Raw genomic sequence first — 72,089 nt, 5'->3', positions numbered from 1 at the left:
TTCTAACTCTTGCCTTTGCATCTTCGAAAACATGAATAGCGTTGGATAAGCCTTTTGATTTGCTTTTAGCCTCAGATGGGGATTTTGGCGGGATGGAGGAACAAGGCCTGCCTTTGAAGTACGGTTTCAGGAAAGAGGAGCCTGCGGCCTTGTGTTCCTTTAGGAATGAAGACTCTGCATTGGAGGACTTTCCCACCAGCTTCCTGGGCCTCTGCACCATGAGAAGCTGTTTCAGCTTTCTTGGGGATGGCCTCCTGAGCTTTCATTCTTTGGCAGTGTTCGTCACAGATGGCTGGGCATCCTGTTTCCTCCTGACTCTCTCATCTCCCACTGCTTTGAGGTGCATTTTCTGTATGCCCCTTGAGGACCTTGTTCACTCTCAGCAGCTTTTCCTCTGTACTCTCAATCTTTGCTAGGCTGTCTTTCTGTGGTTGGGCAGTTTCTAATTTCTTTTGAAAGATGTAGCGTGTAAACATGGCACTTAAAAGGTTGGAATGCATACGCATGGCAGGTTTTTCTTCCTTTTTAACCTCATCAATTTTTTTTTTGAGTTTCTGCATCTAACAAATTTTCCACAAAATGGAGTTCCCTCAATTTGTTTTTATTAGTTGAATTGTTGGGTACAGGTTTAACAGAAGGGCTCCTTGTATTGTTTTTCAAAAGGCCCAGTGGCATATCTCCATCTTGTGTATTTGAAAAAAGAAGTTGAATGAATGGTAATAATGTTGATTCCACATCTCCTAGATTTCCCTCTGAGATATAAGGCAGTATGTAATTTAGTGTACTGATAATACCACTTTTATTATTAAAGTCCAGCTGCTCATTCATGAAGCCTGACAAGCTGACAGCACTGTTAGGTGAGGACATCCTCTCTGACTCAATAGTCAGCTCGATGCTGTTGTTCTTCTTCTGGGCTTGGAACAACTTCATCAACGATCCTCCTGCATTCTCTATAGATGTTTCTTCATCTGTCAAAAAAAGAAGGGACTGTTTTTCATCACTGAAGACTGATGGGACAGCCTTTTGTCAGTCCACAGCCAAAGAAATGAGGAATCAGTCAAAGTTTGAGTGCCACTTAGGAGAAAAAGAAACCCACACTTAAGCCTATGACTGGCAACAACAAAATGTGAAAAAGGCTCTCTTGAAAAAGGGGCTATCTACTCAGAAAATTCTGTAGCGTGAAATATAGGAACTATATTCAGGATTACTCCACTGGTTCCCAGGGGCCAGTACTCAAGAAAAGCCAAGGCTGGAAGACAAATATTCCCCTAATCAGCTGGACTCTCTGCAGATCTACTGTGACTCCTCACATTCATATACCCCATCCTGTCCTGCCTCAGAGGCACAGGAGTGTGAGGCTTCCTCTCTCCACCTCTTCAGTGTGCTTGTGTTCTTGCTGCTATCACAGATCTCCACGACAACCACCGCCGCTAACAGGTCGTCATCTGGACATGTCCTTCTCCAACTACCCACTGAGTCCTTTGTTTAGTCCCTGCTTCTATATATCCCAGTCCCCATAACAGAAGGCTCTATACAGAAAAAAACACTATGTCCGCCCTGGCTCTTTGCTAAAATTTGGGCAGGGATCTCGGGTATAAGTTAAGAGATTTGCCAGATTGTATGCCCATGTGGAATGTTCAACAAATCAATGGAATAATACTTGAGGCCCTAAAATGTAGACGGGAAAAAGCAACTTCTGTCGGATGGCTACTTTGCTTTCAATTCATTTTACTTCTAATGTTTCCAGCTCTACTTGGGGAACCATCCAAATCTTCTGACTGTGTGAAGGTAATGTGTACCATTGTGTAGCTGGGCTTGTCTCCCAAAAGGATTAAAAGTATTTTTGGTGAGGGTCAAAGGAGGAGGGAAGGGTCATGAGAAAGGAGGAGCAGAGGCTAGCAGAGAGCCCCAAACTGGGGACAGGAGATCGGGGCCCTAGGGTCATAGCACTTAACACCTCTGATCTTGTTTTTCCTCACCTGTAAAAGGAGAGTAAAAATGCCTTTTCTGCCCACTTCTGGGGGAGAAGGGAGTAATATAATTAGTAAAAAAAAATGTTTGGGGGAGTTCACAGGTGGTCTAGTGGTTAGGACCCGGCTCTTTCCCTGCTGTGGCCCGGGTTCAATCCCTGGTGGGGGAACTAAGATCCCACCAGCTTGGTGGCCAAAGAAAAAAAAAAAACTGTGTTGAAAAATCAGCAATATTGTCTTTATATAAGTGGCAAAGTGTTATTATTTATGATGTGCTCTAGATCACTGAAAGAGACCTGTATTCAAGCTACCTGGGCATGAAAGCACATTTTGGAAGTCATCAAGTTAGTGCCCATAAATCTAATATATAGAAAAATAGTTGAAAGCCCCTGAGTGTTTTGTGGATGGAAAAACTTGCGATTCAGAGCAAGTTCAGAGCTGGACAGTCAAAGAAATAACTAGCTCTCCCATGCATTAGAAGGGCTTGGTAGCAGCTTCTGCTTATGGAACCAGAAACTCTCAGGCTCCAGATAGGACCTAAAACAGCATCACTTGTACTCTTTATAAAATTGCAGAAACAAACCAAATAAACAAAAATATATTTACACCTGTCTTATAAGACAAAGGGTACTTGAGACCTAATGTATATAAAATCAGTTTACAAACTGTGATGTACTATGTGAATAAGTTCTCATTTGCACAGAGGGCAGCATAGGATATGTGGCCATTAATGTGAATTCCCTTCCCCCTTCCATTCCTTTCTCTGGTTCCTTTACATATGCAGATCAGTTACATTATGAAGCTAATAATGTAACTGGGCTATTCTTAGCTTAATAATGTAACCAAGAATCTGATTTTTAGCAAGGGGGTAATTCTTAGAAATTTAGGGAGCTGGAACTCTGAATGAATGTATTAAAATAATGTAATTACATCATTAGTTTTAAAATGTATCATCCTTGATTAAAAATAAAAAATTAAGTTAAAAATTAAAAATGTATTATCCCGCAATTGAGACTCACCACAACGTGTGACGTCCCTCAGGCGTTCACTGTCACAACGCAGCTTGACTGTCTCACAGACGACCTCAATAGTATTTTTAAATTGGCAGAGGCAGCAGGCCCTCCGGCTGGGTAAGATCCTATAAATGGAAACACAGGTCATTAAATTCGTGGTAAAAGAGTTACCTGAGTAGGTAGAAGAGGTAGGCCAAGGCCACCACAGACCAGTGCAAAAAGGAGTTCTTGGGGCATATGGACTATAGAACTGGATAGGGGCCGGTTGGCCAATTGCTGCCCTTGACTGTTGGAAATAAATATCGAGGAGGAGAGAGGTGCCCAACAGAAGGATTAGGATGGCAGTAGGTATGATATGCCTAGAAAAAAGGGAATAGGGATTAGAATTGGGTGACATTGAACTGCAGTTTAATTCAGAAGTATCTCCTTCCAACCCGAAAGCCTCACTTTGGGTTGAGAGTACACCCGAAGAAGGCAGACTTCTAAGAAGAGTATGAATAAGACCGCACATTCTGGAGTCACTTTCTCAGTTCCTATTTGTGAGGAGTAATATATTAGAAATTATTCTAGTAATAAAAAAGCATCATGTGGCTAAACAATAACAGAGATCGCATTGACCAAATCTGGACAAAAGGAACATTCCAAAGAATAACATTATCATTATAATAAGGTATAACACAGTTAATTGAAAAAAAAGCACATGAGTTCATAATGATACTCCAAATGAAAAGTGGGGGAGCTCTTCTTTATAGAATAATGTCAGCTAATAAATGCAAAAGGAAGGATAGAATTAGGAAAGTGTTATTTTGCAACTATCAATGTAATAACCGATTCAGACAAGGATTATCATTGATGCACAGTTGGGTGAAGAGTTGTTTGAAAGTAGGATCTTCACTGATCCCAAGGATCACCCCACATATTATTTATCAATTACCAAGGGGAAAAATAACTTTACAATGGAGAGATATGGAATAGACCACCTTAATCAAGTGATCAAACTTAGCACTGGGCCACCTCAAGGGATGAAGTATGAAGAATACATCACCTATATAGTATTCTTCCCCAAAATGTTTACTTTGAATCTAATGAGGAAACAGACAAATACAGATTGTGGGGCAATTTACAAGACAACTGGCTTAGACTCTTCAAAAAAGCCAATGTCATAAAAGACCAAAAAAAGATAGTAGGGAAAAATTCTAGGTTAACCGAAACACAGACATGACATGCAATGCCTCATCTTTAATTGGACCCTGTATCAAAACAAAACAGACTTAAAGAATGTTATTGGCTTCTGGCCAAGATGAAGTACAAGGGCCAACTTAACCTCCCAGCTGAAACAAGGAAAAAATCAGATGGAACCTATGAAACAACAGTCTTCAAGAAACTGAACCTCAGGCAATACATTTCAGTGATTCCCGAGGAGATGGGAAATACATGAAGTGATCCCTATAATTGCCCTTACTTCTCTGAGAGAGTATCCACGTCATGGTACAGGGAAGAGAAGTCCAGACAGAGACTAGTGGGCTCCCTGACAGACGAAATGGAGAGAAGAGTCTGGGAAAACCAAGGTAACTAGAGTTCACAAAGCAGAGTATCAGAGAGAAAAGAAGTGCACAGACAAAGAACTCTGGAGATATGCAGAGGGAGCTCTTGAGAATTCAACAAAGTATGGGTCAGTACATTTGTGTGAGGAATAACTTGATGCCAGGAAAAGAACCACATGAAAGGATTAATAAGAAGAACAACTGGATATCACACAGGGTTGTAGGAATAGTACCTGTTCCTACAAGTCAGACTGGAAAACCTCATGATACGCAGAAAGGACTTGTCTCAGTAGTTGCAAATGATGAGCTCCAGACTAAAGGCTACTTGGACTCCTACCCAACGAACCTTAAAAGCTAGACCTAAAAGAAGAAAAGTGTTTTGAGTAACCTAATTTCACCCAAAACAAAGCCCAGGCATTTTACAGGAATAAAAATATACATAACACACAATAAACTAAAACTCACAATATCTGGGATCATATGAAAAATTGCATGCAAGCATGCAAAGAAGTAGGAAAATATGACCCATACTGAGGAGAAAAGGCAATCAATCAACAATAACCCATAATCGATACAGATGTTAGAATGGGCAGGAAAGAACTTTTAAAAAGTTATTATACATGAAGAAAAGTTATTATAACTGTATTTCATATGTTAAAAAACCCAGACTAAACTCTGAAAATGTTAAGTACAGGCATGGAAAATGTAAAACAGACCTAAATTGAGCGTCTAGAGATTAAAAACAATGTCTAAATGAAAAAGATATTGCAGGAGGTTAAAGGCTAATTAGACACGGCAGAAGGTCAGTGAACATTAAGGCATAGCAACAGAAACTATCCAAAATGAAACAAAAGGAGTAACAAAACAACAACAAAATGAATAGAGCCTCAGTGACTTGTGCAACAACTTCAAGTGGCCTAATACATGTGTACTTAGAGTCCATGAAGGAGAGGAGAAATATAAAAATTTGAAGAAATAACAGCCAAATTTTTTCCAAATTGGTAAACACTATAAACCCACGAAGTCAAGAAGATCAATGAACTTTAAGCAGAAGAAACATGGACAAAACTACACCAAGGCACAAAAAATAATCGAATTGCTCAAAACCAGCAATAAAGAGAAGAATTTAAAAGGAGCCAGAGGAAAAAATTATACACTACATACAGAGGAACAAAGATAACAATGACAGCAGAATTCTTGCTTGAAAAATCGTAAACGAGAACTCAGTGGAATAACATCTTTAAAGTAGTGAATTGAGTTCTATCAAGCTAGAGTTTTATACCCAGATCTGTCAAAACAAAAGCAAAATAAAGACTATCTCAGACATACAGAAGCTGAAAGAATTCATTACTAGTAGACTTTCACAATAAGAAATGTTAAAAGAAGTATTTTTAAGCAGAAGGAAAATGACACCAGATTGGAATATGGATCTACATAAAAGATTAAGAATACTGGATACATACAACAAAGAAGACCCAATTCAACCAAAAATAAATAAACAAATTAAGAAAAGAAGGGAAAAATCATATAATCATTGCAATAGATGCAGGAAAAGAATGAAAACATCTAACATACATTCCTGATTAAAGAAAAAAAAAACAGCCCTCAGTAGACTAGGAATGGAAGGAGACTTCCTCAACTTGATAAATGACTTCTACAAAAAACCTAACATCATACTTAATGGTGAAGGACAAAGTACTTTCTCACCAGGATCAGGAACAAGGCAAGGATATCTGCTCTCATTGCTTCTATTTGACATTGCACTGAAGGTTCTAGCCAGTGCAATAGGGCAACAAAAAGAAAAGACATATTCAGAATGGAAAGGAAGAAGTAAAACTATCTTTACTTGCAGATAACATGATTATGTAGAAAACCTGATAGAAGCTACAAAAATGCTACTGGAACTAATAAATGAGTCTATCAAGTTTGCAGGGTACAAGATCAACATACAAAAAGATGAATTTGTCTCAACAAACAATCAGAGATCAAAGTTTTAAAATGCTACTTATAAAAGAATCCAACATATAAAATACTTAGAATAAATCTGACAAAAGACTTGCACACTGAAAACTGTAAAATATTGCCGGGGGAAACTAAGAAAGACCTAAATAAATGGAGAGATATAAAGTATTCATGGATCAGAAGATTCAATATTGTTGAGACATCAATTCTCCCCAAATCGATTTATACATCAAAACCCCAGTAGGCTTTTCTATAGACATTGACAAGCTAATTCTAAAATTCATATGGAAATAAAATTTAGAATCACTAAAACAACTTTGAGAAAGAACAAAGTTGAAGAACTAACAGTAACTGATTTCAAGGATTAAGAAGCTACACCTTCAAGACATTGTGATAGTAGTGTAAAGAGAGACAAAAAGACCAAAGGAACAGAATACAAAGTTCTGAAGTAGAGAGAGGGGGAGAACTGACTTTCAGGTTCAAAGGCATTTCAGTGGAGAAATGATAGTCTTTTCAACAAATGATGCTGGAACAACTGAATATCCAGGTGCAAAAAGGAAAAAAAAAGGAACTTCCATCTAAACCATATACAGAAATGAACTCAAATTGGTTCAAAGATCTAAATGTAAAACATAAAAGTATAAAACGTCTAGAACAAAACAGGTGAAAAATTTTATGACCTTGAGTTCGGCAAGATTTCTTAGATACAACACCAAAAGCATAATGCATAAAAGAAAAAAATAGATAAATTAGACACCATCGAAATCAAGAATTTCTGCCCTGCAAAAGACACTCCTGAGAGAACGAAAAGATGAGTCACAGAATGGGAGAAAATACCTAGCAACTTACCTATTGGATAAAGGACTAATTTCCAGAATATATAAAGAACTCTCAAAACTCCAGAAAAATATAGATAAAAGATTCAAAGATATACAGATGGAAAATAAGCATATGAAAAGATGTTTGACATGATTAATCATTAGGGATGCTACAGTGAGATACAACTACACACCTATTAAACTATCTAAAATTAAAAATACTGAGCATAGCAAATGTTGGCCACAACGTGAAGAAAATGCAGCTCGCATACACTGCTGGTAGAGATGTAAAATGATCAAACCACTATGGAAAATAGGTATTTTTTAAAAACTTAAACATACACTTACCAATGATGCAGCCATTCTACAGGCAGGCATTTACCCAGGAGAAATGGAAGTAAACATCCATACAAGACTTGTACACAAATATTCATAGCAACTTTATCTGTAATAGACAAAGACTGAAACAACTCAAATGTCCATCAATGGTCAATACATAAATGGTGGTACATCCATATAAAGGAATGCTATTCAGCAATAAACAGAAATGAATTACTGATATATACAACAATATGGATGAAGATTAAAATAATCATGCTGGGTTAGAAGCCAGTTAGAAAAAAGTATACACTGTAAGATTCCATTTACATAAAATTCTAGAAAATGCAAACACAAAGCAGATCAATGGTTGCATGGCGATTGGGAAGTGCAAGGAACGATGGGAAGGAAGAATTACAAAGAGACATTAAGAAACTTTCTGAGGTGATGGACATTTTGATTTTCGTGATGTCTTCATGGTGTGTATGTATGTGTGTGTGTGAACACAGATTATTGCATGTCAGTTATACCTCAAAAAGCTGTTAAAAGAAATGATATTATATAAGAGAGACAATGGGGGAAATTTGAATAGCAACACTTTATTAGGTAATATTATTGTGTAGGAATTTAATTTCTTCAATACTGTGTATTAACAGTATCGTCGTTACACAGGGAAATAATTTTTTAATATACAGAGAGGAGGGCATCTAGCTGACAAGAGGGATCACAATTGTGGCAGATGCCGTGGGACACTGAGGAAGATGAGGCTAGAGCACTGACCAATGCGTGACGGCACGGTGAAGACAGTCATTTGTCAGGTGACCTGACAAAGACGGTTGGAACAGACTGCTAAATGCAGGGCCGTTTCCGCATACTAATCTCACGCAATCCCCTCAACTAGCCTTGGCGTAACAGAAAGTTTCTATTAGCTTGCCATATGGGAGGGGGGATGGCACAATTTAAGGTGCAGTAGGTTGTGTAATAAACTGTCACAATAGGGTCCTACAGAAATAGTTTTTTAAACTGCTAAAAAATAAAACTTGACCCTTCCCTCACAACATATATGAAAATTAACTCAAAATGAATCATAGACCTAAATGTAGCTATACAACGTCTGGAAGAAAACGTAGGAGAAAATCTTTGTGATTTTGGGTTAGACAGTGGGGTCTCAGAGAAAGATTTCTTAGATTAAGACGCAAAAAAGCAGAAACCATCTAAGAAAAATTGCTAAGGGACTTCCCTGGTGGTTAAGACTCCGAGTTCCCAATGCTGGGGGCCCGGGTTCGATCCCTGGTCAGGGAACTAGGTCCCACATGCATGCCTCAACTATGAGTTCGCATGCCAGATCTAAGAAGCCCATGAGCCGCAACTAAGGGGCCCATCTGCCGCAACTAAGACCCAGCACAACCAAATAAATAAATTAAATATGAAAATTTATGAAAAATTGCTAAATTAGAGTTCATCAAAAATTTAACACTTCTAGTTTTCAGAGACACTTTAATATAATGAAGATAAGTCACAATCTGGGAGAAGATATTTACGAAACACATATCTGAGAGCAAGGACTTTTTCCATTGCTTTTTATATAAAACACTCTTAAATCTCAATGCAAATATCCAATTAAAAAACGGATTTGAACAGACACTTCATTTAAAAAGATATTTGCACATGAATAGACACTCAACATCATCACCTATTACAGAAATGCAAAATGTGGCAAAAACCACGAGATTCAACTACACACCTACTAGAAAGGCTAAAATGTTTTTAAAAAACAAATATAAGGATCAGGTGAAGATGTAGAGCATCTGCAACTCTCATAGACTGCTTGTGGGAAAGCAACATGGCACAGGCACTTTAGAAAACAGTTCAGCAGTTTCTAAAAGAGTTCAATGGGCACTTAGCATATGATGAAGCAATCCCACCCTGAGGTATTTTACCCCAAAGAAATGAAAACATATGCTCACACAAGACATATGTTCACACACACATGTGAGTGTTTTCAGAGGCTTTGTTCATAATAGCCAAAAAACTAGAAGAAACTCAAATGTTCATCAAACGATGAATGCGTAACCAAACTGTGTATCCACACAACTAGAATACAACTCAGTGCTCAAAAGGAATGAGCTACTGACAGGTGCAACAAAACAGATGAATCTCCAAAGAGACTGGCTAAGTGAAAGAAGCCAAAAACAAAAAGCTACATACCACATGATTTCATTTATCAAATATTCTGGAAAAGGCAACATTATACGGACAAAAATCAGATTGGTGGTTGCCAGGGGCTGGTAGTGACAGGAGGATGGATTGACTACAGAGGGACATGGGGGGTCTTTTGGGAGTGCAGAAGTTTTCTTTACCTCAAATGTGGTGGTGGCTACAGAACTATACGTTTGTCAAAACACATCACACTGTATATTTAAAAAGAGTGAAGTTTGTTAAATGAAAATTATACATAAATAAACCTGACTTAAGAAGATAATCAAACAAACCTAAAAATACAATTGAGTGAAAATCAATGTAAGAAAAATCAACTTACAGTGTTTCCAATTCAAGGGTCATCATGAGGATGCTTTCAATTGCTGTAAGTGACACTTGTGCTGTTCCCATGTCTCTGAAGGAGAAGCCCAAACATGCATGATATAAAACCCAAAGACAAAATTTCTAAACTGAAAAAGATACGTAACATGGGATTACTTCCACTTTGGCTTCTTACTTGCCATAGATGATAATTCCAAAGAGCTCTTTTGGAAGAAATTTAAATTTGCATCATCAAATTAATGACCTTGGTGCTGAACAGTACAATCATTTTCTATTAGCCTCACTTCTCATTTTCAATTGCATCTACCTCTTTTGATCACTCTTTTTTAAAAAAATAATGTACCCCTTATTCCTTTTTGCTTTCTTGGATAAATACTATTCCTATATGCATCTTCATGTTCCATACCTATATGTGTTCTTCAACACTGTTCTCATCCTCTGCTGGCTCTCTTACCCATATATATTCTTTCTTAATCCTTTTCTTTGCCAATAACTCTTATTTTCAATAACCCAGTTAAAATCTAAATTATGACTGTTTAGCCAAAGTACTCAATTTTTGACGAAAGTCAAAAGGAGCAGAAATTATCTCATGAGCCATGAAACTGTTACAATACTTACAAAGAGTTTAATGCTGGCACTTTAAAAAGACAAGAATCTTCCACTGTTGGCAAAGGATTACGATTGAGAATTCTGAAAAATGGAATGGAATTAAAATTATCTGCATTTTCAATTACTTCCATGAAAGTTTATAGTCATTTTTTTTGCGTATGGAACTTGAAGGTTAAAAAAAATCATTTTCTGTCTTTACCTATAAATCTCCCTTAGAATCTGTAAAACACTCTTTCACTGGGAACTACCCAGGTCTCTAGATGATAAAGTGGAGAAGAGAAACAAACAAACAAACAATAAAATAGAAAAAAAGTGGCTAGCAAAGAAAAAATATGCCAAAGTACTTTTCACGTTAAAAACCCTCGAAGTGACTATGCTGGTAGGAAGCCCTTGCTCTGTAAAAAAGTACTATTTCTAGTGTCCTCCATAATTCAAGGTGTTTTTCTTTCATCTCTACAAAGTTTGAAAAATTTCATGATTTAAACTACCCAGCTAAAGACAAAAATAAGGCTAATTCCTTGGTTCTGGAGCCAAAGAAGAGAGAAATCCAAGAGGAACTGGTGAAAGCCATACTCCCATCACATAGTCCTGTGTGTATTCTGGTGCCATAGCCTTTGTTACTGTGTATGTAATCAACTGTTTACTTGTCACTCTCCTAGACTGTCAGCAACTTGAGAGCAGGGACCACACTTTATTGTCATTATTATTCCTGTGCCTGACATAGTGCCTAATAGTTACTAGGCATTTAATAAATGTTTGCTGAATAAATAAATAACATTTTGTTTATATATCAATAAAATAAACAAATTAATTTTGGGGAACAAAATTTTATTCCAAAATGTTGGAATAGATTTTCTTCATAGTTCTTTCTTTCTTTCTTTTTTTCCCCCTTAGTTCTTTAAAACAAATAAGGGGGAAAAAAAAACAGAAAAGAAACAGGAAGAAAGAAGAGAATATCTGACTTTAGGTTAGCTCTACTCAAGAATTATTAGTGTACTTTTACAGAATATTATAAAGATAATTATCAAAACTAATATCTTTTGGGTTGCCATGCATATGTGATCAGCATTTAACATTTCATCCTCACAGTAACCTTATGTGATATATATATTACACAATTGTACAAATGAGGAAACTGAGGCACAGAGAAGTTACATAACTTGTCTTAAGTCATCAAGCTCGTAAGAAGCAGAGCTGGAATTTGAACTCAGTTCTGACTCTAAAGCCTGTGTTTAACCTGAATGAAAAAAAAGGGTTTTTTTTTTTTTGAAACATCTGTTACTTTAACCTTACTTTTGACAGCACTAAATATAGAAATACCTTTTCAAACTTCATCTACCCATCTGGGAAAGCCTCTATGAGAATAATATTTTCTCTTTTTATTTATTTATTTATTTATTTCTCTTTTTATTTATTTTTTCCTTAATCATCTCTCGTGATAAATATTTAATTAGCCTATGGCCATTGAGACTTTATAGATTTTTTTTAAAAAATTGCAGGAAAATCAGTAAAAATGATGGAGGAAGGACATCTGAAAATTCATCCCCGCATAGAAGCAACAAAAACAACAACAAAACTGGCAAAAATGGTCAGAATCAACGTCTTCTGAACTCTGGGAATTTAACCAACATGCTGGCAGTAAATGGGGGAGCAAGTTATTCAAGGAAAACAAATTAATTTCTGTAAGAACAACGAGATCTGTGTTGCTTTAACTTGCCCTCGACCTTTGGTCTCCATGCCAGTGGTAGCCTTGAAAAACAGCCCACATCCCTGGTACCAGAACGAGCAGCATGGACTGGGAGGTCCTTCAAAGCCTCATTCCCAAAGAACTGTCATTGTTGTACATGTCTGGTGGTCCCCTGGAAGACCTCACTTGAAAGGCTTGCCTTTGACCTGACTGAGGGCTGTCTAGTGAGAAAAGCCTCTGCTCAGGTGGCATTTCTGGAAAACATTTTCAAGCAAATATTTTAACATGGCGGTGGCATGAGGCAATGGATAACAGTTTGGGGCAAAAAACAACCCAACCGCAAAGCTTTAAAAGAAAAGCTGAGGAATGAGATGTCCACAGACACTTTGCAATATTCCAATGTATTCCTGGGAAACTGGAAGACCACAAGACATATTCCTGGGCATCTAGGAGAATAACTGTTAGCATTAATAAATGACTTCAGCAAGGTTGTAGGATATAAGATCAATATTATTTCTACACACCAGCAATGAGTAATCAAAAAATGGAATTTAGAAAACAATTCCATGTGGAACAGCATCAAAACAAATATAATACTTAGGGAAAAATTTTACCAAGTAAGTGCAAGATTCACACTGAAAAGTACAAAACTGTTGAAAGAAATTGAAGAAGATCTAAATAAATATAAAGACATGCTGGATTCATGGACTGGAAGATAATCTTATTAAAATTTCACTACTTCCCAAATCGACCTATGGTTCCATTGCAATTCCTATCAAAATCCCAGCTGACATCTTTCCAGAAATTGCCAAGCTGTTTCTAAAATTCCTATGGCAATTCAAGGAAACAGAATAACCAAAACAATGTTGGTAAAGAACAAAGTGGGAGGACTCACACATCCTGGTTTCAAAACTCAGTTCAAAGCTACTGCAATCACAGTGTGGTACTGGAATAAGAACAGACATGTAAATCAATGGAACAGAATTGACAATATAGAAATAAACCCTCATATTTATGGTCTATTGATTTTCAACAAGGGTGCCAAAACAATTCAATGTGGAAAGAACAGTCTTTTCAAATGATGCTGGGACAACTGTACATCCACACACAAAATAATGAAGCTGGACTCCTACACTTCACACCGTATATGAAAATTAACTCCAAATGGATCAAATATCCAAATGTCAGAGCTAAGGCTATAAAACTCTTAGAAGAAAACACAGGAGTAAATCTTTATGACCTTGCTTTAGACAACAGTTTCTTAGATATGATACCAGAAGCACAAACAACCAAAGGAAAAATAGATGAATTGGATTTTATAAAAACTAAAAAGTTTGTGCTTCAAAGGACACTATCAAGAAAGTGAATAAACCTATGGAATGGGAGAAAATACTACAGGTGGGAAGAATAAGATGCAGTGGGGAGAAGAAAAGTATAGTAGTTGCTAGGTGTGACAATCTCAAAATTTTGAACTATTACAAATAAAACAGCCACCCTGAACCACCCCAAAGGGCAGACCCAAGTTATTTTTGCTTTTAGTGTTTATGCCTTTCTAAATCTGAGAAGCTGCCAGGATTCTAGTACATAGCAAAAAGTGAGGACAACACCCTCAAGTGTGTAAGCTTTTGTGTGTACATAGCTATGTAAAGGAAACCAATGCTAGCTGACTGGGGGAGCATTAGGGCGGCTCTGTGACCGCAGCTCAATTTGCCTTCATAGTGTGGACACACCTCCCGCACTGATATTCTCAACAATGGGGTAAATAATTCAATAGGGATAAGGCTTTGATTTTCCTCTTATTCTCTCTTCGTGCTTATGTTCTTGGTACAATATTGATGTACCACGGACAAGCCAGCATGTGAATGTGCTCTGTCTGCTTAAGTTATATAGCCTTTCTACATTGTAGAGTCCTTCAGTTTCTAAAATCATGGAGCTTGTATTGTTAGATCCAATGAAGTGACTAAAAGAATTTTTAAAAATAAGCCATCCGTCTGGACCTGCATAGGTGAATGAAGGAGAAACACTTTACAGTCAGAGAAAAAAAGCATACTTAACATTTAGGATTATCAACCACTGCCGGTTTTCCATAGTATATTTCATTCCTGATTTTATCTGAAAGAGATATGATTACTACCACCATTCAAAAAGTGGTACTTTATTAATAAGCTCTTGGCTCATCTTTGAGGTAGATTTCGGATTTAAAATAGACTACCACACTGCTAACTACTTCACCTGATATTTCTCAGTAACATAGAGGCTTCATTCAAGAAACCTACTGACTTATAATTACCTGACACCCGGTGATGAATCAAGGATTTGTGCGGCCTGAACCTCATCTACTTTGGGAAATCCTATCTAATAAAAACATGCAAAGTTATAAATAGAAAAATCGCTAGGACCCCTCTCAAGACCTTGGAAGGGACCTATGCAAGTGAGGAGCCCTGAAGCCTAAGGTTCATTGAATTCATGATAAGTCCACCTCAGCTGGGGCCCTTTTCCAAACTTATTTAATGCAGGCAACTTATAAACACCCCAGTAATATGTCATTATAGGTAGTAAAATGATTTAACTCGAGGGTGGCATCTTCCCTTGGTGGCTTGCCTTTGGTAAGAGATGCAATAAAGTTTATATCTCACCATGGCAAATGTATCCTGAAGCAAATTAGCTTTGTCTATTAGAAAGACTTAGTCCAAAACAAAGACTTACTATACTGTGACAATCTTTTGAAAGTAACTGTGAATGAGTTTTCGGAGTACAGTACTAATTTATTTACAACACCAGATAGTTCTGATTCTTTCACTACCTTTTTCTGTCATTTAAGAGGAGCACAAATTCCAAAGGAACATGTTGGTGCCTCTTCCATTACAAATCTTTTCTAACCTACCACCCGTTTTCTACTTCATCACACCCCTCCCTCACCTTGTTACCCTGCTGCATAGATGCTAGAATGGCTCTCATATATGTTTTCCCATCGACATCCATATTTCTCCTTCCAGTATGAAAGCTTCTTGGGGACAAACTCCCTGCCCTATGCGTCTTTGTATCCCCAGCACTTAGTACAGTGTTCACAGACAGTGGGCATGGCACTCAGTGAATGTTTTGGAATGAATTCGTTAATTTTTAAACTGTGATTTATTTATTTATTTCCACAATGTATTGTCCTGTGTTGCCTACATAACTCTAGTGAAACTCTGATTCTTATAAGGAACTCTTGGTGTTCTAGGATGTTTAGGAAAAGTGGTGAGTTTCAGACGTTGTACTGACGCTACTAAAACCTCCTGGTGAAGGGACCTCACGAGCCTGCTCTCCGGTGTGCTAACAAAAGAAAAACCGACCCTTGGTGCTCTCTCCCCAAGGTAGGCGTCAGCAAACTAACAAGGGAAAGGAAGGAGGCCGCTAAAGATAGGCATCTGCAGGAATTGTTAATCCAGCTCCAGACACAGCCTCAACACCTTCATTAACCCAAAATGTGGGAACTGTGTGAAACTGGATTTCTGAACCACAAGACAGGTAGGAGAGTCTTTTCCAAAGACAGGTGTAGAAGAGCTCTTTACCTTGAGTCTAAAATCGCCTTCGGGCCATTGAACGTACCCACTATTATTTCCTTGTGTCATGAGAAATAAGAGAAATTTTGAGCTGAAGGGGTGTAAAACCCACACTTCTTATTGAAGAGTAGTCAGCAAAGAAAATATATTGAATTAGGCCACAGCAAAGTCTTTTCTTTATATTTTTCACACTACAGCTGAACACAAACAACGTCTTTTTCCATACCTCAAAGGTTCCTATTGGCCACAGATAATTCACTTCAGCAATATATGCTTTTTTGAAAAATAATGTTCTGGGTGGCTGGGGAGAGCCCCGTGGTGGCTGTTCAGGAATTCTTTCTGCTTTACCATTTAAAAGAGCTAATGATGGTTGGGGAAGCACCCACACCCACTGAACCACACCCTGCTAAACTTAGTTCTCTGCAGCTCTGTGTTGCATACATTTTGAGCAGTTAGGAACTTTGCACATGAAAAGGAATCAAAGTGAAATTCAAAAGTGGAAGTGCCTGGACCATTCACATATTGGAGAGGCATCCGTGGGATTCCATGACAATGCTAATCTGAGTGTTTTGGTTCGGGGCCTTTAATTGACCATGCCAAAGATCAGTACTATGGAAAGCAGAGCCTTTCATATATATGAGTTAAACAAGTCTCTTGGCCTCTTTGTACCTTAGTTTCCTCATTTGAAAAAAAAAATAAATGGCTCTCAAGACATACTTTCCAGAATTCATACTGGGCTTACTTACACCCAGCTAACCAATAACTGCATGATTGTTTTTACACACAGTTGTTTACATGTATTCATCTTCTATTTCACTTACAACTTGTGTAAAAACTGCATTCCATGCCAGGCCTGAAACGTTCCAAAGCTCAGTTCTGGGAGTAAATTGCAACCAAGATTTCTACAAAAAAAGACACAAGCAAAAGAATTAGAAAAGTAGATACTCTTTCAGAACATTTATCCTTTGGCAATAATTCTAATTTATATATGATGAAACATAACATCACTACTCCCTCCATACACTAAAGAAATCTCACTGTGGGAGATATTATGATTTATACTTTCATGATTATATATGTGGTGCAGTAGATACAAAATACTAAATGCTCATTAAATACTTGTGTTAAGTCATCTTTATTTCTCTAGCTAGGCAGCACTATTGACACTTCGGGCTGGATAATTCTTTGCTGTGGGAGGCTCTCCTGTACACTGTTGGATGTTTAGTAGCATCTCTGGTCTCTGTCCACTAGATGCCAGTAGCATATACAGTTCTGACAAGCAAAACTGTCTCCAGACACTACCAAATGTCACCTGTGTGCAAAATCACCCTGGTTGAGAACCACTGCTCTTGATACTGGGTGATGTTGGATGCTCAGCATGATCCTGCTCTGTGCTGGAACTGTCACCTCGGGATACAATGGAGACTGAGCTACAACTTCCTTACGGAGCTCTGGAGGCTGAGATGGGGTCTTCTGCTGGACTGGAGAAGGTTCAACCTCTTTAGTGACCTGTGGATTTATGGGAAGTGCCAGAGCCAGAGATTTAACAGTGACATTGTACAAGTGTGACTGCTGAGCTTCATTTACCCCATGATGAACACATGGTCAAACTACAACCTCCTTAAGTGTCTCCAAGGGCCGGGCGCGGGCCTCCTGAGGACTTGAAGTTTCTAGTTCCTCAGGGGCCTCTGAAGGCTGAGATGGAGCCTCCTGCGGAAGTGGAGGTGGTTCTACCTCTTCAGTGGGCTCTGCATGCTGAGCCTGGGCCTCTGCCTGGGGTGAAAAAGATTCAACGTCCTCAGGGGTCTGTGGATGCTGAGCAGGGGCCTCTTGATGAGGTAAAGATTCAGCCTCCTCAGTGAGCTCTGGATGACGAGTTTGGGCCTCCTGCTGGGATTCAGACATTTCAGCTTCCTCATGGGGCTCTGGAGGTTCATCTGGGCTCCCCAGAAAATCCCTAGGTATGCTCTCCTCAGGATAAAAGGCCTCCATACTTGGATGTAAATAATCACCCTGCAACTGTTGTTCTAGACACTGAGTGTTTTTTTTCAAATTGGCCTATAGTTCCAACAACAACTTTGGCAAGCCGTCGATGCTGAACTAGATCTTTCTTCAGGTTTGGGGGTGAAACAATAAAGCTCATTGGTTTTGAGCTCTTACTACCTAGAGGTGGAACAAGTATTTCAAATGATTGGTGACCTTCAGCCTGATCTAGACCTATGTGTTTAGTCTTACTTTTGTGTCGAGGAGGCAGAACCAAGGGCTGATTCTGATCCCACTCTAGCACTGGAACCGCCTCTGGGAGCTTTTGATGTTGGATTTGCTCGTTATTCAGATACTGATGTGGAACAGCAAACTGATCTGGCCCTATAGGCAGCTCTACAACGGAATCCGTGTCCGGGTATGGAGCCTCAGTCTCACTCAACTCCTGATGAGGCAGGGCCAACATCTGGACTGGAGACGAGGACGTCAAGTAATTAAAGCCCCCGGCTTCTTCCAGGGGTGTAAGGGCAAGGGGCAATTTGGGAGGGCTGTCTGAGGTGTATGAAGACCAAGTCTCGGTCAGGCGCGGGGGTTAGGGGGTCACCTGGACGCGGCTCAGGGCCCACTCTGGAGGCTGAACTGCCTGGACTAGAAGCCACAGTCGTTGCCATGTGAGGAGGAGCCGTGGGGCGCAGCAGCGACACAGAGGCACAGCCAGGACATAACATGTGGCGGCTCCCAGGCACAGCGACCCAGGCCAGCGAGAAGCCAGAGCCACATCCTCCTTCAGAGCCGAACTGAACCGTTATGCCAGCGCTGCGACGTGAGGGTTCACCGTTAGCAACCGTTAGCAACCGCACGCCCCTCCCCCACCTAACGTCCCACCCGTTATTTATGACATCTGTAGTTACTCCACCTTTATTAGGCTCCCGCGGAGATCCAATGCACACCACCAGAGTGAGCCTTTTTCCCAGAGTCCCCAGGGCACAAGCCACCCTTCCCCTTGCAAAGGAGACAATTACCTCCTGCCGGGCCCCCTTCCCAACCCCGCCCTGCCCTCCCAGGCCCCAAACAATGAGGCGGGATTTGGGCTGCAGACCCCAGTGGCCCCAAACTCCAGCAGCCCAGGGGTGGAGGGGGGTTGGGAAGGATGCAGAGCTTCCCGAGGAAACCACAGGATGTGGCATTCTGGGAAATTCAAAAGTGCTAGTCCAGTTCTGACAATCTGAACTCTTCCTCCTCGAAGCTGAAGTCTGAGAGACATTCTTCCTCCCTTTGGCTACAGGGCTGACAAGAAAAGTAGCTGACCTGCAAAATGAGCACCAGTCAGGGTGGCGGGAGGGGAACACACCTTACAATTATTCTAAATTGTTGCCATTTCCTCCAAACTCTCAGTATTCACGTCTCATTATTAATTCACCACTCTGTCATCAGAGGTTACCACTGAATCAGTGATGACTCCAGAACTTCTGTAGGAGGGGTTTGGGGCAGGTGAGCAATTCATTCTGGGAAAGAGTGTCTAAAACCAAGCGAATGGCCCTTTATATTAGCATGGGAAAACTTCCCCCATCCCACCTTGTCTCAACAGAACCATTAATCTAGAAAAAACTACTGTGTCACTTTTCAGAGGTCTACCCTGTGTGCAGACATGGAGAAGACACTTAGAATGTTAAAGTCAGCATGTGAAGTAGTTTTCTCCAAATACTCTAACTAGCACCCAGTTTACTTTCTTCACAGTCCTTTTCATAATCTATTTAATTTTAGTCCTTTTTAATTGTCTGGTACACCTGTAACACCTAAACTCCAAGAGAGAAGGAGCTTCATCTTATTTCCAGTGCCTGGCACATAATGGTTTCTCAATGGAACTGATTCCAAGATTGGCCTCATTTAGGAATGGATCTGTTGTTACAATCAGTTTTCCGAAATCTTTACTATCAATATGGAGTCCTTTCCTCTCACATTTCACAGGAAGCTAGACTTCTTAATGTCCAAACATGGATACGTTTGAAGTTTCCTTGACTGATTTCAATTGAATTAAAATAATTATTTTGTACAGGAAAAACTTTCAAAATTTCTACATTTTTCAGAACATAACCACCTTTTCTTTCTCTACTTTCTTCCCTTCAAAACAAACTTTGCAACGTTGGGGTGAGTTAAATAATCAGAAAACTAGCCCCAAAATAAGCTCTCAATGACATGAAACACATTTTTTGCTCCTTTTTAATAAAAATCCTATATACAGTACATTAATGTTTTCTTTTAGAAGTTACGTTGACAACTTAATCCCTAATTCGAGGCATCCATATAATTGGTTTACAGAAAGGTGCTTCGGCAAAATATTTAACACAAGATATATATGAGATGCTGAGATCTGGGTAATATACCTTACTTGAAAGGCATGAATAGTTTTAAAACACTGTAGCATAATCACACTTAAGGCCATAGTTACTTTGTTCCCAAATCCCTGCAATTCTATTTGAGGGGAGTTCTAAAGGGCCTGTGTCTTCTCCTGTGTCCACAACTGTAGACGTACACTGATGGCCCTCAATCCTGCTCTCCAAACTTCAAATAATGGGCCAGAGACAAGGCTCGGGACTTGGAAAAGTCCTAGAAATTCCCTGCCTCAAAAGCAGTTTCAGAGTTTCACATTTTCCTAAGGAAGACAGAGCTGAGTAGACATGCCAAAGTCTTCCAAATCCTGCTGCTTGTTTTGAATTATGGCTACACTGGCTGTGTACCCCTTGAGTTTGTATCTCCACATACACATACTTGAATTAAATCCTGTAGTTCCTCTTTGGTTCTAGCATCTGTGACCTCTTCACAGAGTCTATATGCCACGGCTGTTTTACCAATTTCTGAAATAAAGTTAACAAGGATCAATGCAGAAGTTTTCTTGCTCTAAAACTTCCTGTATACAATGGTAGCACCCAATAATTAGACATTCTTTTGATTTCTAAAAGCAGAAAATAAGAGCATTTTCCTAGAAGTTCCCTCATCTGACACTCCAGTTTTTATCATAATTAGTTGTGAAAAAATATATAAGAAGTATCAACTTTGGTTCAAAAACCTTTATGATCTTAGAAATAAGAACTAAGGAATAATGACATAGAAATTAAAAGCTGTGGAAACAAAAATGTTCAATCACAATACAATGAAATAGGAAGGCATTAGGTGGGGGTCAAAATGAGTTCAAACCTGGAGAGATACCACTGGACTATAATAGATACTTCATATTAGAAGCAAGGCCAGGGCCTACTCCTTGGGACCAAACTTCTACCAGATACAATGAACAAAGCTTTGGAGACAGAGACAGAGAGAGACAGCATTTGAACACTCTACTGGCAGAAACTAGCCCATGTACCTTTTGGACAATTCAGCTTTCCTCAAGGCAAGCTAGAGCCACCAGGCTTTTTGGTCTAAGGAGTTTGGAGTACATATAAGGAATACCTTGGCATATTAGGGACAAACAACCCAGACATTTAGTTTCGTTCTTAAAGGTTGTTACCCAGAGTTGACAGCTGATGGAGATTCTGCCTGATGACCAGGGAAGTCAAACTTCACTGGAAGGACTGCCCAGGCTGGAAGGCCAAGACCAATCCAGGGTCAACTCTTACAAGCAAATAAGGTCTCTGACAACTTTGCTCGGATTTTCTCTAAGCCTGCAGGGCTGTGAAGCAGGGGAGCAATTCTGTTCCGGGAATCTACTCATCATAAAGTTTCCTTTGGGCACAGCCTGTGACATTCTCACCACTGTATAACTCGATAGGGAACACAATCAACACTATTCAATAGCATGACCACTTTCAAGGCTCACAAAAACGTAGCCAATTATTATATAAGAATCATATTCACCCAATATATCAGAAATGAAAACTGAAATTAAACTGATTTCAAAAACATCATCTAATAAACTCTTCAACAAGAAAAAAACGATAATAATAATAGTCAATATATTTTCTCTGCTTACTATGTTTCAGGCATAGTTCTAAGCTTTTTACATTCATCATCTCATTTACTCTTACAATAGCCTCCATTAGGTGATAAGCTGTATTACTAGTCCTATTTGCAGATAAAGAAATTGCAGCTTAGAGATATTAAATACCTTCCAATGCCTCTGGCTAGAAAAGCCTAAAATTGCAACAACAACGACAACAACAAAATCTAAGAGACGAAGTTAGGACTCAAACGCAGGTGCCCAAGGCTTATCATCACTGCACTATTCTGGAAGATAAGCAAGCAATTGGGGAAGAACGGGATCAAACGCTTTCTGTAGGAACTGTGGCAAGTCACTCTACATCTAAACACTGGGGACAATAATATTTGCTGTCATTTTTCTCATAAATGCCACAAAGAACAAATTTAAGACTGCTGCTGTGAAAGCACCTGGTGAATGAAAGAATATGTAATGTTTTCGCTAACCATTATTTTCATCCAATTAACTTTTCAAGTAACTTTACTTGCTCACTGAAACTGAAGTACTTCAAGGACAATCAAAAAGGTCTTACCTAAAGCCACAATCAGCAGTTTCTGGAATGCATCTGTCATAGCCTTCTGAATAGCAAGCTTCTGGGTTACCTTCCTTTCCATAAGGAATGATAATGACCCTAAATCCAACCAAAACAGATGAATGTAAAATGCCTGTCTGCATAACTGATTTCTAGGTTATGTGTGTAAAACTAAAAATGCATCTGTGATTCTTAGATCATTATCTTAGTGATTAAGGGCAGGCACAACACTGGGGTACGGGTGAATGTCTCTGTTGTAGGTATACCCTGGCATGGCACATTTGGACTGCTATTCTGGAAGTTCCTAAAACACTCGATGGGAAATGCAAACCAAGAACGTGCACAAATCTCATACTACTCACAGATTTCAAATGGACAAGCTGAGGCTGCACTGCTACAGACCCTGCTCTCCTGTGCGTAAAGGGCTGGATTCATACAGTGACATAGATTTGGCGGTAGTGCAGATGATCTGGCCTCTCCTCAACCATCACCCACTCAGGTGGATGGTGGAGCCTCCTCCACTCCATTCACTAACAGCTCTGCCTCTGAGTTAAAACCCTAAGCCCAAGTGCCATGGATTCTAGGAAAAAACTCAGTACCAATTGGAATCCCCTTTCTAGGGATCTACATTAACTTTTTCTGCTCAGGCCCTTCTATAGGAGGCAAAGGACTGAATATTTACACAAGGGTTTATTTCAATCTTTAGACAATGATTTTCTTGGGATAACTGAAGGCCAGAAGACATCTGTATTTGAAGGAATATTTTAGCACATAACAAATTATTAACAACAACCACAACAAAAACTAACTAATTTTCCTTCCTCCTAAGCTTCTTGGCAGGCGGTCAGTTCTCAAATTCTAAAGTTTAAGGTGCTGTCAGGTATTGCCTAAGATAAAAACCTATATTGTCAGGCAGAAAAAATCTGCCCAGGGCTTTAGTGGCTTAGAAAAGCGATGATGTGTCTGAAAAGGTGAGTTTCAGAAAGAAAGGAAAAAAGAGAAATCCCACTCCCTCACCTCCCCACACACAAACATACTGGAAAACAGACCTTCCTCCAACTTATGCAAAGGTTCCTCAGCCATGACAACTCCGGGACTCCTGCACTCATGGGAGGGCAACACCACCTCTAAAGCACGGAAGAACTTCAGGCTTTGCTTCTGAATTCGTGTCACAATAGCTTCATTTTCCCTTTCTTCAAGGTTAGAAAGATCCTGAAGCTGTTAGGATTATGAATTAAAGGCTAGGCTTCAAAATATCCTGTTGTTAGAAATAAAAACGAAACTCCAGCAATCCCAGGTAATAGTTTAGGTATGCAATAGCTTCAAAATCAAGTTGGGACTTGCAAATGAATGACTAGATATGGACAACTATTTTTTATCATATACCATACAAATACTGGCGAAAATTATGGACACCGCCATCCAAGTCATTGAGATTATCACTAATTCTAGGTGGCAGGCCAATGCTCACATACTTCCATGTGGAAGGCTCTCACATCTCCTCCCCATAGCCCTGTTCTATTCTTCTCTCTAAAGTCTAGGAGTTCAATGTTGAAAGGAGTCTGGTTAGTCAAAGAAAATCTACAGACTTCACTTTGATGATCCTTTTTGACCACCCATTGAAACCAAAGTAGTGATTTGCCAATTCTTGGCATCTGGAGCTGTTTAGGGCCAGCGTATTATGTTGAACCGCCTTATGTCTGGTGCCAAGACGAACCTAAAGACATAAAAGTCCTAAAAATATCACAATCCTACATAGAGACTTGTTTTGGATATACCTGAGATTTATCAATACCAATTTCCTAGAGTGGTTGTGAAGATTAAGTAGGACATTTTAAGCAATGAGCTCACAGTCAGCCCTAAATAAATGTTATTTATTATTTTTAAGTCAGTACTTTTCTGCATCATTTCCAGGGCCCCTGATTAACCGGAAGGTTCCCTGACCTCTGGTGGTGAAAGTGATGATGAAAGCAACCAAGGAAGCCCAGCAGAAGCCTATCATGGGGCTGGGGGTAAGCAAAGGAAGTGAACTGTTTTACTCGTCTCATCCTGTAGCTCCTGCTTGACAATATGACCTGAAGAGGAGGTAAGATGGACCTGCCACTGAATCAGGACCTTAATCTGTAGCACCCCCTCCCCAAGTTACTAACCCCTGTTAGAAGAGGGAATACCTATACCTCTATAAATGTAAATAAAGCAACCAAAAGAAGTAGGGGTTCATCTGCATGAACAAGCTTCTTGGAGAGTGCAAATATCGCCAGTCTTAACTCTCTAAATAACTTACATATTACTGTGGATTTTTTACATCACTAGTTCTTTCTTAAATATCTATTTCCACTTTGAACAGGGTGTAGTATATAAATATAGTCATAAAAATTCAAATAATACAAAGAAAGTCAAAGCATTGTTAATTCTTTATTGATTGGTTTGTGCATCTTCCTCTGTCACTAGTTTATGAGCTCCTTAAGTGCTTGAAGGAACCATAACAAGGAACCATTCTTTCCTTGTTACCAGAAGCAAGCATAGATCTTGGCATATAATAGAGGAGTGATGGTCTGTTGACTGAGTGAATGAACGAGTACATAAGAAAATGAAGTTACTTTCTCCAACTGAAGCTGCCTGCTGGGAAGGAGAAATGAAGACTAATTTTTAAATGTTGAGTGTCGCATGAGAGGCTAGGCCCTGTACGGTGAGCCATAATGGAGCTGTCCTGGACAATTAGGAAGCTTCAGAAGGGCTCTGAGCCCCTGGTAGTAGAGACAGTTGACATCTGGGATAACCTTGCCACAGTTCTTGCTGGCAAACATTTCCCTTCGTGCTACGGAGAAAAACTCAGATACATTAGGCCTTTCCTTCATTTTATTTTAAGATGTTATTCACTTTTCTGTATTTATAAAAATACAGGGGGAAAAAGATAAGAATTATGTATACCTGCCAATGAATAAAGGAACACATAATTGGAACTTCCCTGCTGGTGCAGTGGTTCAGACTCTGTGCTCCCAATGCAGGGAGCCCGGGTTCGATCCCTGGTCAGGGAACTAGGTCTCACATGCATGCTGCAACTAAGAGTTCACATGCCACAGTTCAGGAACCTGCGAGCCGCAACTAAAGGAGCCTGCCTGCTGCAACTGGGGAGCCCTTGAGCCGCAACTAAGGAGCCAACATGCTGCAACTAAGACCCGGTGCAACCAAATAAATAAATAATTAAAATTTACAAAGAACACATAATTAAAGGAGGTAATAATATCGGGGGTGTGGGTAGTAAACTAAGGCTCTGCATTAACAAAAGAAATCTAGGGCTTCCCTGGTGGCACGGTGTTTGAGAGTCCGCCTGCCGATGCAGGGGACACGGGTTTGTGTCCCGGTTCACGAAGATACCACATGCCGCAGAGTGGCTGGGCCCATGAGCCATGGCTGCTGTGCCTGCGCGTCCGGAGTCTGTGCTGCGCAACGGGAGAGGCCACAACAGTGAGAGGCCCGCGTACCGCAAAAAAAAAAAAAAAAACCAGAAGGTGCAAAACTGTTTCCTATCCCAGGCTCCTATCTTCCGTCTTACAATACTGTAACTGACACTTCAGAGAATCAAAGTCCACACCGTGTAGGATTTTTCCCACCAGTACAAAACACTGGCTCAAGGGCAAGTTCGAACTGGCTATTAATTCAGTTCAGCAAACATTTCCTGAGGCCAGGCCCTGTGTTAGCAGCACTAAACGCAAAGAGGAAGCATGCCATCACTGCTTTCAAGAAACTCAGATTCTAGCAAGACAGGCAAAGCACAAATGAAAAATAGCAAGAAATACCTTCCATCTGCCGAAAGGCATGAGCTGCCCTCAAAAGAACACAAGTTCACTGTGCAGAGATGATAGGGAGAGCACAGGGGAGTTTATCAGAGAGAATGCACAAGAAGTCACCAAGACAAGAAAAAGCACATGATACACTCCAGGTGTGTCAGAGAAAGTGGGAAAGGAGCTAAGAATGCCCTCCAATGCCACAAGAAGTGAGGGCTTTATTCCATAGCAATGGAGCATGATGGGAGGTGTTTAAATAAAGGAGGAACCTATCGGGCAGTGCAGTGGTTGGGACTCCGCGCTTCCTCCACGGCAGAAAGGGGCGGGGAGAGGGTTTGATCCCTGGTCGGGGAACTAAGATCCCGCAGGCGGCATGGTGTGGTCAAAAAAAAAAAAAAAAAAAAAAAAAAAAGGAACCTATCATGTAGAAGTCCTGTGAACAACTGGTGATAAGCAGGCATTGCCATTAATAACAAACCACTAAGCAGTCCAAGTAATAGAGATTGAGAATTCAAGCGCAGCCTCTCCTGAGCTATACCACTCATAATGCAGGGAGCAGCAATCCTGGGCAAAGAAGACCTAAGATCCTCTGACCTGACAGTCACAACATTGCTCCGGCGGACCACGCTTGCAGACCTCCCACCACCATCTCTGTTGGTTCCGAGACTGCTCTTCTTGCCTCTTCCCACCCTCGCTCACTCTCCCCACTTTCTACCTCACCAAACGGCCCCAAGGTACAGGTCTCCTCCATCCTTCCAAAGCTCAATTTATGCCACTTCGCTTTTAAGAAAGACCCACGTTAGCGCCTGTTTTCCCAACCAAAAGAAATCCAAAGAGGTATCTATTTTCACAAAAAAGGGGGGAAAATGAGAACAGTGCCCGGCACGTGTTGTGCAGCAGCCCGTACAGAGGCAATTCGCACTGTGCGCTGCAAAAGCGGGTGCAAGGGGCACCACCCAGCTCCTTCCTGGGAACCACACTCAGCACCTCAGCATCAAGCCACCATAGCTTTGAACTGTCACTGAGCTTCCGTACTTTAGCTCAATTTATTCTGTGCATCCGTTAGCAAGATGTGTCCTATGGTCACTGCTTCTTCGCTTTACGCCACTTCGGCTTATGAAAGGTTTCATGGGAACGCTCTGCTTTCAGTCATTGGGGGAAACCCATACTTATTGTCCTCCCGCCTCCCTCCAGCCTACGCATCCACTCTCGGCCTGGCCTTTCCAGCTTTGAAAAGACAACCTGGCTCCGCCCTCCACCGCCTATATACTGCAGTGAAAGATGAGGGGAGAAGCTGACAGGCAGACAAAAGGCAGCAGCAGTGAGTGAGGCCTGACGACAGACAACGGAAGAGTTCCAGGCCCCTTCAACTTTTGAGATGTTTGGTATAATAAAAAATGTAGAAACACCTAAGGGATGGGATGAGAAAGAGCTCAAAATGGACTTCAGTATTTGTTAGCATTTGTTAAATATGGGTGGTACATACACGGGGTACAATGTAAGATTCTCCACTTTTCTCAGTATGAAATTTTTAATTAAAAATATACCAAAACACGGTTTTAAAAATTACAGGATATTTAAAATGTTTATACATTTGACAAGTTAATACAACACAAAAAATGAAATCTAATTGTGTAATTCACAAGGTAATCCAACAAATATTTAGAGTATTGTATCCTCAGGCATTACATGGCCTCCCTTTAAACTTCCTCAGCTCTCCCTCAGTGGGCTATAATTCCCAGTTTACTTTAAGGGAACTTCAATATTTAAGTTATGGTTGCTGTTTATGTCCCTTATACAAACATGCATTCATTTGGGGAAATCAATTATCAAACAAACATCAAAAGTAATCATTTCTACATTACTAATGTGACTTTGCCCGTTAGAGATCAGAATGGCATTACAAGGTCATCAGTCACTTATTCTATAGGCCAGAGTTGATGCTATTGACATTTTGGGCTGAACAATTCTTTGTTGCGGAAGGCTGTCCTGTGCTTCATAAATGTTTCAGCAGCATCCTGGCCTCTGACCACTAGGTGCCAGGAGCACGTCTCCTGACTTACGACAACTAAAGATGTCTGTCTCCAGACATCAGCAAATGTCCCCTGGGGGGCAAAATCATTCCTGGTTGACACCTACTGATATAAACAAGCATAGCGTGTTTGCTTGCCAAATAACAGCAACAGAAGATGGATAAATCCATGGATTCCAAAGGTCCTAGAATTAGCAAATCTTCTCTGTAAAACTCCTAGCCCACATCTAGAAAATATTACAAAAAGAAGCAAAATGAAAAGAAAAACTAACAACACATGAGCTAAAATCTTTACTAGGGACAGAACACAGCATAGTGATCCAAAGCACAGACTTGGAGCCAGAGGACTTACATTCAGAACTCACCAGCTGTCACTCACCAACTGTGTCACTCACCAGCTGTGTGACCTGGAGCAAATGACTTAGCCTCAAGTATCTCAACTTGCTCACCTCTAAAATGGCAAGGAGACAACTAATACCTACCTCCTATGGTTATTTATTTTCTCTTAAGAATTAAGCGAAATAATACGTGTAAAGTGCTTAAAAGAATGCCTGGCATACAGTGAGTGCTCAGTAAGTGTTAGCTATTGTTATTTCACTAAAATTCCATATTTTCAATTTATACAAAGTGGAAATCACTTTACAGATTTCAACATACAACACTCTAGTTTTAGAAAATAAAATATCATGCTATGTAACTACTTTATCTACTTGACAGAGGAATTATTTTCACCCATTTTCACCATCTCGGTAAAATAATAATGGTTATGATTATGCAATCATAAGAATGATTATGCTCTCCAATAGCCATTGGAGAAACAAGTGTACTTGTACATCACTGACAAACACAAGCTAACCCCTAAAACTGGCTCTGAGGGGAGATCACAAAGCCTACCATCAACATTAATCACCAAACATATTAGCCAGGGATATCTCAATAAAAGTAACACAGAAGTAGAGATTAGGGACAGAATTACTAACTCCGGGAGCTATGGGGGGAACTGACTTAATTTCAAGAGTTAATGTCTCTGATATGTAGGCTCAGGTGCCCACCTCAGCACTGGATATGAAGATGCCTACCACAATTAATCAGGTCCCAACAGTTCATTTCTAACTGCAGTCTCCCTGAACCTCACTGCGGGTACTTCTGTAGCGTAGCTCTCCATACAAGGCAGGTCTCTGGTAACTGCCTTCTCTGGTTCTTCAGAAAACAGCATGACCTGGCTACACATATTCCTGAAGAAGTTCAAGCGTCTTCTGGAAAAACATAAAATAGAAACTGCCAGCCGAAGTCAAAGTGAGACAATGTCTCAAGCCACACTAAAATGGACTATAAAAAATACAGAGATCTAGAAACTACCTCTAAACGACGCCAGCACCAGACACACCTCACCATGTAGCCAACACTCTTGGCCGGGATACACGGATACACCCGTGTCTACAGCATGCAACCCTGCCATGTAGCGGACAGACACTGACCAAGCTGGGTCTTGTACAGCCTCTGCCACGGGGACAGAAAGGCCCGGAGAAGGGCGCTGAGTCGCTTAAACCCACCAGTGTGGGAAGAAGCACCACGTCCACCCATTGAGAAGGCCACCCCTATTTGCCTTGACTCTTTCTCTTCCTGTTAAACATTATCCGACTTTCACCAAAAGAATACACAACACTAACTTTCTGCAAACTCCTGCCCCTGTGGGGAACGGCATTCCTGGAGACAAAAAAGCTGGAATCAGTAACCAAGGTTCTAATTCAAATCCGGTCTAATTCAAATCCATTAACCCCTGTGATCCGTTGCCGATCTACAAAAAGAGCCTAACAGCACATTAGTCGTTTGACCAGCCAGCGTCCAGCCCTTTTTCTGGTAATAAAAGCCCACAAAGTCCCTCAGAGTAGGTACCTCTCCCCGCCTCTCAGTCAGCGTGGCTCCGGTGGGCTCGACTCCGCCAAAGAGCCACGGGTGACACGTGACCAGAACTGGCCAATCCCAGTCTCACAGCCTCAAACAGCGATTGGCTCCAAGTCAGACATGTGACCCCATAAGAGCCAATGAGACATCATGAGACTTTTGCTGAGGCTTCTGGGAAAGAGACAGGCGCTCTTTCCGGCTGAATCTAAACGCTGACAGGCTACAGGGGGTGAATATGCTACAGCCAAGTTTCTAACATACAGTTCCGACAACTGAAGTCCATACAGGAAAAGGCAGAGTTGACTCGTGGGGAGAACCTGAGTCCTGATGACTTTACTTGAGCCCTGAATCCAGCTAGCTGTGCCTGACTTTGCAGTTAGGTGAGCCTAACTCAAATTTCTTTCCAGCTTAAGCCAATTTAGGTTGATATTTCAGGCAGCTGAAGCGAACTGATGTATACGTGTATATCTGATTAGTACCTCACAGGATGTGAAAAATGGAATGAACTGATAGCTGGCTTGTAAAACAGTGTATATATACATGATTATTAAAAACACTGGTCACAGGTATTGATTAATAATAACAAGTGCAAAGAGAAAAAAGTGGGCATGGGAGAGAAATGACTTAGTGTGATATGTGGTTATTCTGACTCTTGAAAATATTCCAAAACATTTGTTTAAACAATTTTATCATAAAGCTATTTCAGCAATAATAATAAGAATAATAACAAGAGCCATTTGCTGAATGCTTCCTGCGGGCCAGAGGCCGTTGAAATGACTATATTATGTAATCTGCTTGAGTCCTCATAATGACCTTACAAGGTGGATGTTATTATTATCATTCCCACTAACAGATAAGGAAACTGAAGCACAGACAAGTTAAGTTACTCACCCACAGTTACACTGTAAATAAAAGGCAGGATTCAAATGCAGACATTCTGATGCAGCTCGTGCTTTTAGCCATGCCACTGAATCTGAACCTACACTCAGAGTTCTAATGCTGTTCCAGTGAAGCAGAAACTCAAACTCAGGCACTCCCCAAAGCATCAAATGGGAATGTAATATACCACTCTTTTAACCCTGGAAGAGTCTTAAGGACTAATTCCTACATAGTTCTGCATTATGAAAGTATACATATTTAACCACATTAGTGATCATCATTTTTTTAAAAAGTGTGAAAACCCTCACAAACCTCAACCAATTGCATCCTTTGGTTAAACAAAAGTCCTAGATGTTCCCAAGACTAAGAGGTATATTAATTAGTACTACCTTTCCAGAAAATAACATTTGCACCTTCCACAAAGTCAACTTTATGAGGACATTCCCATCACTAAGTTACTTTTCACCACTTTTATAGAACAGAAACTTATTTTAAAATCTACCCATCTTAGTATAATATAAAAAAGAAAACAATTTATGGCTGGACTTTCTCAAAATTAAACCTTTTTCCTCTTTGGAAGACACTATTATGTTAGAAGGATACGAAGCCAAGCTAAAGACTGAGAAAAAACCAACGGCAAATCACATACCTGAAAAAGGATTTGCATCCAAATATATAAAGAATTCTCAAAACTCAACAGTAAGAAAACAACCCAATTAAAAGCTAGGCAAAAGATTTCAATGGCACTCCACCAAGAGGATCTAATGATGGCAAATAAGCACATGAAAAGATGTCCAATGGCATTAGTCATCAGAGAAATGCAAATTAAAACCATGATAAGATACTACCACATACCTATTAGAATGGCTAAATTAAAATCACTGATAGTGTCAGTGATGTGGAATAGGTGGAATTCTCGTACATTGCTAGTGGGAGAGTATAAAATGGTACAGACACTCTGGAAAAAGGGTTGACAGTTTCTTATAAAGTTAAAAATATACTCACTATACCATCCAGCAATCCCCTCTCCCCAGAGACAGCTACCCTAGAGATAGAGAAATGAAAACTATGTTTGCACAAAAGTCTGTACACAAATGTTTACAGCAGCTCTATTCCTAAATGTTAAAAATTGGAAACAACGCAAATGTCCTTTAATGAGTGACAATGGAAAACTACTGAGTAATAAAAAGGAATAAACTTTCAATACATGCAATAACTTAGATGAATCTCAAAGACAGAGCAAAAGAACCCAGTCTCAAAAGCTTACATGTATGATTCCATGTATAGGACATTCTCAAAAAGACAAAACTATAGGGATGGAGAAAAGGTCAGTGGTTGCAGAGGTTATAGGATGGGGACAGTTAACTATAAAAGGATAGCATCAGGGAATTCTGGGGGGTGATAATATTATTCTGTATTCTGATTGTAGTGATGGTTGCACAAACTACACGTGTTAAATTAACAGGATAAAAGAAAAAAGTTACTTTTACTGTATGATAATTTTAAGAATAAAATTTTAAAATTATGTTTAAATATGAATCTCAATGTCACAATGGACACGGTTTTTAAAAACTGGAAAGAAATAAAGAAGGATAAGTTTGTTAATAAAAGGTAAACCTGGGCTTCCCTGGTGGCGCAGTGGTTGAGAGTCTGCCTGCCGATGGGGGGGACACGGGTTCGAGACCTGGAATGGGAGGATCCCACATGCCACGGGGCAACTGGGCCCGTGAGCCACAACTACTGAGCATGCGCATCTAGAGCCTGTGCTCCGCAACGAGAGGGGCCACGGCAGTGAGAGGCCCACGCACCATGATGAGGAGTGGCCCCCGCTCGCCACAACTAGAGAAGGCCCTTGCACAGAAACGAAGACCCAACACAGACAAAAATAAATAAAAAATAAATAAAAATAAATACATTGAAAAGGAGAACCTATACATTTCCCTTTCTGCAAATGTAGGTTTTCGAGGCAAGAGTAGAGCCTCAGAAAGAATGTCTGCAAACAGAACAATCACTAGTTCACTAAGTACAAAATGTAGGATACTTTTGAAGAATCCCATCACAGCTAGATAATTGGTCCAGGACCAAAAGTAAATACTGGAAGAAAAATGAAATCAACAGTGTTCCACAGAGGTGGTAGGCAGACTGGCCTGGACTAAGACATGTTCAGTAATAGATAATAAGGGTGCTGATTTGTAAGCATCATTCTCGTCCCACTGTGGACTTCCTTCTGCGACAGTATAAGGATACCACCAGATCATCTTGAAATCAAGTCATGAAATGTACTTTTATGTTTTTAAAAATCCATTCTTGTCCTTAAATTAACTTTTCTTATTAGTTTAGTCATGGTCCTCTATTACTTCTAAAACATTAAATCTTATTTGATTAGAGACAGACTTCAAAAAATAAAAATAAACTGTGATCAAATAGCAGGAACAAAGAGTAGTAACTAAAATTTCTTCAATCTAAACTGAAGATGATTTCTGTATCTCTGTCTTTTACATTTGTCTCCATTAAGGGAAAAAAATGATGTACCTCATAATTAACTTGGCTGGAATGAATCAGACTGCATTTGCAAAGGTTTCAGAAGACCAATGAGCTGTGCTAAACAGTACCACTATCCACCTGAGCAGAAATTACTATCCATAAGTTTCTTTACATAACTAACGAAACAAAAATTTAAACAAAAGAAGAACTACTAGAAAAATATTAGAGATTCATTTTTTAAGTCAATAATTTGCCTCACACATTATTATTTTCCCTGTGGAAACCCAATTATTACCCTGAAAACAAGACCACGTTAGAAAGTAAATGCATTGTGACAAAAGAAAGAAAAGGCAGATTGATACATTATTAAAATAACTCACACGCCATACCCTGAGGAGTAAGGAAGCCATGGCAGAGCAGGCCCCCTTCTCCTCAAAGGACAGCACAGCTGTGGGGAAGACACTGCAGCTAGCACAAGCGTGTCACACTTCCTCAGGGAGGAAGCAAGTTACACACCACTCTAGAGAGGGCGCCCATAAACTGACGGCCACGCTCATTACCCAACGTCCAGGCCACCCACAGGCTGACTGCAACCCAACTTTCCCACCATTCCCACACAGGCCCCAGGAACCGTCAGGCCTCTGAGGCTCTGCCAATGCCCTTCCCTCTACCCAAATATCCTTTCCCTCCTCTCTCCGGACCTCAATCCTGCCCAGCTCTAAATGAACACTTCAAGGCCTATTTCCCTAAGAATGCCTCTCTCAAAACCAAAATTACTTCCTAGACAATGATCTGCCTCTTACTCATCCATTATCTTGGATTAAATACATCATGTAAGATGCCTTATCTGACCAACACAACTATTTTATAAATAGGAGTCATGTTTTATATCATCTATGACATGACATGACAACCAATCAGCTCACTAAAACCATTCAATAAATACTCTAATTGAATTTCCCAAAGAGTTGACCTAAAATAACCTAAATGCTAAGCAGTTCAAGAACTGTCCTGAACCAAATTCACTTCTCATTTGAATGCCAATGTCATAGACAGGGATGTTGTATTGTCTTTAAATGTACTTGCCTTTATCCAAAACTAGAATCTCTGATGAATCTATGGGACACACATGTAAAATATTCTGCAAAGGAAAAAAGCTTTATTTAGTGTACTGTGCTTAATATTCAGCCAGACTTGCATTTTTCTCTAAAACTTATACAATTACTGAGTATGCAAGAAGCATTAGAAGAGAGACTAAGTCTATTGAGAAGAAAACTGGAAGCGAAGGTCAGCAATCATTTTCTACTTTGAATCATCTCTTTCATAAAGAGGTAAATTCTCCTAAATTCCAGAATGAATGGAATTCAATACAGCAAAGTAAAATGCTTTAAATACATAAAATAAATATCTTGATGGACCTTCCACCATCTGTTTTAGTAACTTAAATTATAAAAAAGAACCCTAACTTTAAGAAAAGTTATATCAAGAGCTAAAATTGAGATTGTTTTTCCATCTATTACTTTGATTTTCCTGACCCATTTTTGAGAACTGTCAGCATTCTGGATCAATAATTCCAAATTATTTCTTGAAGAGAGTGAGATTCCTCCCAAGTCATTTAATATGCTTACTAATCAATAAAGATATGAAAAAACAAAAAATCCATATTTATGAGGCAAGCAAATTATATTAAAAGACTGACTTTGAGAAAAGGTTGCTGCTTGCCAAGAAAATTTTATTATTATAAAATATTTTCTGTCATTTGTATTTCTTCATTTTCCCTTCCAGATTATCTGTGTAGCCTTGTAAACACATCATAATCCAAAGCAGTGGAGCTTTACCAATAAAATGTAAATCAACACAAGAGAGCCAACTGCATAATTAAAACAAAAGCGTACCGGGCTTCCCTGGTGGCGCAGTGGTTGAGAGTCTGCCTGCCGACGCAGGGGACACGGGTTCGTGCCCCAGTCCGGGAAGATCCCACATGCCGTGGAGCGGCTGGGCCCGTGAGCCATGGCCATTGAGCCTGCGCGTCCGGCGCCTGTGCTCCACAACAGGAGAGGCCACAACAGTGAGAGGCCCGCGTACCGCAAAAAAATAAAAAATGGGCTTCCCTGGTGGCGCAGTGGTTGAGAGTCGGCCTGCCGATGCAGGGGACACGGGTTTGTGTCCCGGTTCACGAAGATACCACATGCCGCAGAGTGGCTGGGCCCATGAGCCATGGCTGCTGTGCCTGCGCGTCCGGAGTCTGTGCTGCGCAACGGGAGAGGCCACAACAGTGAGAGGCCCGCGTACCGCAAAAAAAAAAAAAAAAAAAAAAAAAAAACCAGAAGGTGCAAAACTGTTTCCTATCCCAGACTCCTATCTTCCGTCTTACAATACTGTAACTGACACTTCAGAGAATCAAAGTCCACACCGTGTAGGATTTTTCCCACCAGTACAAAACACTGGCTCAAGGGCAAGTTCGAACTGGCTATTAATTCAGTTCAGCAAACATTTCCTGAGGCCAGGCCCTGTGTTAGCAGCACTAAACGCAAAGAGGAAGCATGCCATCACTGCTTTCAAGAAACTCAGACTCTAGCAAGACAGGCAAAGCACAAATGAAAAATAGCAAGAAATACCTTCCATCTGCCGAAAGGCATGAGCTGCCCTCAAAAGAAGAACACAAGTTCACTGTGCAGAGATGATAGGGAGAGCACAGGGGAGTTTATCAGAGAGAATGCACAAGAAGTCACCAAGACAAGAAAAAGCACATGATACACTCCAGGTGTGTCAGAGAAAGAGGGAAAGGAGCTAAGAATGCCCTCCAATGCCACAGGAAGTGAGGGCTTTATTCCATAGCAATGGAGCATGATGGGAGGTGTTTAAATAAAGGAGGAACCTATCGGGCAGTGCAGTGGTTGGGACTCCGCGCTTCCTCCACGGCGGAAAGGGGCGGGGAGAGGGTTTGATCCCTAGTCGGGGAACTAAGATCCCGCAGGCGGCATGGTGTGGTCAAAAAAAAAAAAAAAAAAAAAAAAAAGAAGGAACCTATCATGTAGAAGTCCTGTGAACAACTGGTGATAAGCAGGCATTGCCATTAATAACAGACCACTAAGCAGTCCAAGTAATAGAGATTGAGAATTCAAGCGCAGCCTCTCCTGAGCTATACCACTCATAATGCAGGGAGCAGCAATCCTGGGCAAAGAAGACCTAAGATCCTCTGACCTGACAGTCACAACATTGCTCCGGCGGACCACGCTTGCAGACCTCCCACCACCATCTCTGTTGGTTCCGAGACTGCTCTTCTTGCCTCTTCCCACCCTCGCTCACTCTCCCCACTTTCTACCTCACCAAACGGCCCCAAGGTACAGGTCTCCTCCATCCTTCCAAAGCTCAATTTATGCCACTTCGCTTTTAAGAAAGACCCACGTTAGCGCCTGTTTTCCCAACCAAAAGAAATCCAAAGAGGTATCTATTTTCACAAAAAAGGGGGGAAAATGAGAACAGTGCCCGGCACGTGTTGTGCAGCAGCCCGTACAGAGGCAATTCGCACTGTGCGCTGCAAAAGCGGGTGCAAGGGGCACCACCCAGCTCCTTCCTGGGAACCACACTCAGCACCTCAGCATCAAGCCACCATAGCTTTGAACTGTCACTGAGCTTCCGTACTTTAGCTCAATTTATTTTGTGCATCCGTTAGCAAGATGTGTCCTATGGTCACTGCTTCTTCGCTTTACGCCACTTCGGCTTATGAAAGGTTTCATGGGAACGCTCTGCTTTCAGTCATTGGGGGAAACCCATACTTATTGTCCTCCCGCCTCCCTCCAGCCTACGCATCCACTCTCGGCCTGGCCTTTCCAGCTTTGAAAAGACAACCTGGCTCCGCCCTCTACCGCCTATATACTGCAGTGAAAGATGAGGGGAGAAGCTGACAGGCAGACAAAAGGCAGCAGCAGTGAGTGAGGCCTGACGACAGACAACGGAAGAGTTCCAGGCCCCTTCAACTTTTGAGATGTTTGGTATAATAAAAAATGTAGAAACACCTAAGGGATGGGATGAGAAAGAGCTCAAAATGGACTTCAGTATTTGTTAGCATTTGTTAAATATGGGTGGTACATACACGGGGTACAATGTAAGATTCTCCACTTTTCTCAGTATGAAATTTTTAATTAAAAATATACCAAAACACGGTTTTAAAAATTACAGGATATTTAAAATGTTTATACATTTGACAAGTTAATACAACACAAAAAATGAAATCTAATTGTGTAATTCACAAGGTAATCCAACAAATATTTAGAGTATTGTATCCTCAGGCATTACATGGCCTCCCTTTAAACTTCCTCAGCTCTCCCTCAGTGGGCTATAATTCCCAGTTTACTTTAAGGGAACTTCAATATTTAAGTTATGGTTGCTGTTTATGTCCCTTATACAAACATGCATTCATTTGGGGAAATCAATTATCAAACAAACATCAAAAGTAATCATTTCTACATTACTAATGTGACTTTGCCCGTTAGAGATCAGAATGGCATTACAAGGTCATCAGTCACTTATTCTATAGGCCAGAGTTGATGCTATTGACATTTTGGGCTGAACAATTCTTTGTTGCGGAAGGCTGTCCTGTGCTTCATAAATGTTTCAGCAGCATCCTGGCCTCTGACCACTAGGTGCCAGGAGCAGGTCTCCTGACTTACGGCAACTAAAGATGTCTGTCTCCAGACATCAGCAAATGTCCCCTGGGGGGCAAAATCATTCCTGGTTGACACCTACTGATCTAAACAAGCATAGAGTGTTTGCTTGCCAAATAACAGCAACAGAAGATGGATAAATCCATGGATTCCAAAGGTCCTAGAATTAGCAAATCTTCTCTATAAAACTCCTAGCCCACATCTAGAAAATATTACAAAAAGAAGCAAAATGAAAAGAAAAACTAACAACACATGAGCTAAAATCTTTACTAGGGACAGAACACAGCATAGTGATCCAAAGCACAGGCTTGGAGCCAGAGGACTTACATTCAGAACTCACCAGCTGTCACTCACCAACTGTGTCACTCACCAGCTGTGTGACCTGGAGCAAATGACTTAGCCTCAAGTATCTCAACTTGCTCACCTCTAAAATGGCAAGGAGACAACTAATACCTACCTCCTATGGTTATTTATTTTCACTTAAGAATTAAGCGAAATAATACGTGTAAAGTGCTTAAAAGAATGCCTGGCATACAGTGAGTGCTCAGTAAGTGTTAGCTATTGTTATTTCACTAAAATTCCATATTTTCAATTTATACAAAGTGGAAATCACTTTACAGATTTCAACATACAACACTCTATTTTTAGAAAATAAAATATCATGCTATGTAACTACTTTATCTACTTGACAGAGGAATTATTTTCACCCATTTTCACCATCTCGGTAAAATAATAATGGTTATGATTATGCAATCATAAGAATGATTATGCTCTCCAATAGCCATTGGAGAAACAAGTGTACTTGTACATCACTGACAAACACAAGCTAACCCCTAAAACTGGCTCTGAGGGGAGATCACAAAGCCTACCATCAACATTAATCACCAAACATATTAGCCAGGGATATCTCAATAAAAGTAACACAGAAGTAGAGATTAGGGACAGAATTACTAACTCCGGGAGCTATGGGGGGAAGTGACTTAATTTCAAGAGTTAATGTCTCTGATATGTAGGCTCAGGTGCCCACCTCAGCTCTGGATATGAAGATGCCTACCACAATTAATCAGGTCCCAACAGTTCATTTCTAACTGCGGTCTCCCTGAACCTCACTGCGGGTACTTCTGTAGCGTAGCTCTCCATACAAGGCAGGTCTCTGGTAACTGCCTTCTCTGGTTCTTCAGAAAACAGCATGACCTGGCTACACATACTCCTGAAGAAGTTCAAGCGTCTTCTGGAAAAACATAAAATAGAAACTGCCAGCCGAAGTCAAAGTGAGACAATGTCTCAAGCCACACTAAAATGGACTATAAAAAATACAGAGATCTAGAAACTACCTCTAAACGACGCCAGCACCAGACACACCTCACCATGTAGCCAACACTCTTGGCCGGGATACACGGATACACCCGTGTCTACAGCATGCAACCCTGCCATGTAGCGGACAGACACTGACCAAGCTGGGTCTTGTACAGCCTCTGCCACGGGGACAGAAAGGCCCGGAGAAGGGCGCTGAGTCGCTTAAACCCACCAGTGTGGGAAGAAGCACCACGTCCACCCATTGAGAAGGCCACCCCTATTTGCCTTGACTCTTTCTCTTCCTGTTAAACATTATCCGACTTTCACCAAAAGAATACACAACACTAACTTTCTGCAAACTCCTGCCCCTGTGGGGAACGGCATTCCTGGAGACAAAAAAGCTGGAATCAGTAACCAAGGTTCTAATTCAAATCCGGTCTAATTCAAATCCATTAACCCCTGTGATCCGTTGCCGATCTACAAAAAGAGCCTAACAGCACATTAGTCGTTTGACCAGCCAGCGTCCAGCCCTTTTTCTGGTAATAAAAGCCCACAAATTCCCTCAGAGTAGGTACCTCTCCCCGCCTCTCAGTCAGCGTGGCTCCGGTGGGCTCGACTCCGCCAAAGAGCCACGGGTGACACGTGACCAGAACTGGCCAATCCCAGTCTCACAGCCTCAAACAGCGATTGGCTCCAAGTCAGACATGTGACCCCATAAGAGCCAATGAGACATCATGAGACTTTTGCTGAGGCTTCTGGGAAAGAGACAGGCGCTCTTTCTGGCTGAATCTAATCGCTGACAGGCTACAGGGGGTGAATATGCTACAGCCAAGTTTCTAACATACAGTTCCGACAACTGAAGTCCATACAGGAAAAGGCAGAGTTGACTCGTGGGGAGAACCTGAGTCCTGATGACTTTACTTGAGCCCTGAATCCAGCTAGCTGTGCCTGACTTTGCAGTTAGGTGAGCCTAACTCAAATTTCTTTCCAGCTTAAGCCAATTTAGGTTGATATTTCAGGCAGCTGAAGCGAACTGATGTATATGTGTATATCTGATTAGTACCTCACAGGATGTGAAAAATGGAATGAACTGATAGCTGGCTTGTAAAACAGTGTATATATATACATGATTATTAAAAACACTGGTCACAGGTATTGATTAATAATAACAAGTGCAAAGAGAAAAAAGTGGGCATGGGAGAGAAATGACTTAGTGTGATATGTGGTTATTCTGACTCTTGAAAATATTCCAAAACATTTGTTTAAACAATTTTATCATAAAGCTATTTCAGCAATAATAATAAGAATAATAACAAGAGCCATTTGCTGAATGCTTCCTGTGGGCCAGAGGCCGTTGAAATGACTATATTATGTAATCTGCTTGAGTCCTCATAATGACCTTACAAGGTGGATGTTATTATTATCATTCCCACTAACAGATAAGGAAACTGAAGCACAGACAAGTTAAGTTACTCACCCACAGTTACACTGTAAATAAAAGGCAGGATTCAAATGCAGACATTCTGATGCAGCTCGTGCTTTTAGCCATGACACTGAATCTGAACCTACACTCAGAGTTCTAATGCTGTTCCAGTGAAGCAGAAACTCAAACTCAGGCACTCCCCAAAGCATCAAATGGGAATGTAATATACCACTCTTTTAACCCTGGAAGAGTCTTAAGGACTAATTCCTACATAGTTCTGCATTCTGAAAGTATACATATTTAACCACATTAGTGATCATCATTTTTTTAAAAAGTGTGAAAACCCTCACAAACCTCAACCAATTGCATCCTTTGGTTAAACAAAAGTCCTAGATGTTCCCAAGACTAAGAGGTATATTAATTAGTACTACCTTTCCAGAAAATAACATTTGCACCTTCCACAAAGTCAACTTTATGAGGACATTCCCATCACTAAGTTACTTTTCACCACTTTAATAGAACAGAAACTTATTTTAAAATCTACCCATCTTACTATAATATAAAAAAGAAAAAAAATTATGAACTGGACTTTCTCAAAATTAAACCTTTCTCCTCTTTGAAAGACACTATTATGTTAGAAGGATACGAAGCCAAGCTAAAGACTGAGAAAAAACCAATGGCAAATCACATACCTGAAAAAGGATTTGTATCCAAATATATAAAGAATTCTCAAAACTCAACAGTAAGAAAACAACCCAATTAAAAGCTAGGCAAAAGATTTCAATGGCACTCCACCAAGAGGATCTAATGATGGCAAATAAGCACATGAAAAGATGTCCAATGGCATTAGTCATCAGAGAAATGCAAATTAAAACAATGATAAGGGCCTCCCTGGTGGCGCAGTGGTTGAGAGTCCGCCTGCCGATGCAGGGGATACGGGTTCGTGCCCCGGTCTGGGAGGATCCCATATGCCGCGGAGCAGCTGGGCCCGTGAGCCATGGCCGTTGGGCCTGCGCGTCCGGAGCCTGTGCTCCGCAACGGGGGAGGCCACAACAGTGAGAGGCCCGCATACCGCAAAAAAAAAAAAAAAAAAAAAAAAAAACAATGATAAGATATTACCACGTACCTATTAGAATGGCTAAATTAAAATCACTGATAGTGTCAGTGATGTGGAATAGGTGGAATTCTCGTACATTGCTAGTGGGAGAATATAAAATGGTACAGACACTCTGGAAAAAGGGTTGACAGTTTCTTATAAAGTTAAAAATATACTCACTATATCACCCAGCAATCCCCTCTCCCCAGAGACAGCTACCCTAGAGATAGAGAAATGAAAACTATGTTTGCACAAAAGTCTGTACACAAATGTTTACAGCAGCTCTATTCCTAAATGTTAAAAATTGGAAACAACGCAAATGTCCTTTAATGAGTGACAATGGAAAACTACTCAGTAATAAAAAGGAATAAACTTTCAATACATGCAATAACTTAGATGAATCTCAAAGACAGAGTAAAACAACCCAGTCTCAAAAGCTTACATGTATGATTCCATGTATAGGACATTCTCAAAAAGACAAAACTATAGGGATGGAGAAAAGGTCAGTGGTTGCAGAGGTTATAGGATGGGGAGAGTTAACTGTAAAAGGAAAGCATCAGGGAATTCTGGGGGGTGATAATATTATTCTGTATTCTGATTGTAGTGATGGTTGCACAAACTACACGTGTTAAATTAACAGGATAAAAGAAAAAGGTTAGTTTTACTGTATGATAATTTTAAGAATAAAATTTTAAAATTATGTTTAAATATGAATCTCAATGTCACAATGGACACGGTTTTTAAAAACTGGAAAGAAATAAAGAAGGATAAGTTTGTTAATAAAAGGAAAACCTGGGCTTCCCTGGTGGCGCAGTGGTTGAGAGTCTGCCTGCCGATGGGGGGGACACGGGTTCGAGACCTGGAATGGGAGGATCCCACATGCCACGGGGCAACTGGGCCCGTGGGCCACAACTACTGAGCATGCGCATCTAGAGCCTGTGCTCCACAACAAGAGGGGCCACGGCAGTGAGAGGCCCACGCACCATGATGAGGAGTGTCCCCCGCTCGCCGCAACTAGAGAAGGCCCTTGCACAGAAACGAAGACCCAACACAGACAAAAATAAATAAAAAATAAATAAAAATAAATACATTGAAAAGGAGAACCTATACATTTCCCTTTCTGCAAATGTAGGTTTTCGAGGCAAGAGTAGAGCCTCAGAAAGAATGTCTGCAAACAGAACAATCACTAGTTCACTAAGTACAAAATGTAGGATACTTTTGAAGAATCCCATCACAGCTAGATAATTGGTCCAGGACCAAAAGTAAATACTGGAAGAAAAATGAAATCAACAGTGTTCCACAGAGGTGGTAGGCAGACTGGCCTGGACTAAGACATGTTCAGTAATAGATAATAAGGGTGCTGATTTGTAAGCATCATTCTCGTCCCACTGTGGACTTCCTTCTGCGACAGTATAAGGATACCACCAGATCATCTTGAAATCAAGTCATGAAATGTACTTTTATGTTTTTAAAAATCCATTCTTGTCCTTAAATTAACTTTTCTTATTAGTTTAGTCATGGTCCTCTATTACTTCTAAAACATTAAATCTTATTTGATTAGAGACAGACTTCAAAAAATAAAAATAAACTGTGATCAAATAGCAGGAACAAAGAGTAGTAACTAAAATTTCTTCAATCTAAACGGAAGATGATTTCTGTATCTCTGTCTTTTACATTTGTCTCCATTAAGGGAAAAAAATGATGTACCTCATAATTAACTTGGCTGGAATGAATCAGACTGCATTTGTAAAGGTTTCAGAAGACCAATGAGCTGTGCTAAACAGTACCACTATCCACCTGAGCAGAAATTACTATCCATAAGTTTCTTTACATAACTAACGAAACAAAAATTTAAACAAAAGAAGAACTACTAGAAAAATATTAGAGATTCATTTTTTAAGTCAATAATTTGCCTCACACATTATTATTTTCCCTGTGGAAACCCAATTATTACCCTGAAAACAAGACCACCTTAGAAAGTAAATGCATTGTGACAAAAGAAAGAAAAGGCAGATTGATACATTATTAAAATAACTCACACGCCATACCCTGAGGAGTAAGGAAGCCATGGCAGAGCAGGCCCCTTTCTCCTCAATGGACAGCACAGCTGTGGGGAAGACACTGCAGCTAGCACAAGCGTGTCACACTTCTTCAGGGAGGAAGCAAGTTACACACCACTCTAGAGAGGGCGCCCATAAACTGACGGCCACGCTCATTACCCAACGTCCAGGCCACCCACAGGCTGACTGCAACCCAACTTTCCCACCATTCCCACACAGGCCCCAGGAACCGTCAGGCCTCTGAGGCTCTGCCAATGCCCTTCCCTCTACCCAAATATCCTTTCCCTCCTCTCTCCGGACCTCAATCCTGCCCAGCTCTAAATGAACACTTCAAGGCCTATTTCCCTAAGAATGCCTCTCTCAAAACCAAAATTACTTCCTAGACAATGATCTGCCTCTTACTCATCCATTATCTTGGATTAAATACATCATGTAAGATGCCTTATCTGACCAACACAACTATTTTATAAATAGGAGTCATGTTTTATATCATCTATGACATGACATGACAACCAATCAGCTCACTAAAACCATTCAATAAATACTCTAATTGAATTTCCCAAAGAGTTGACCTAAAATAACCTAAATGCTAAGCAGTTCAAGAACTGTCCTGAACCAAATTCACTTCTCATTTGAATGCCAATGTCATAGACAGGGATGTTGTATTGTCTTTAAATGTACTTGCCTTTATCCAAAACTAGAATCTCTGATGAATCTATGGGACACACATGTAAAATATTCTGCAAAGGAAAAAAGCTTTATTTAGTGTACTGTGCTTAATATTCAGCCAGACTTGCATTTTTCTCTAAAACTTATACAATTACTGAGTATGCAAGAAGCATTAGAAGAGAGACTAAGTCTATTGAGAAGAAAACTGGAAGCCAAGGTCAGCAATCACTTTCTACGTTGAATCATTTCTTTCATAAAGAGGTAAATTCTCCTAAATTCCAGAATGAATGGAATTCAAAACAGCAAAGTAAAATGCTTTAAATACATAAAATAAATATCTTGATGGACCTTCCACCATCTGTTTTAGTAACTTAAATTATAAAAAAGAACCCTAAATTTAAGAAAAGTTATATCAAGAGCTAAAATTGAGATTGTTTTTCCATCTATTACTTTGATTTTCCTGACCCATTTTTGAGAACTGTCAGCATTCTGGATCAATAATTTCAAATTATTTCTTGAAGAGAGTGAGATTCCTCCCAAGTCATTTAATATGCTTACTAATCAATAAAGATATGAAAAAACAAAAAATCCATATTTATGAAGCAAGCCAATTATATTAAAAGACTGACTTTGAGAAAAGGTTGCTGCTTGCCAAGAAAATTTTATTATTATAAAATATTTTCTGTCATTTGTATTTCTTCATTTTCCCTTCCAGATTATCTGTGTAGCCTTGTAAACACATCATAATCCAAAGCAGTGGAGCTTTATAAATAAAATGTAAATCAACGCAAGAGAGCCAACTGCATAATTAAAACAAAAGTGTACCGGGCTTCCCTGGTGGCGCAGTGGTTGAGAGTCTGCCTGCCGATGCAGGGGACACGGGTTCGTGCCCCAGTCCGGGAAGATCCCACATGCCGTGGAGCGGCTGGGCCTGTGAGCCATGGCCGTTGAGCCTGTGCGTCCGGCGCCTGTGCTCCACAACAGGAGAGGCCACAACAGTGAGAGGCCCGCGTACCGCAAAAAAATAAAAAATGGGCATCCCTGGTGGCGCAGTGGTTGAGAGTCCGCCTGCCGATGCAGGGGACACGGGTTCGTGCCCCGGTCCGGGAAGAACCCACGTGCCGCGGAGCGGCCAGGCCCGTGACCCATGGCCACTAAACCTGCACGTCCGGAGCCTGTGCTCCGCAACGGGAGAGGCCACAACATTGAAAGGCCGCGTACTGGAAAAAAAAAAAAAAGCATACCACCATCATCCCAACCAGATTACAAAATAGCAAGCAGATTATAAAATAATAGTCTACAAGCATGCTTTTTAAAATATATATCTATATGCACTGAATATCTTATATAAAAAGCCAAGAGAGAGAGATGAAACAAAATATTAAAAGTAAACATCTCCTTCCCCAAAACCCTAACTCCATTCCAGTCATGAGGAGGACATCACACAAACCCAAGTTGAGGGACAGTCTATGAAATACATGAACCAGGACTCTTCAAAATTGTCATTAAAAAAAGGAACGTCTGGGACTTTCCTGGTGGTGCAGTGGTTACGAATCCATCTCCCAATGCAGGAGACACGGGTTCCAGCCCTGGTCCGAGAAGATCCCACATGCCGCAGAGCAACTAAGCCCGTATGTCACAACTACTGAGCCTGTGCTCTAGAGCCTGCGAGCCACAACTACTGAGGCCACACGCCGCAACTACTGAAGCCCACACACTCTAGGGCCTGTGTGCCGCAACTACTGAGCCTGGGTGCTGCAATTACTGAAGCCCGCGCACTTAGAGCCCGTGCTCCGCAACAAGAGAAGCCACCACAATGAGAATTCCGCGCACCACAATAAAGAGTAGCCCCCACTTGCCACAACTAGAGAAAGCCCGCGCGCAGCAACAAAGACCCAACACAGCCAAAAATAAACAATAATAAAAATAAATAAATAAAGGCATCATCACATAAAAACAAATGAGGACATAATTTTTTGATAAAAGAAGAACTGGTGGGGCAGTGGTAAAGAATCCGCCTGCCAGTGCAGGGGACACGGGTTTGAGCCCTGGTCCGGGAAGATCCCACATGCTGCAGAGCAAGTAAGCCCGTGCGCCACAACTGCTGAAGCCCACACGCCTAGAGCCCATGCTCCACAACAAGGGAAGCCACCACAGTGAGAAGCGCGTGCACCGCAATGAAGAGTAGCCCCTGCTCGCCGCAACTAGAGAAAGCCCACACACAGGAACGAAGACCCAACGCAGCCAAAAATAAATACATTAAATAAATTAATTTAAAAAAAAGAAACTAAAGAGTCAAAAACAAACTAAAGAAATAAAATATATTTTGGGAAGAAATAGGAAAAATTATACATGGACTTGATATCTGATAGTATAACTATTAGTATTACTGAATTATCTTCTTAGGTGTGATAATGGTATTATGTTTATGAAGAAATATGTCCTCATTCTTAGGAGACACATGATGAAGTATGAATGAAATGCCATGTAAGATGTCTGCCACTTACTTTCAGCTGGCTCAGGAAAAAAAAAAATTCTATCTATTTGACAGAGAAAGGGAGACAAGGCAAATTATGACATAACGCTAACAATTGGGTATTGATTATACTATTCTTACAACTTTGCTGTAGGCGTAAAGATTTTCATAATATAAATTAAACTAACAGTTTTCTTTAACTTAAAAATGATTCAAAACCCAAACTAATCCAGAAGTTATAATCTTCTCGTAAATATAAAATATATTTTATTTTATGCTGCTTAACTCATCTCCTCCAAATTAAAAAAAAAAAAATTGAAAAGGGGTGACTTATTTTCCATAGTAAGGAATTATAGCTAACATCCAGGAGTAATATTTAGGTTTCCTTCAAATTGATATTGAATAGAGTCTTTTTAATCATCTGAGCAGTTTATACTGATCTTGGGCTCATTAATTGCTAACTTACCTAGTTTTTTTAAATAAAAATGTTTATTTGAATACAATTACCTTATCCCTTAATGAAGCTGGAAAGAAGATTAAATAACCCAGAAGACACAGTTGGAAACTGTAAAGAAGTATAAGAAAGAGAGTCACTGGCAGAAGAGAAGAGCAGATCTCTGGCAAAGCTGCATTCCATGTACCCTGCCTGGGTCAGACATAGTTCATCTTGAGCCGAAGATCCAGTAGAGACCCATCTGCCCAAAATGCCTTTCTCCAACTGAGAAAGAAGTGAAAATGCTAAGACATATGAGAACATTTGTTGCTGTCTACAGCTAATTGAACCAGAAATCTTTAATACCATTTCCAGTCCTGAAATTCTATTATTCTACATAAAACACCTTTAAAAACAAGTATATATTATCATTTCACACCCATTAGGATGGCTACTATCCAAAAAATAGAAAATAACTGTTTGCGAGGATGTGGAGAAATTGGAACCCTTTTACATTTCTGGTGGACATCAAACGGTGCTACTGCTATGGAATACAATATGGGGATTCCTCAAAAAATTAAACACAGAATTACCATATGATCTAACAATTCTTCTGGGTATTTCCTGAAAGAACTGAAAGTAGGGACCTGAACAGATATGTATACACCCAAGTTCACAGCAACATTATTCACAACAGCCAAAAGGTGGAAGCAACCTGAGTGTCTATCAAAAACTGTATGGATTTTTAAAAATGTGGTATTTACATACAATGGCATAGTATTTAGCCTTAAAAAGGAAGAAAATGCTGCCACGTGCTACAATATGGATGAACCTTGAAGACAGGCTAAGTGAAATTAGCCAGTCACAAAAAGACAAATATTGTATCAGTGCACTTACATGAGGTACCTATGGTATGAATGGACCCTATTCAAATTCTGAGAAACAGAAAGTAGAATGATGTTTGCCAGGTGCTTGAGGGAGAGGGGGATGGAGGGTTAGTGTTTAATGAGTACAGACTTCAATTTGGGAAGATGAAGTTCTGGAGATGGATGGTGGTGATGGTTGTACAACAATGTGAATGCACTTAATGACACTGAATTGTATGCTAAAATGATTAAAATGGTAAATTTTATGTTATGTATATTTTAACAATATTCAAAAAAAACCCCACAGGTATGCAAGCCATAATACCCTCCTAACCCTCCTTAAAAGGAGTGAGGCCCATGTCCTAATCCTGATGCAAACTTAAGGAATGCTCACTGCCCATTTCCCCATCTTCCCTGCCCAGGAAGAAGAACCACGAGCTGGCAAGGCAGAGCCAGAGCCAGAGGCGGGAAATTGGTCCTGACGTTAGTCCCGCTGAAGAAACTCAGAAGAGCCACAACAGAGGGTAAGGCCCAAGAAGACGGACAGAGGCAGGCTAGGGAAGAGAAGGCAAAAGCAGAAGGAAGGAAATCCCTGAGAACATGGGCAGCTGATGACACTGGGAAGGGACACCACAGCTGTGAGGAAAAGGAGGATCAGACAACAGGGGAAATCAGAGAAGGGAACTGCCCCAAGGTAAGGAAAGAGAGGAGTAGGAGAAAAAAGAAGAATTGTAAGCAAGAAGGAGATTCATTCAAGAAGAGACTCTTCCCAAGTACCAGCAGGAAAATGACTTCGTTCCACTGAGGTGGCCATTTGTATCTAAAGAATCCAAGAAAGTTGCTGAAGCCTATAAAAAGTTAGGAAGAAACATTCTTTTCTGTGTAAGAATACTAATATACCCCCATCCACAGAGAACTGTGTACTGCCATTTTTTTCATTTGGTTTTGTCTTTTTTTCTCCCTCAAGAAGAGAACACTTACTTGTTTAGGAATAATTTCAATCAGGGCCTACCTTTTGTATTTGTACCAAACACTAGTACGCCATGAATGAGCTAAAGCGTTTTAATGGCACAGGGGTAAGAGTACAGGCTTGAAGCCAGCTCTGCCTGAATCTGAATCCCGGCATTGTGACCTGAGGCAATCTGCTTAAAAATCTGCTTTGATTTCCAAATCTGCAAAATGGGAATAGTAACAGGGCTACACTTCAAGGCATTACTGCAAGAATTAAATAGGGTAAAATATGAAAGCACTTAGAACAGTGTCTGGCCCACACTAATCACTATGAAGGTAGTAGCTTCCTATTATACTCCAGACCTAGAACATGAGTTCCAGGAGAGCTGAGATTTTGTCTGTTTTGTTCCCTGTTGAAGCCTCAGGTACCTCACATCATTCTTTGTTGAATAATAAAAATGTATTGAATGCCAGCAACACAGAAGCCCAAAGGAATAGCACTACCTTTCTGTTATTACCAACAACTAAAATCTGCATAACACTTCAGGCTCACAGTTCACAGAGGGTTTTCTACACCTTATCTCAGGTGATTCTGTGACGCTGCCATTATTACCTCCGTCTCACAGACAAACGAAGGCTCAGAAGACGTAAGTGACTTGCCCAGGAATCCTGGCAATTAATGCTACTTCTGTTCACTCTAGACCCCCACCCAGAAAGCTCAGAACATACCCTACTGAACTGTTCAATTCTCCTTAACTACAGATACGCAGAGTTCAAGTTCACCAAAACACTTTATCCGATTTGCTTCAATAGAATTGATGGAGAGGGAGGAAACAGAGGAAACAACATCACTAACTATTAAAGTTGAACAATGGGTACAGTGGGATTGATTATACCCTTTCCACTTCTATACATCTGAAATTTTCCATAATAAAAAAATGTAATTAAAAAATAAACTCTTCACTCCCAACATAAGCTCTGCCACTTCCAACTTCCTATTGAGCACACCTGGGTGCGAGGAAAACACCACAGCAGAGAAGTTTCTCAGTCTGAGGCACTGAAGAGAGTGCTGCACTGGGAATCAGGAAGCTTCAGTCTTCACTCTGCTTTATCTAACTGTGAGACCTCACTGGTCCCTCTAGCTCCTCTGGGCCCTGAACTTCCTCATCTGTTCCTTCCAGGGTTAAGATTCTGATTTCACCTTTCTACTAGTTCCTTAAACTCAACACACAAAACCAAAATCATCTTTTCTCTATTCTAAACCCCTAAGACCTGCTCTTCCTCCTGACCTCTGTATTCCTGCTGTCCCATTCTGCCAGCCATCCAACCACAAATACCTCAGCATCATCTCTGACTTAAGACACAGAACTGACTGTTCCTTCCCCTCCTACCTAATCAGTCACCACATCTCTCTGTTCAACCTCCAAAGTACCTCTTGACTCCACCACCTCCTTTCATTCCCAAGCACACTAACTCAGGCACTCATCATCCCTCACCTGGAGTAGTGCCATGAACTCGACTGAAAACCCTGTCTCTAGTTTCTCCTCACTCACAATCCATCATATGCATTCTCCAAAACCCAGTCATGACCTCTCAACAGCCTCACTGTCCACTATGTTCTTTCATGTAACCCAGGGTCCGGGTAATTTGGATACTCAGTTTCCGGACATCCACCTCATTTCCAACACCACCCCTCAGCCTTTGCTCGAGCTACCCTTCCCTCCAGAATGCCCTCTTCTTGCCCTGGGGCAAGTGGTGCAATTTAATGGTGCAATTTAAATGCCACCTCCTCAGTTGAAGTGTTCCCTTACATCCGCAAGGGGGCAGTATCACTCCCTCCACTGAACCCCTAAGCACCTTGTCTGAACCCCTCTTACAGCACCCTTCAAATTCCTATTAGTCCTTTCTTGTTTTGGTGCCCCTACTCTCTCTACTAGATGATTCGCTCCTTGTCAGAGGAAATGATGCTTTATTCGTCTTTGTATCCTTCAGAACAGAGCTTCTCAAAGACTGTGCCGTGGCACTGTGGTATGCCCTGAATGAGCTAAAGAGGTTCTAGTCAGTCATCCCCTCAGCCCTCCACAAAGAGACTTCAGCAGCCAAAGTCCCACAAGTCAAGCCTCAAGCAGCCTCAAGCAGCCTCCTCCTTCAGCCAAGTATACGCCACGATGACTTGAGAAGCACTAAGAGGATGCAACACGTGGTACACAATGGATGCGCACTAAACATGTGCTGAGCTGAACCTTGGAATAACTCACCCGTTCCCCTTCAACCACTATGTTCTCAAGAAAACTTACCATCCAGACTAGACTCTCTCTGAACATTCTCCCCGAACAGGTTCTGATCATCTTTTTAATAATCACCTGTTTATTAGCTGGTTATACTTGCCTTACCATCCAAAGCCCACATCGATAGTTTACTGATTAAAATAGCAAAGGATATGAACAAACAATTCACCATGAAGAGACTCAAAGAGAAAAATTCAACATTATAGAACAAAGAAGTACAAAGGCCAATTTACACTATTAAATAAGCAAAAACTTTTAAGGAAAAAATGTATTTATATCCAGTTATGGCGAAACAGGTACATCTGTATATCTCTTAGTAGTACAAACTGGTATAACATTCTTGAAAAACAGGATGGCGATATATATATCAAAAACCATAAAAACATTCATACCATTTAACACAATAATGCATTCAAAAATTTATCCTAGAGATCTAATGAGCCCGAAGAAAAGTACAATAATATCTACAATAATGTACATTAAAGTATTAACTGAAAACGAGCCAGCAACATAAATAACTAACATAAAAAGAGTTAAGTAAATTATTGACGGCATGACTTGATGAAATATTTTGCAGCCTCTCAAAGTGTAATCATGTCAATTAAAATTGTGACAACTATAACATGGAAATGTTTCATAATCTAATAAGTAGGAAAAATTCAAATTATATACATTATAATTAAAAAGGAGTACAATAATCTATGTGTGTGTGTATGTATATATAGATAGATATAGAGAGATATATATCTCTCTATATATATTTTTAACAGAATGCCAAAAATAAAATCAACTGTTTTAGGGGTAGTAACCCAAATATTTAACAATTTACTTAATAACAATTCTTAAATTATTTTATAATTTAAGAGAGAAAGTTCTACCATACTGAGCAAACTTAGGGGTCCCAGGATGCAAACTCGATATAGTCTCAGGAAGAGGTCCACACCTCTCTTTTATTGCTCACTTTGGCCTTAACTGAGAACGCTCATGTACTTCTTATCACAATGACCTATGACAACCCAGACCCCAGCTTTCCAAGGACCAAGAAACCAGCTCAGCTAGCCTTCTGATCATCCCCATGAACCTGTGGGGGATGAATCGTGCAAACTACCCTAACTCAAGAAACAAAGAACCCCTACAACAATGTTTTACTTTAGCAATCAATAAGTAGCCAAGCCTAAGTTTAATTATAAACCCTAAAAGTATATAGCATTGTCTCATTAAAGTCTCTGGGACTAGCATTAAAAATACATCAAAAAATAATTTTAGCACTGATGCCCCACAAGGACAATATTAGAACAGTCTTCTAATTGTTTTTCTGTAGTATTACCATTTTCTTAGTTTAATACTGAATGGCCAAGATACTATAATGGACCAAGAAGATTAATTACTGTGAAATAATAAATACTCAAGACTAAAATGTCATTCTTAGGGCATTTCAGCAATAAACAAATAATTTGAAGGACTAATACAACCATTAGGGAAAAAGTTTAACCTTCTGTTTCCATTGGTATGTTCCTGGTATCCAGATCCTCAGAAATGCAGATATATAGTCATTCATGACAATACACACATAGTAGATAACAGGAAAAACAGACAATGTAACACTTAACCTGTTCATCAGAGCACTGGGCGGTCAACACTCAAGAATGTTGACACAAAAACTGAAGGACCTCTGAAGAGCCAATCATATGCAGATAGGTTGAATCCCTGTGCAGTTACTCATGCAAAACAGAAGTGGAAGATTAACCTACCCTCACTTCTCTTCAAACAAACTGACAAAGCATCAGGCAGTCTGTTTGGAGTAGGTTCACCATCATCCAGTCGGCCCCAGAAGTAGCCAATTGAGTCAGGTCACCGCTGCTGCACCAGGGCCCTACTTCCTCCACCTTGTCCCAGCTCATCTTGCTGACCAGACACCCTCCTCTAGATTAAGTCCCTTTGGTCTTTTCCTCAGGCATTACCAAGTCCTTGCTTTGTAAATAAGGCTCTCCCAGACCTTACTCACCTGCAGTTCACTGCACTGGGTATCACCCAAAGAGCCCATCAGAGCTCTTTATAATTTCTGAAAGAGAGAGAAGGAACCTTTGAATACATACTAGAAAACACCACTGCTGATGTATCAGTTCTGAAGCATTTGTATCCAGTGGTCACAGCATATGGTCCTTTGGTCCACAGTACTTCAGTAAAATGTAGCATAACCAGCCAGGACCAAGAGTCCAGAGATAAAAGTTTGGTTTAATGTTACTACTAATCAGCTGTATGACCTTGGGAAAGTCACCTGACTTCTCCAGGCCTCAATTTCCTCATCTGGAAAATAAGACAGACTAGATAGAAGCAGCAGAGCATACTGCAGTGGAAAGAGAACGCCCTTTCCAAGGCACAGCGCCAGCACCACCACTTACTGGTCTTGCGACGTTATGTTCGTTAATTCACATTTAACCTAAATCTCCTCTGCAAAGCAGAAATAACAGCTATCTTGGAGTTGTTCTGAAAACTAAAGGAAACATAATGAGTTATAAAAAGCCTAGAGTAAGTATACTGTGCATCTCATCATAAAATTCCACAGATGATAATTACCAACATTACTCCCAGCCCTAAGGTTACGTGAATTCAATTTCCAAACATTTATTTCCTTACAAGATCAACAAATCAAAACTTTACCAACCTGACAATGCAATTAACTGTTTGAGTGTTTCACTAACAATTCAATTACAGTTATCTTAAACTAATGGAAGTTTAAGATGATCAATATTAATTAACATCACAGGAAATAAGGGTGGAATACCTGCCTAACATCTAAACGGGTTCCGTGGCCATGCCTTCCATGACTTCTCCCTCTGCTTTCACTACTGCCCGCGCACCGAGTCAAGAGAGGTCTTCCAAACACCAAGTAACACCAACTGCTTTCTACGGTCAGATTAGGGGGACATGGCTAACGATGGAGGAAGGAGAGCAGAGGCTTTTTATCTTTTTTCCTATATACACTTAGCACTGCTTGGATTTGTTGACCATAGCATGCATCAGTTTTACATAAAAATAAATAAGTTTTTAAACTATATTAGTTACACATATTGCCTACTGAAAGGAAGCTCGCCTCACAGGATTATTTTCACCACTAGGAGAATATCGACAGAAGAAAGCAAAAAGGCAAATTCAGATGTTCCGAGAACACCTAAAATATGGCACAGAAATAACAAAAATCACAAACATTCACACGTCACAATGGTTTACTCAAAAAAATGTGCCTGCATTCTTTGAAGAACCTAATGATGAATCAGGGTTTCTGGGGGTCAAAACAAGTTGAACACACAAATTCTGGCTTTAGGGGCTTCTCTGGTGGCGCAGTGGTTGAGAGTCCGCCTGCTGATGCAGGGGACACGGGTTCGTACCCCGGTCCGGGAAGATCCCACATGCCGCGGAGCGGCTGGGCCCGTGAGCCATGGCCGCTGAGCCTGCGCGTCCGGAGCCTGTGCTCCACAACGGGAGAGGCCACAGCAGTGAGAGGCCTGCCTACCGCAAAAAAAACAAAACAAAAAAAACAAATTCTGGCTTTACCAGACAACTTCCTGCCCTTGGAGAAACTGACCCAGTACAATTTACACCAGTAAACAAGTTGGTATGACTCTTTAGTAGTATGCTGAAAAACGTTCAATTTGCTTTAGACAATTGGTAGCTTTTAAAATAAAGATAGATACATATATAAATATATATGTACACACATATATATACATATAAATTAAAAATCTTCATGTTATATCTACTATTTATTTTTGAAAGAGGAATATTAACCTTATTAAATTCAGGATAGCTCAAAAGTATAATCTCAGCCACCGGTGAAGTGACAGACCACTAAGTTTTATGTGGCTCCTAGCCAGTGCTACCGAAGTCATCCTGACTACACCCAGCAATTTAAATGAACTACAAGCTGCTGCGGCCACACTCTCCACACATATCATACTTCTCTCCTAGAAAACAATTCAAACTATTATTTAGAAATCAAATTATATTTGCATGTATACTTATCTAAGTTTATGGAAATAAACAGCCATAACACTTTGTTTATAATTTTTAAGTAGCTCCTCCCCATCTCTTGTTTATCGACAAGTTGATAAACTTGGCCCCAAGTCTACTAGGCATTTCAAACTGTTAAGCATTTAAAACAACAGGCAAAGGGCCTTACTTCTTGTGCTGGGCCTGTATTTAGAATCTTAAATAGAGTCTGACAGATAATTATAGACTAATTTGCATTTAATATCAATACCATGCCTACTTCTTAAACAGAGGACAAAAGTGCATGTGTAAGATCTGGTCTACTTAGTTGTAGGTCCCTCTGCAATATTCTTAGCCTTTCATGAATATGCTCTATAGTTTTAAACTACACAAGGTCCTTTGCAAGTAGAAATGATTTCCCCTGTTATTTTGGCATCACTCCCTGCTCCAGTAAAACACTGGACTGTCCATAAATGTATACAGACTTTAAAACAATGTAGATTGAATACTTATGGTATTAGAAATGAAACTTCTTGCTAACAACTGCAAAAATCAAGCACACCAGCTGATAGAGAGGCACTTACTGACTCCCCAAAACTCCCGCCTTACCTAAAAATAGTGTCCCAGCTTCCCAGCCAAAAGGGCAGACTAAAAAAGCGATGTGTTCAAAGACACAGACCCTCGCTTCACCACAAACTTCAGTACTATGGCATTTCCCATTTTAGAATGCTTCGTGTGACAACCTGTTCGGTGGCCAACCACCAACTTCACTTTGAAGTGAATACTAACACTTCACATGGTAATATGTATTCAAAGTAATATGTATTAAAAAAGGTCCAGAGGCCCGCAGACCGGTCCCCTCCTCCCCCGTACTGGTTGCCTTTAAAACCGCCCCCCCCCACGCCATGTTTAAAAACGTGGCTTTGGGGCCTCCCTGGTGGCGCAGTGGTTGAGAGTCCGCCTGCCGATGCAGGGGATACGGGTTCGTGCCCCGGTCTGGGAGGATCCCATGTGCCGCGGAGCGGCTGGGCCCGTGAGCCATGGCCGCTGGGCCTGTGCGTCCGGAGCCTGTGCTCCGCAACGGGAGAGGCCACAGCAGTGAGAGGCCCGCGTACAGCAAAAAAAAAAACAAAAACAAAAACGTGGCTTTGGGTCTTTCCCGTCGCTCCTGCCCCGGCCTCCCTTCCCCCCACCCTTCGCCTCCACGCCGGTTCCCTCTACCCCGCCGCCCTCCTGTCCTGGAAGACACCCCGCGTCTGCATTTAATCAGCCCGAGGTTTCCCTGCTGCTGGCAGCAAAGAGCCGCTCATTGGTTTATTTATGCGTCTGTTATTGCTCTAGATCTTCGGTGCCCGGAGGCGGGCTTCTGCTTCCCGCCCCCGGGCAGACGGGGGTCGCCCTCGGGGCCCCGGAGCCCGGCAGCCCTGCAGGCCAAGCGGCGCTCTGACTGCAGCATCCGCGTATGGAAAGATACCTCTGTCCTGCCAAACCGTTCCGGGGCGGACACTGTGTCCCCGAGCCTACCGGCATCGCAGCGCGTAAGGGAGGGGGAGGGGGAGTAGTAAGCGAAAAGCAACTTTTACCTCTGTTGACTCTCCCTTCCGCTGTCTCCTCCCCTCGGCCGGTAATGCGATCTGCGACCCTCTAGATGGGGACCCCACCCCTCCCCTAGAAATGTGGTTTTGGGCTCTGCCGAATCCACCCTTTTACAGTCCCGGCTGCTTGCGAACTGGGACTTCCCGAGGCAGGTAACTCGGGGGCGCAGATGGCGAGCTCTGGCCGGGGAGCAGAGGCGCGCCAGGGCTCGAGGGAGGGGCCGGGGCCGGAAGGAGGGTGCGCCCGCCGCAGTCCACCTGCCGGGTCCCAGCCGGGCGGCGAGCGCCGGCGGCCGGGCGAGCGGAGGACTGCGGGCAGCACTCCGGCCCAAGGCTGGTTGGGGGACGCTCAGGTCGCCTGGCTGCGACGGGGCGCGCTGGAAGTAGGGGCGCCGAGATGCCAGCCGGAGAACCAGGCGAGCGTCCCCGCAGCCCACGCCCGCCGCCTGGGCCTCTGCTCCTGCCCGAGGGCTCGCTGCAGGGGAGCTGAGCGCTCTCGCGATACTCGCCGCCCGCTTTCGGTTGCGCGGGCGAGTAGAGCTTCGGCCCGCGCCCTCGCGCGGTGGTCCCCTTGCCCCGGGGCCCGTTGGTCAGTCCGCCGCACTCTCACCTCCCATTGCCACTGGTCTCTGCTTTGCAGACTTTGGGGGCCTACTCTGGTTGCTTTTTTGTTTTCCCCTAGCAAATTTTGACCAAGAGGTGTCCAAGGGAAAATTCCTCCAGGACACCAAGACTTGCGAAATTGTATTCGGTATAAAATGCTGTTGAAAGGCTCTGAAATTAGAAGAATGCACAGGCATTAAAGCCCTCCTTCGGTGCACGGGGAGGGCCTGGGGCCTTCGGGTCCACCCAAAGGTTTTACGCTCCACCAGCCCCTAGGAGAAGCCTCTCTCGAGGAACCTGGACGGTTGCTGACAAAAGCCCTGCCCCCGGGGAGCTAAAAACTCCACCAGGCAATTGTCCCGGCCAAGTGAGAAGAGTGGGGTGTAGACTCCTTAAGGGATTGGCCCGGGGTCAGCGGTGAGGGAGGGAGCGAGGTGGTGAGTCACTGCAGGCCGGCTGAGAACGCGGCGTGTCGGGAGGGCCCTCGCCTTTGTCACCGCTTCTCTGAGCTCCGAGTGAGTTGGGAAACTGGAGCCCGGAGCCAATTTCTTGGACAATCCAGGCCCCGCCGCCACGCGGGGCCGTGGGCTGGGGGCAGGGAGGCAGCGCTGCTCGCGACCCTCTGCCACTGCCCGCTGGAAAATGAGCCGCCCCGCCCGTCTGGAGAAGGCTCCAAAGTCTCCCCTTTACGCGGTAGCCAGTTACTGTTTCCAGTCCCCCTTCTGCACCTAGTCAGCCTCTCCTATGCACTGACTTACTGGTTGCTTTGTGTTTACCCGGCACCTTAATATGTGTGGTCTGAGTTTCCTGTAATTCAGCTTTCAGTAAGCTGAGGGCAAGGACTGTACCTCGCTCATGTTTCTTTAGGAGGTGCTTTTCTTGGCCTTGCATAGGCCTGGACCCAGAGAAGAGCTTGATATATGTATGACTGCCTGACCCACCCGTTCGTTCAAGACAACGTGCATCCTGGCCCATCCTAGTGCAAGATGCCACCTGTGGCCTCAGCTCGAAAACCCTCCTAAATCCTTTCGCTGCCTCCACTCTGCCCCCTACTGTCTGCTCTCCATCTGACCAACCCAGTGAGGTCTGTGAAATGTTGTCACGTGAGTCCTCTGCTTAAACCCACGGGAGGTGTCCTCGTCACACTTAGAATAAAACCGAATTCCTAACCATAGCCTCCAAGGTCCCATGTGAGGGGGCTCCTCACCATGATCAGCACACTGGCCTTCAACATTCCCCTGCAGCACTGCAAGCCTCCCTCCAGCCAGATCCTTGACCCCCAGATCTGATGGCCATCATCCTTTTAGCGCTCAGGTCTCAGCTCGGATGTCCCCTCCTGGAAGAGAATTTTCATGATCCCCTGCACCAAAGCAGGGCATTCTCTATTCTTTTACCCTGGATTAGGAATGTTCTTGTTTGTCTATTTGTTGCTTGTTTATTATCTGCCCCAGCCCCCTTATGGAGTATAAGCTCCAGAAGGGCACAGGCCTTGTCTAGCTTGTTCACTCAGGGCCTGGCACATATATAGGCATTCAGCAAAGATTTGTTGAATGAATGACCAAACCTTTATGAGAGCGAGGGGTGGTGGTGAAAGAGTGCAGAAGCATGGAATGAGCAGCTGACGGCCCTGCCCATCATCAGACCACTGGGATTGTACACAGCTAGAGGCAGGCAGGTAGGAGTGGAGTTGGGGGGAAACAGACCCCTTGGTCACCATTAATGGTGCTCCATTCTGATTCTGATCTGATGAACCACAGCCCCAAATAATTCCCCACTCACGCCCGCTTCCTTCCCTCACTTTTTTTCTCCCCATCCCCAGCAATGGCCACATCTTATTCTGTCCAGACCTAAGGCTCAGTCCTTGGGTCTCTCTTTTTCAACTACACTGCCTGCCCTTCTCTTTCGGTCTCAAGGCTTTGAGTAGCGTCTTTACCCTGAGAAAGGACTCTAAACCTGTAGCTCAAGCCCAGGGCTTTCTCCTGAGCTTCAGACCCTAGTCCAGCAGCTTCTTAGCGTCTCCACATGAAACTCTCATGGACGTCGCAAGCTCAACATGTCTAGAGGTGAGTTCTTGAGTTCCCCCCACAAACGTGCTCCACCATGGTCTTCCCTAGCTCCATCTCTTAATTGCTCAGGCCACAGTCACTCCTGTCTTTCTCTCAAACTCCATCTTCAATCCATCTACAAATCCTGCTTTGCCTTCAAATTGTATCTAGCAATCTACATCTCTCATCACCTCCATTGTTGCCACTCTGGTCCCATGCACTTTTATCTCCTTCCCTTTGCCCCCATTCAGTGTATTCCCAACGTAGCCACCACACTGGTCTCGATAAAGTGCAGATCAAATCCCAGCTCTCCTCTGCTCACACCCATCTGATTCTTCTCGTCTCATTCAGAGGATAAATCTAGAGTCCCACACGATTTGCCTCTGATTTGTTTGAGCTCATCTCCTGCCTCTCTCCGCTGGCTCTGTTTCAGCCATAATGGGCTCCTTTTTGAGTGTTTCCTCTTCCAGTCACACCATCTCCCCTATATTCACATGGCTCACGCCTCTGCTTCCTTCAAGCTTTGCTCAGCCCAGTGAGTCCGTCTCTCACCAGTCTATTTAAATTTTCAATACTCCCCCCCCTCCCAGACACTCTATTTCTTTCCTGCATTTTTCCCATAGCATTTATCACCTCCGAAAGTAATAAATAATTTGTTATTCAGTTTCTTGTCTGTATCTTTCCATGTGAAGAATCAGTTTGCTGATCACCAAAGACTTGTGTTTGTTACTGGGAACTACATTTCCCAGCCATGCCCTTGCCTTTGGGGCCATGTGACTAGTTCTTGCCAATAGACGTGAAGCAGAAGTGTGACTCTGAATGAGCAGGGCAGATCTGCATGACCAAAAATACATGCAAGGACTCTCAGCTGAGCAGACAACAGACCTTTATTATGTTAACCTGCTGAGAAGTTGTGATCTGTTTGTTACAGCATTTAGCACCTCAATCACTGTACCTTGGGTACAGTGGCCCACTAGAACAGAAGTTCAGTGAGGGCAAGGGCTTGTGTAGGTTTTGTTCATTTGTTTCTCCTCAGTGCCCAGAACAGAGCTTGGCATATAGTGGGTACCTAATAAATGTTTGTTGAGTGAATGAATTAGTTTCCTTTTTCCACGACCAGTCATGAAAATAAGTGAATGGTTGGCAAGGAAAGGACAATGTGAAAGGAATTTTTTGTTTGTTTGCTTGTTAAGCAGGTAGTAACTCTGGATTTCTACAGAAGCGCTGGCTACAGGTCTTGGTAAAACTAAATGGAGCTTCCTTTAATTCTGTTCTCCCCGCTTCATCTTTCTCTTTTCTTTTTCCCGCTTTTCTGCCTTCTCCATCTCTATCCCTCTAGGTCCTCCTTCTCTCTCCCTTTCTTCTTCCACTCCTTTTTCTTCCATGGATTTTCTTCTCTTTTTATTCCCACTTAATCTAAAAAAAAAATTCACTGCCTGTTAATGTGAGCTACTGCGAGTACTCAGCCAGGATATCTACTCCAGGTTACTTAAAATATAGACGTGGGAAATAACATGGGTTAAAAAATAAAGAAATATTAAATCCATGGACTCCTACTCTCCTTCTACCTTTAAGGCCCACTTCATTTCTTCTTGAAATACAGAAAAGAAGTGATGGTGGTCCAGATAATTCAGACTAACCCCCCCCCCCACTAAGGACTACTAAAACAAAATAGACAATGTATTCCTCAAAACATCTGCTTGGAAACATCTGGTAGGTTAATAAGAGTGAAAACTATCAGGGGTAGACAGAACAGGGAGGTGATTCTAAGATTTGGGGTCCTTGTGCCCTAAGGTCCTTTGCTTTTGACAGCAACTTAAGTCCAGAGTAAGTATCACCTCGCACACATTTAGACAACTGTTATCAAAACCAAAACAAAAAACAGAAAATAACAAGCGTTGGCAAAGATGTAGTGAAATTAAAATACTTGTCCATTGCTGGTAGGAATGTAAAATGGTGTGACCACTATGGAAAACATTATGGCAGTTTCTCAAAAAATTAAACAATGACCATATAACCCAGCACTTCCACTTCTGGGTATATAACCAAAAGAATTGAAAGCAAGGACTCAAACAGATATTAAACACTCATGTTCATAGCAGCATTATTCACAATCACAAAAAGGTGGGAGGAACCCAAGCGTCCATCAACAGATGAATAGTTTTTTTTTTATTGTGGTATATACACACCATGGAATATTACTCAGCCTTCAAAAGGGAGGAAATGCTACACATGCTACAACATGGATGAACCTTGACAACATTGTGCTATGTGGAATAAACCAGCAGCAAGAAACAAATCACTGTCTGATTGTATTTGTATGAGGGCATCTAGAGTAGACAAATTCTTCGAGAGTAGGAAGGGTGATTGCCAAGCAGGGGGTAGGAAGGAAGGATGGGGAATTGTTAACTGGATACACATATAGCGTCTTCAGTGTGGTAAGATGAAAAGACCTCTGGAGATTAATTGCAGAACAATGTAAATGTACTTTACTGTACACTTTAAAATGACTAAAATGGTAAACTTCATGTTAACAGAGTTTTTACCACAATTTTTAAAAAGTTTAATGGTTAAGACAGTAAATTGTGCATTGTACCACAATTTTTGAAAGAAGAACAAAAATTTAAAAAGACAAACCATGCAAAAACTACCAAAAGAAGGTAGGCATTATGGCAAAAAAGCATGACTGGAAGTAAAGAGGGATGCTTCATAATGATGGAATGCTTCATTCACCAAGAAGACATAACAGTTCTGAATTTGTGTGTGCCTAATACACATAGCCTCAAAATATAGAAAGCAAACCCATGGACAGAATTGCAAGAAGGTAGAGACAAATCTACAAATATAGTGGAAGATGCATATATCAGTAACTCTTAAAATGAGCAGATGGAGAGCTAGTAAGAAAGAGATCTGAACAACTGGATAAGCAGACCTTACCTAATAGATGTATAGAGAATACTGCACCCACAACTGCAGATCACAAATTCTTCTCCAGTCTACATGGAATGTTTATGAAAATGCTGGGCCATATAACAAGTCTCAACAAATTCAAATGCTCTAAATCATACAGAGTACATTCTCAGACAGTGATGCAATTAAGATAGAAAACAAGAAAAAAACTAAGAAAATATCTACATATTTGAAAATTATTTCTTTCTTTCTTTTTTTTTTTTTTTTTTTGCGGTATGCGGGCCTCTCACTGTTGGGGCCTCTCCCGTTGCGGAACACAGGCTCCGGACGCGCAGGCTCAGCGGCCATGACTCACGGGCCCAGCCGCTCCGCTGCATGTGGGATCTTCCCGGACCGGGGCACGAACCCCTGCCCCCTGCATCGGCAGGCGGACGTTCAACCACTGCGCCATCAGGGAAGCCCAAGAGGTGGTTATTATGTAGTCATTAAGAACAATGAGTTTGGGAATTCCCTGGCGGTCCAGTGGTTAGAACTGTGGCGCTTTCACTGCTGAGGCCCGGGTTCAGCCCCTGTTTGGGGAACTAAGATCCCGCAAGCTGCTCGCAGCGGGCCAAAAAAAAAACAACGAGGCAATGAGGTCAATCCGTAAGTACAGACATGGAAAGATGAGTACAGTACATTAGGAAAAAAAACAACATGCAGATCAATATGAGTAATATCCCAATTAGGTTAAATATCAAAATAAAGCAAAACAGAAAACCTGAATGTGTTTATATATGTATAGGAAAATCTGGAAGGCTGCAAACTGATTGTTAATAATGGAGTTACCTTTCATAGTGTTGGATTATCACTTTTTTTTTTCCTCATGGTACGCGGGCCTCTCACTGTTGTGGCCTCTCCCGTTGCGGAGCACAGGCTCCAGATGCGCAGGCTCAGCGGCCATGGCTCACGGGCGCAGCCGCTCCGTGGCACGTGGGATCTTCCCAGACCTGGGCACGAACCCGTGTCCCCTACATTGGCTACATTGGCAGGCAGACTCTCAACCACTGCGCCACCAGGGAAGCCCAGATTATCACTTTTTAAATTACGTACTTCTTTGTATTTTTTTTTGTCAAAGACATGTATTACTTATATAATTTTTAAATTTTGTTTATTTATTTAATTTATTTTTTGCTGTGTTGTGTCTTCGCTGCTGGGCGCGGGCTTTCTCTAGTTGCAGCAAGCGGGAGCTACTCTTCGTTGCGGTGCGTGAACTTCTCATTGAGGTGGCTTCTCTTGTTGCGGAGCACGGGCTCTAGGCACATAGGCTTCAGTCGTTGTGGCACGTGGGCTCAGTAGTTGTGGTGCACGGGCTTAGTTGCTCCGCGGCATGCGGGATCTTCCCGGTCAAGAGCTCGAACACGTGTCCCCTGCATTGGCAGGTGGATTCTTAACCATTGCGCCACCAGGGAAGTCCGTATAATTTTTTTAAATAGGTAAAAAACATGAATAACAAAAGCAGCACTGTAGCATTAGAATTGACTTGAACAGTTAGAGGTGCTTAAATACAATTTTGTTACTTTCCTTTTATTTTTGTGACCTTAAGCTTAAAGTATGTTATTGAAATGCCATGTAGATGAAGATTTTTCAAATATATGAAAATGTAATAGGATTTCCATAGCCAGTTTTTCCATATTTTAATTTTTCTTTTTATTTCCTTTTCTTTTTATTTCTTTTTAAATTTTTTTCCCATATTTTAATTTTGTATGAAGTTATTTTTAAGTACAATTCCATTTTCTACAATAATCAAGGATATAACTCCATTGGTCCAAAAGTAAATAGGTGAAGATTAATATTTTCCACTTTTAGGCAGGATATCTAATTTATTTTACTGTGACCTCAATTTTTAAAAAAATACCAAAAGAAGGGAAGATTGATTAGAGATCTTGCAATAACAACTCCCAATTAGGGCTTCCCTGGTGGTGCAGTGGTTGAGAGTCTGCCTGCCGATGCAGGGGACGCGGGTTCATGCCCCAGTCCAGGAAGATCCCACATGCCGCAGATCGGTAGGCCCGTGAGCCATGGCCGCTGAGCCTGCGCGTCCAGAGCCTGTGCTCCACAACGGGAGAGGCCACAACAGTGAGAGGCCCTCGTACCGGAAAAAAAACAAAAAAACATCTTGGGAATTTCCCGGTGCTCCAGTGGTTAGGACTCCATGCTCCCACTGCTGCAGGCCTGGGTTCAATCCCTGGTCAGGGAACTAAGATCCCACAAGCCACACGGTGCAGCCAAAAAATTAAAAATTAAAAAAAAAAGTTAAAAAAAATATCCATCTTGCTGGAATATTTTCAGAATTCAAATAATGACAACTATTGTGATTTGATTTCCATTTTAGAAAGTTAGCTCTTTAAATCAGCTCACAGTGTAGAGTGAATCAGAAAGGGAGGAGATTAAGGAGACCAGTTAAGAGGTCATAGTTTTAGTTAAGAATGAAAACTACCTGAACTAGGATAGCAGCATTAAAAAATAAGGATGGTGCAGATTCAAAAGTTGTGGGCAGTGTGAGTTGAGGGAAGGGGAGAAGTTAAGGCAGAGGACACGGAGGAGCAGTCCCTGGGGGCAGCTACCACTTAAATGGGATCCTCTGCACGGGTTTTGTCTGCAGGTTGGTTTGTGCCCAGGCCCCAGTGTAACCAGACCGGTTGGTCACAAGTACCCCAGTATCTACTGCCTTGGAGCCTGTATTCATCTGCCCAGGCTGCCGTAACAAAATACCACAGGCTGGGTGGCTTAAACAACACATACTCACTTCTCACAGTTCTGGAGGCTGAGAACTCCAAGATCAAGGTGCCGGCAGACTGGGTTGCTGGTGAAGGCCCTCTTCCTGGCTTGCAATGACTGCCTTCTTACTGTGTCCTCACATGACAGAAAGAGACTGGGAGTTCCCTGGTTGCCTAGTGGTTAGGATTCCCGGCTTTCACTACCGTGGCCCGGGTTCAGTCCCTGGTTGGGGAACTGAGATCCTGCAAGCCTCACGGTGTGGCCAAAAAGAAACAAAAGAGACAGAGACTGATATCTCTCTCTCTGTTCTTATAAAGCCACTAATTCCATCTGGAGGGGCCCACCCTTATGACCTTTTCTAACCCTAATTACCTCTCAAAAGCCCCATCTCCAAATATAGTCACATTGGAAGTTGGGCTTCAAGGTATGAATGGGGGAGGGGGACATGAGTCCATAGCACAATGTAAAGTCCATGGAAGGAATGGGCCTCTTTACCGAGTGTGTGTGTGTGTGTGTGTGTGTATTAGACTGGATTTTTTGCCTTTTGTCTGCTATCTTCTTTCCTTCTTCCTTCCTTTATAACTGTAGTACAACTGTTTTTGTTTTGGGCATTCAGTTTGGCAATATTTAGTAAATTTTCAGCTGTGGCCCAGCTATTTCACTTCTCTGAGTGTCCATGTAAAGGAAAAACATACTCCTGTGTGTTTCCTCTTCTCTCAGTATTCTACTACAATGCTGATTCACATTTTTAAAATTAATTAATTAATTAATTAATTTTTATTTATTTTATTTTTGGCTGCATTGGGTCTTTGTTAGCTATGCGCCGGCTTTCTCTAGTTGTGGTGAGCAGGGGTTACGCTTCATTGTGGTGCACAGACTTCTCCTTGCAGTGGCTTCGCTTGTTGTGGAGCATGGGCTCTAGGTGCGCAGGCCTCAGTAATTGAGGCACGCGAGCACAGTAGTTGTGGTGCACTGGCTTAGTTGCTCCATGGCATGTGGGATCCTCCCAGACCCGGACTCAAACCTGTGTCCCCTACATTGGCAGGCAGATTTTTATTTATTTTATTTTTATTTATTTATTTATTTATTTATTTATTTATTTTTTGTGGTACGCAGGCCTCTCACTGTTGTGGCCAATCCCGTCGCGGAGCACAGGCTCTGGACGTGCAGGCTCAGCGGCCATGGCTCACGGGCCCAGCCACTCTGCGGTATGTGGGATCTTCCCGGACCGGGGCAGGAACCCATGTCCCCTGCATTGGCAGGTGGACTCCCAACCACTGCGCCACCAGGGAAGCCCTGGCAGGCGGTTTTTAACCACTGTGCCACCAGGGAAGTCCCTGATTCACTTTTTTTCCCCAATGCACTTATAATTTATTTATTTATTTATTTATTTATTTATTTATTTATTTTTGGCTGCATTGGGTCTTTGTTGCTGCATGCGGCTCTCTCTAGTTGTGGTGAGCAGGGGCTACTCTTCATTGCAGTGTGCAGGCTTCTCACTGCAGTCGCTTCTCTTCTTGCAGAGCACGGGCTCCAGGAATGCGTGCTTCAGTAGTTGTGGCACACGGGCTCTGTAGTTGCGGCTTACGGGCTCTAGAGCACAGGCTCAGTAGTTGTGGCACGCTGGCTTAGTTGCTCCACGGCATGTGGGGTCTTCCCAGACCAGGTTTCAAACTCATGTCCCCTGCATCGGCAGGCAGATTCTTAACCACTGGGCCACCAGGGAAGTCCCTCCTGATTCACTTTTGACACTAGATGTGTGTGGGTTTTCCACACATCAGGCAGGAATTGTTAAATAAATTATAGTGTATCTATACTATGAACTGGTATTCAGGCAAAACTAAAGTAGAGCTGTATCCACTGAGGTGCAAATATATCTAGGACCACATCGTTTACCAAAAAAAAAAAGCAAGTTCCTATATATAATGTAGAGTCTGGATTCATTTCTTTATTTTATTTTTTTAATCTTTATTTATTTATTTGGTTGCACTGGGTCTTAGTTTCTGCCAGCAGGCTCCTTAGTTATGGCTCACTGGCTCCTTAGTTGTGGCATGTGAACTTTTAGTTGTGGCTGTAGAAAGAGAATCAGTAGGCTTTTGCATCTGCCCTGGGGTGCACCGAGGTTGCGAGCCCAGGTGACTGATGGGGGTGCCGGGCGTGGGCTGAAGGACAGGCGGTGTTTGTATTAGATCCATCAAGCTGGAACTAACCCTCCATCCAAGAGGAGAAACACAGCAGGTACCGGGGCCTCCGCTGGTTCTGTGTTCTCTCCCTTCAGAAGAAGAGCTATTTGTCCGCGTACCACAAAAAAAAAAAAAAAAAAAAAAAAAAAGGAGAGTTGTTAGTAATCCTGGGGAAACCTGGGGTGTTCCCGTGTCACAGCTACTGGGTGACCAGTGTCACCTGAGCTGCGGTCTTTGTGTGGCTCCAGCAGCTGCTGGGCCTCGGGCAGGATGTGCTTGCATCACCCCCCGGGAGACAGCCACTCCGGGTCAGGGGTGCACAGAAGTGATGAGAGGAGAGACCAGCCCTCCCTCTGCATGTCGCCTCCTGCCGCCCTTCCCAGATCCCCTTTCCTCCTCCTCGCACGGGTGCCCTGCCCTGACTCCTCCCCTCTAACATATTTGACTGGCGCTTACTTCTTTCCCACCCAGGAATGTGGCATCACCCCAGAAAGTGAGAACCTGACCTTGTCACCGAAAGGAGCTATTGACCAGTCGTCCTGCACGGGGACGCCTCTCTCCTCCACAATTTCCTCCCCAGAAGGTACATGATGGTGGGTGGGAACAACTGCAGGTCCTTCCCCGTCAGCCGAGTCCTCCCGGATGGACTAGGGAGCAGCACTTTAATACCTAAGCGGCAGACAAAATAGGCCCCAGCTTGAGAGGAAGTGAGACTCGCTCCCTTGCAATGAGAGGGCGGTCTAGCGGCTGAGCTGGGGGAGAAGCAGGTATCTCACTCCCAGTCCTGCTGTCATAAGTGTTTCTTTAACATTATGACAGGGAAAAGCAAATCCCTCATCCCTGAGGTTGAGTTTGGAGTTCTAAAATATAAAGCAGCCAAACCTTGGAAAACCTTCCATCTAAACCCTATTTGGTGAGGGCAAGGCCAGGCCGCTGGTGTCCTCACTGCCCGGGTGCAGCGAGAGAGCTCTGCGACTCTGCTCTAAATGAATCTATTTGGGCATGGAGAAAGGCGCAAAAATACCTCCAAAGCCTTCCGATTTGGCCTGACCGTGCCCCCTCCATCATGATCTTGCAGATCCCATGGCAGGGGGCCTGGTCTTGTTTCCATCAACAGGCAGTTTAAGGCAGACGCGGCCTCTGTGATAAGGTCTTGGAAAGAGAGCCTGAGCCCTTGAAAAGGGAACCTGTAGCCCCTCAGAGGAGAGTGTTTAGTTAGGATCAGAGAGGAATTTCAAAGCCTGCATTTTATAGACTAGCTCTGTGACCCAGTGAGCCCTGGGCTACCACCAGTTGCCTTGTGCTCCCTAGATTTGGATCCCAAAGGAACGATCAGGGGTCGAGGGTGACTCTTCTCCCTGGAGCCCTAAGTCTATAAATTCAATCAGGGCCATCAACGTGCCCCTTATTCCTTCTCATGACACTAAACTGAATCCGGGATGAGTTCTCAGGAGGAGCCCACCTGTCAGTCACACTCTGCGCACTGATGTCTCTCTGCTCCGTGCTCACCAAGGGCTTCAACAACCATGGCTCTAAAGCCACATCTTGCCCGGTGGACTAGGTCGAAATTGCCCCTCCTGGGTTCACAGCAGAGACTGCCTTCAGGTTGCGTGGTTTGTAATCTCTTAAACATGCCCTGGACATACTTAAGCTTCAGGACAGCCACGTCCCGTCATGGGTCCAGTGCTTTACTCTCTTGGCGACGTGGTTACAGGTGCTGGAGGGACACAAACTCCTGTGGTTGCCACTCTCCATCAGCTTGCAAAAGACCCAGGTCCTCACCCCTCTGGCCCCATGCAGGCTTGTGGTGGAGGAAGCCGTAATCCCCAGAGACGCCTCCCACAGCCTTCCCAGGGGCTCTCCGGTCCCTTCCCACTTAGCGTTGACCCAGCCAGGCCTGGGTCAGAGTGGCTGAGGTCCAGGGTACACTTCACTTCCTGCCTTCCCACTCTTTACCTGGCTTCTGTCTGTCCATTTGTTTCTCATGTCTTTTTGCCAAATGTACGTCTGTCTGTCCGGTTTGTTTATTTTGAAACTCATTTAGGTTATCCAGACTTCGTGTGAAAGTTCATGTTCACCCACACCCAACCCCAAGCTTGCTGGGCACGTGCACATCCGGGGGGCCCTCGCTGAGGCTTCCGTTCCTAACTGGCAAGAGCCTGTATTTAATATGCTGAAATTTTCCAGGAAAAATAAATATTTGTGAGACTAGATTAATCCCTGTTCCACAAAAGCGGGGATGCTTCTGTGGCAAAGGTTACAGGCAGGATTTGTTTTGGTCACTAGTTGGGGAAGATGCCATCTCTGCCCTCACTCCGCCCTGAGTCTGTGGCAGCTGTGCCGGCCAGCCGCTCACTGGGTTTCAAGAGAGGAATCTAGGCTCCTGCCTCCCCGCAGTGGCTCCCCACCAACCCCCGTGTTTGGCAGAGAGAGCTCCTGGGAAATGTTTCAGCCACCCATGCTGGTGGAAACTGACCCCAGGCCTTGTGCTTCCTCCTCTCCCTAACTCCTTCGGGCCAACCTGCTGGTGGATGTTTATTCCACTCTGGGATTGCGGCAGGGGAGCGAGACCTGGAAGGAAAACAATGCCTGGGCTTCTTTATGGTGATCTCGAGAGCCAGCCATTCTCAGATTAAACTGGCTTCACCGTTCAGGCCAGACATGAAACCGAATGACAGTGGCGGCTGCCAGGAGAGGGAGTTGAGGGTCGCATCGTAGCCTCACCCCGAGATCTCAAGGGCTCTTACGGTAGAAGGAAAGTGCATCTGCTCTCTTGGTAAAATGTTTCTCGGGTTCTGCTGTTAGCGTCACACTGGTAGTAAAGAGCTGGGGAACTCTCTGGAAGCATCTGTCGGGTTAATGTCAGGTTAATGACAGGAGCATCCACTGTGGTAGTTCCCGTGGAATCAACAGACCTCACCACGCTCAGCTGTAAGTTCAAAGTTCCATCCTATGACTGAGGTGCCTCAGGCTGGCTTGGCCATCAGGACAGCTTCTCAGGCACTTGGTCTCCCTCTCCACGCTGTTTCCCTCCCCACACGGATGCCACTCCCCTCACGGAGCTCCCACAAAGAGGGAGCCCGGGGAGCATACCATGGTCCACCCTCCCCAGGCCCACAGGTGCTCTGCCAGGAGCCCCAGTTCGCGGCAAGGATGGCTCAGGTCCCCATCCTCGCTGCTCTCATCACCCTTGTGGGAGTGATGTTGAGAAAGCACCTGTGTCATTCCAGCACCTCTTCCGCTAAGAAGCCTCTGGGTCTTCTTTGGCCCCAAGACCAATGCGGTGCGGCGGGTGGGGGGGGGTGCGATGGTATGTTCTGAGATTGTTCTGCAAGGTTCACAAAGGGAGGAAATCTGAGTTGACCATTGTAGGTGGTGAGCCGATTAGAATCACGAGGCTGTGCTAGGTAGACTGGCCTCCAAGGAATCTGATGGAGTATCACACAGGCGGCAGGAGAGTGGCCAGGGGACCAGTGACAATTCTGTGAAAAGGCTCTGGGGAGTGCGATGGGAAAAAGCAAAGATAATTTGAGTTTATTAGTGGAAATACAAATGTTTTTGTTTTGTTTTGTTTTGTTTTTTGTGGTACGTGGGCCTCTCACTGTTGTGACCTCTCCCGTTGCAGAGCACAGGCTGCGGACGCACTGGCTCAGCGGCCATGGCTCATGGGCCAAGCTGCTCTGTGGCATGTGGGATCTTCCCAGACCGGGGCACGAACCCATGTCCCCTGCATCCGCAGGCGGACTCTCAACAAAGGGTAAGCTGTGAAAAAGCGAAAGAGAGGCATGGACATATATACACTACCAAACGTAAGGTAGATAGATAGTGGGAAGCAGCTGCAAAGCACAGGGAGATCAGCTCGGTGCTTTGTGACCACCTGGAGGGGTGGGATGGGGAGGGTGGGAGGGAGGGAGATGCATGAGGGAAGGGATGTGGGAACAGATGTATATGTATGACTGATTCACTTTGTTATAAAGCAGAAACTAATAAAAAAAATAAAAATAAAATAAAAATAAAAATAAATACTTGGGAAGAAAAAAAAAACTTTGCCTCAAGACAAGCTGGACATGGAGGAGTGAGAGAGGGCAAGGGGTAGAGGGAAAGACATATTTCTGGGTGGGAACAGGTGTACCATCCCCTGGGCACAGCTCCTGCCCAGAGGCCTGATAAGGAGCCCTCACCTCCACCCACCCCC

General features: G+C 42.3%; 1 protein-coding gene across 1 annotated transcript; it reads right to left on the bottom strand.

Annotated features, from left to right (window-relative positions):
- Positions 1 to 19,009: 19,009 nt before the first annotated feature.
- On the bottom strand, positions 19,010 to 57,328 carry LOC309793380 (RAD52 motif-containing protein 1-like; the record flags this gene model as incomplete). Its single annotated transcript, XM_082603850.1, has 6 exons — positions 19,010 to 19,298; positions 20,760 to 20,845; positions 22,496 to 22,594; positions 23,545 to 23,713; positions 24,090 to 24,212; positions 57,323 to 57,328. The coding sequence occupies 6 exons, from the start codon at positions 57,326 to 57,328 to the stop codon at positions 19,197 to 19,199; spliced, it is 585 nt and encodes a 194-aa protein (XP_082459976.1). The 3' UTR covers positions 19,010 to 19,196.
- Positions 57,329 to 72,089: the final 14,761 nt, after the last annotated feature.

Source organism: Mesoplodon mirus (assembly GCF_964341445.2).
Source record: "Mesoplodon mirus genome assembly, chromosome: 18".
NCBI classification, from domain to species: Eukaryota; Metazoa; Chordata; class Mammalia; order Artiodactyla; family Ziphiidae; genus Mesoplodon; species Mesoplodon mirus.
The sequence above is the reverse complement of the archived record's forward strand: the minus strand, read 5'-3'. Positions and strand labels throughout refer to the sequence as shown.